At 46.2% G+C, this 71,261-nt stretch overlaps 1 protein-coding gene across 2 annotated transcripts; it reads left to right on the top strand.

Annotated features, from left to right (window-relative positions):
• Positions 1–33,988: 33,988 nt before the first annotated feature.
• IL1R2 (interleukin 1 receptor type 2) lies at positions 33,989–70,827 on the top strand. 2 transcript variants are annotated; one of them, XM_032176869.2, is made up of 9 exons: positions 41,514–41,669; positions 50,742–50,869; positions 51,787–52,051; positions 58,035–58,215; positions 62,015–62,189; positions 64,536–64,598; positions 66,838–66,973; positions 68,393–68,535; positions 70,509–70,827. In XM_032176869.2, exons 2-9 carry the CDS (start codon positions 50,803–50,805, stop codon positions 70,673–70,675), a joined length of 1,197 nt encoding a protein of 398 aa, XP_032032760.1. In that variant the 5' UTR covers positions 41,514–41,669; positions 50,742–50,802; the 3' UTR covers positions 70,676–70,827. The 2 variants fall into 2 exon arrangements, with proteins under 2 accessions (XP_032032759.2, XP_032032760.1); XM_032176868.2 differs by lacking the exons at positions 41,514–41,669; positions 68,393–68,535; positions 70,509–70,827 and adding an exon at positions 33,989–34,039 and having other exon boundaries at positions 66,838–67,129.
• Positions 70,828–71,261: the final 434 nt, after the last annotated feature.

The following is a 71,261-nucleotide window of genomic DNA, read 5'->3' as shown; positions in this document are numbered from 1 at the left end:
ACTTTCTTGAAATGCCTGATGATTCATCACCATCCATTCATGTTTAAGAATGAGGCATGAGATGGCAAGTTAGAAGCTCAGGGCTTGTTGACTGGGCTTTTCCATTGAAAGATCTCTAAAACTGGACGCATTTTTTTCCTGTGGATTTCAGACATGCCAAATTTCTCCCACACTCTGAATTCTTTTGGTAAAGGTGACATAGACCTAGCTAAGGGAATTCTGGAAACAGAACTTTGTCTCAATCAGATAAAAATTCATTTTTCTTCCTGTCTTTGGCCTTGGATTTTCACTGCTTTTAGTAACCAGAAGCCCAGCACTTCTATAGTTTGATTTGCTGAGAGATTTTACCTCTGGCCATTGTGGCTTGGGTTGGGGATGGGGACAGGAGTTGCTGGGGTGCTGAAGTAGAGGAGGAGGCTGCCATTCTTTGTTGGTAGCACCTAACTCAGCTTTTACGTATACTGCCATGTGCTGCTCCCTGTTGGTTTTTGCCCATGCCTTTTGTCTTCATTGAGAATCATTCAGTCATTAAACCAACAAATATGGTGTTCACTGGGATTGGGATGCTTCCAAGCATCAAACATTAGGGCAAGTATTGGGAAAGACAAAAAAATAAAAGACAGGGTCTCTGCTCTGTAAAGGGGTTACCATCTTAATAGAAAGAATAATTCACATATAAATAGCTACAATACCAGGTGTATGTCTATGGAGGTAGTAAGAAGGGCTTCCTCCAGGGCTGAATCTTGAAGGATGAGTAGGATTTCACTAGGCAGAGATGGGCATGGGGCAGGGAAATGAGTGGAGAGAGGCCTATCAGTCATTTTTCCATGTGTTTTCCCACCTGAATCATACTCCTCTATTTTTGTGGCCATGGTGCACAGATCAGGCCTTGGCATGTGGTGGATGGTTATGTTAGAAGGAATGGAGCAGTTTCTAGGAGAGGCCTTCTGGAGTGACTCCTAGAACAATGACGCAGAACTGGCCCACCAGGGGAGCTGCTGCCTCTACCATCAACAGTCATGAGAAAAATCAGGAGACAATCCTAGAATGGCTGAGGTGATGGGCTCATCACATTGCTTGATCTGGACACTGGGAAGCTGCCACTGCCCCACTACAGTGAATCCTGAACACCCACAAAGCTGGCAAAGAGTGGCCCTCAGAATCCCAATAGCCATGCTTGCCAGTGGCAACGGCAGAAGCTATGGAAAATGGTGTCCCAAACCATGAGGAAATGCATCTGCTTGATAAGACCTCGTTTGCATCTAAAAGCCTAGCCACCAGGGTTTTGGATCTTCAGTACAGGAAGGCTGAATTGGGCAGCAAGTGCCATCCTACCGTATCACCCACATATCTTAAAAATAGCATGATTGGTCCTGGGCCTCAGGGATTCCATTAATAGCTTTTCTTGCAAAACCCACTTAGTCATTATGATAACCTAGACAGTGATAGTTCATTGATCTGGGCTGATCTTTAAGCAGAGTGCCAAGGCTTTCCATCCTGCCTCTTCAATTGCCTTTGGGATTACAGGGTTTTGAACAACTGATTATTGTCTTGTTTATAGAGGGTAAAAAGTCCTGTCCGGAAGTTTCGTTTTGCAGGGAGATGGTGCCTCTAGGATTTGTGGCCACTGCATTGGGTGCCAACTTTGGGCATGGGGGTTGGGCAGTACCTGCTTGTAACGCACTCGGTCCAGCCTTGAGGCATTTGTTCAGGAGAATGAACCAACCATTTGCCAGGGCTTCCTCCAGCAGGCCATCCTGTTCTTCCTACCTAGCACAGCGGCTCCTCCTCTTTGCCCTGACTCCTCACTGTTTCAAGCTCAACTTCCCAAGAAAGGCCAAGCATCCACTGGGAGCGTGAGTCTTGGCAAACCTAACAGACTGGGGTTTGCTTGATCCAGTCACCGCTTGCTTCGTGGTGATTTTTCCTCCTTGCCTACCTTGAAGGGCTAGAGTATGATATTCTCAGGGGCCAAGGTGGGTTTCCGTGGAGAGGACATTCTGTTCTGAGATGATCTCCAGTTGACAGATAACTGGGGCATTCAGGCTGAGCCTTCCACCATTCATCTAAGCTGGGCCAGAGGCAGGCACAGAGCTCAAGAGAGGCAGGCAGGTTAGCAGGATGGCTGTGGCTTCCCAGAGCCCCCACTGAGGTCATCTCCAAGGTGATCTCACCCATGCCCCTCACTTGGCAGAGGGAGAAACTGAGGCACAGCAACTGTGACTTATGTCTAAAGTCCTCCAAGCCTTCTGACTTATCATATTCCCCTCCCTGTCATTGCAAGGACTGAAAGCATCCTGCTTCTGGCTGATGAAATTGGAAGGGTGAGGGATTTTAAAAAAGTCAGTTTGTAGGCTGGGCGTGGTGGCTCATGCCTATAATCCCAGCACTTTGGGAGGCCGAGGCAGGTGGATCACCTGAGGTCAGGAGTTCGAGACCAGCCTGGCCAACATGGTGAACCCCTGACTCTACTAAAAATACAAAAATTAGCCGGGCATGGTGGCCGACAGCTGTAATCCCAGCTACTTTCCTCCTGAGGCTGAGACAGGAGAATCGTTTGAACCCAGGAGGCGGAGGTTGCAGTGAGCCGAGATTGTGCCACTGCCCTCCAGCCTGACAGAGTGAGACTCCATCTCAAAACAAACAAAAACAAACAAATGTAAGTTTGTAAAAGTAGACGCTGTGACATGACCACTGGCCTTGTATATCTGGAGGTTATGCATATCCACCTGGGTGCTCCCAAGGGTCCTGGCACCTTCATATCTGGGAGGGCGGGAATTGCTGGCTGCGCTGTGGCAGGTGGGGACCTGGAGAAGCTAAGTGAGTGCCCCAGGACACATAGTAGCAGAAGTAGCAGGTCTGGGCAGTTCACAGTCCCTGAACTTCTGCCTTCTCTCCTGCCATGTGCCTGCTGGCTCAGCCTCTGAACTTAGAGTCTTCTCAAAGACAGCCAGTATTTTCTTTGGAAGTCCTGGGCTCTGGACCCTTCTCTCCATGTCCTGGTGAGACCTGTGAGCTTACCTCAGAATCCAAGGAATTTAGAGGCCTCTGGGCCAACAGTCATGCAGTGGCTTGGCCTAAAGCAACACTTCCCAGGGTCCCCTGCCACAACCTCTCCCTGGGAGCTGGGAATTGAGCACAGCCAGCTGGCCTCTGGTTAGTGGGTTTCATAACGTGTTTCTGTTTTGCATAGCGTAAACAGCATGTTGTTTCTCAACTAGGCAGAGAAGTTCTGGCGTTGCTTCTCTGCAAGCAAATGACTCTTAGGCAACTCCTGTGTTGAAACACGGAGCAGCTTCTAGAACAAACCCGGGGTTCTGGCTTTTGTCCTGGACTCAGCCCTTCACACGCAGACAGTGCTGCCCCTCCTGGTGTTGAAGGCTGAAAGGCGTCAGCGTGGAGAAAACACGGGCCGTGCCATTTGCTGGTGCTGGGCCTCGGTCAAATCCACTCATACCCTCTGGGCCTCAGTTTTCAAACTTTTAACACGGGACTCAAAGCATATGACTTGATGAATGTTAAAAAAGGGAATGAAATAATGTCGGAGAAGCACCTAACTCAGTGCCTGCTTTCTTTCCAATTTCCCCACCCCAGTGGGTTCCCAGGTTCCTACCCCCTGGGACCCCCTGTGGGGTTGAGGACAGTAATTCATTGGCAGTTTAGCAATAGCCAAGCAGAATTAGCCAAGGCCTCTGCGGGGTTGGGGAGGGAGGAGATGGGAGTCAGGGACTGGGATGGGGGTGGGGATTGCATCACACAAACCAAAGTCCCTTGTGAGGCAGTTGAAATTAATCTACAGGAGGAGGAGAAGAATCATCCGCACCGCTCTTCCCCACTCGGCTGGGAGCAATTCCAGAAGGCAGGGACTGCTTGGGCAGTTGAGAGGCCTTGGGGTGAGATGCCAAAAGCTGGGTCTGGGAGTCAGAGGCAGCATTGCTTCTGGTTGTGTGGCTTGGCCAGAGCCCTCATATCCACCAGGGATGTGGCAGAAAGCAGGGTCACCTCAGGAGTTTCTAAGGAGGGCCTCTTTCCCAAGGTGGGGGTGGGTTAGGGCATGACAGGGCTGCTGGGGCAGCCAGAGACAGCAACAGCAGGAGCTCTTCCACCCCTGCGGAGGGTGAGGAGGGCACAGGGCGCTTCCCAGCCTTGAGAGAACAGAGCAATGAAGAGGGCTGCGGCGATAGCGTTACATGTGCAGAAACACTCTCCTTGCCTCCTCTCACCTCCCAGTCTTCTGCAGGGGCCTCCTGAAAGCTGAAGGGAGGAGTGCGGAGTGAGGGGTCAGCCTGCTTGCCCAGAACGGGGCAGTACGTGAGTGTGTGTATATGTAAGCACGTGGACGTGCATATGTGTATGCATGCACGTGTGTGTGTGTGTGTGTGTGTGTGTGTGTGTGTGTGTGTGTGTGTGATGGAAAGCACCAAGCTCATTGCCAAGCTGCACTGAGCCTCACCTATAAAAAATAAAAGACACCCCTTGCCCTGCATTCCTCACAGGGTGGTCCTGTCTGCACATGAGTGGAGCTTTGCAAACCTGCCAGTTAAGGCATCTCTGCCATGGATAGGGGTGGGGAGCCCAGGGGTAGAAAACACAGCCCTAAGGGTGGAACATGACTGTATCTGTCCTTTCCTGCATTCACTTAGAAATTAGTGTGACATCTTGAATCCAACTGCATAATATAATCCCCATTTATTTTCTTTACAAATCATACTGTAATTGATCATTTGAGTGCATTTGGCACCCTGGGAAGTGAGAGCGTGTTCAGCTTGTGGCTTCCTGTCACCCTCCTGCCTGTCCCTGCCTCACCCTTGGCCATCTCTAGATGTGGGAGGCCAACCCAGGAGAAACCACATTCCTGAAATCTGTTAAGAGTGAACTGGGAGCTGGGAGTCCCCTTTGTGGGACTCTGAGCAGCTGGGGGCTGTGGGTCCCTCCCCCTATAACCCGCTTAGAAGCTAAGAGATATCAACATGGCGAAAAGAAGACTGGGTGAACCATGCTGGGGAGGAAAAGTTTCAGAAGGGAGACAGCCGACAGCCTCAGAAGCCATGCTGCACTGACCCTACAAGGGCTTCTCATCCATCTCCCCAGTCCTGGCTCCCAGGGGCCTCTCCTCCCACTCTGGTTGGCCTTGGGTTACTTTACACGTTAGTTAGAGACCAGGAATTCAACACTTGTTCAGCCACCTGGGTGCCGCAGTAGGCCACAGCGGCAAGCAGAACAGCAACACCAAGGGCAGGGTAGCTGCTAATCAAGCTTAGAGGGGTGCAAGGGCTTCCATAGGCCTATAGCTGTCAACTTCGAGAACTTCCCAGAGGCATGAAGCTGTGAGGGAGCACTGGCTAGACTCACAGCATGGGCTCGGAGTTTGAGTGTACCTCATGCCTCTGGGAGAAGAGAGACATGAGGCTTGTTGCCTTATTTAGAGGGGAGGATATCATTAAACATAAAATCTTCCCCCCACTCAGAAAAGCTCTCCACAAAGGTAGAACAGAAAGAAAACAATTTTATTATTAAATAAGCATTAAACCACAATGTGATATGCATTACAGGCAATTTGCAAGGAGATGCAAAGACAGAAACAAATCTTACCCTTGTTATACAGCCATCAGATAGAACCCATTACATACATGTTCTCAAGATATATGATAATCAGTCCTCAAGTAAGAGGGCTTGACAGCACTGTTTCTTACACATAGTTCATCCTAAATTTACCTGGTAAGTGGGGCCACCATCTGTGTTAGTTAACTGGTTTTAAAGGGAAGATAAAGTCCTATCTTTATGACAACAGGGAGTTTTGCAACTTGGAGCCAGGTTCCCTCTCAAGTTAAGCTCAGAGATAGGGGGGCATCTCCCTTAATGCTCATGTTTCAAAGAGCTGACTGCCAGCTCCTGGAGAAAGGCATGCCCCAGTCATAAAGCTGGCAAGAGGCTTATTTAGGTTCTAAAAAGATTTACATCCATATTGAAGAGACAGAGAAAAGAACTTACAAGTTTTCTAAAGTAAATGCTGTAAGAAAAAAAAGAGAAGTCTTTTCTCTTATTTTCAGCAAGGAGAATTCAACCTCTTATTTTTACTTTGTATTTGTCCTTCCAGCCTCTAAGCAGGGAAATGAGTAGTGGTAACAGAGAGATCTCAGCAAGTTCGAAAGGAGTGAGGGCACCAGGGTCCAGCTAACTGGTCTTTTCTTTTGCACACTGGGTGTGATTTAGACTCCAGTGAGGATGGATAGTCAGTCAGGTAGGACAGTGCAGGTGGGTGCTGGGAGCGGACTCAGTTCTTTCGTGGGGATCTTTGGGCTAATGAAGTGATTAAGGCTTGGGAGAAGTAGGCTAAGCTACACTAAACTGGATAGTCAAATCCGGTTTCTGTAAATCTAGTGTTCACATTGCTACAGTCAGAGAACACACTTGGTGGAGTTCAGACAATTTGAAACCCTGCTTTCCATTTTAAACCCACAGTCATGCCACTTATTGAAGCCATCAGCAGGAGGAATTTGGATAAAGCTGAAGTTCCACTTACGTGCTCAGTGATCCATCTGGGAAGACAGTGGCCACAGCCCAACAGGAGGCCGGGGAGCCTGGACCCCACCAGCCAAGGTATTTCATGGAAGGATGCCACCATGCACTGGGCCTGTCTCTGCCCCCGGTCAGGGCCTCGGGCTCTCCTCTCCAACCATCTGGTTTCCTCATACTTCTGAATGCAGGCTCTGAATTCAGAAGAGGCGCCATGGGCCTCTCTGGACCCTGGGAGCCGCAGAGGAGGGAAGCCTGCTTTCAGTTTCAAAGCCTTCCTTCCTGCCTTCTCTTCCTATGACCTCAAGGCAGCACTTCTTTGTGGTTCCTAGAAAAAGACACACCTTTCCTTTACATTGCTTTTCCAGCTCCCATTCCATTTCATGTGGTTTTCTTTGTTCCTACTTCTGCTTCTTTAGAGAGAGAGAGAGAGAGAGAGAGAGAGACCCATTCAGTGTTTTTCCTTGGGATCCAGGACATAGTCTTATTAGTCTTATATTTTTTCTCATGTGGGATCTGAGGAACTATATCTGCCTCACCAGGGCAGGTTGTTAAAATGCAGATTCTTGGGCCCTGTGCACTTCCAGAACTGGAAACTCTGGAGGTGGGTGGGCCAGGAATCTGCATTTGTAATCAGCCTCTCCATGCTTCCTACACTGGCAGGAGCTTGAGATAGGGGTTCCTCCAGAGACGATCTGTGTAGGGAAAGGGCACTGTCCTCCAAGTTAGAAAAATGGGGTTGCACTTTTTACATGGGTGATCTTGAGTAAACCACGTAACTTCCTTCTGTCAAAGGGAGAGAACTCTTCACAGCAGTTTGGAGAGGATTACAAGAGGAAATGTACCTATAAAAGGTCTAAAACTGCAATGGGCCAACGATACAAGTAGCATGGTACTCTTACTGTTTGGTAATCTTCTGAGCCTTTAAATGTACTATGTTCGGAAAATATCGAGTCCTCCAGAGCATCTAACTCTCTTGTTCCCTTGTCTGGTTCCACTGCCAAGTCTTCCTTTTACTGATGTTTAAGGCTGGGTGTGGGGGCTCACGCCTGTCATCCCAGCACTTTGGGAGGGCGAGGCGGGCCGATCATCTGAGGTCAGGAGTTCGAGACCAGCCTGGACAACATGGCGAAACCCCATCTGCACTAAAAGTACAAAAATTAGCAGGGCATGGTGGTGCGTGGCTGTAATCCCAGGTACTCAGGAGGCTGAGGCCGGGGAATCACTTGAATCCAGGAGGCAGAGGTTGCAGTGAGCCGAGATCACACCACTGCACTCCAGCCTGGATGACAGAGGGAGACTCAGTCTCAAAATAAATAAATAAATAAACAAATAAATAAATATGTTTACAGGAGACACCAAAGGGAATTCCACAACCAAATCTGCCTGCTCCAGGAAATGCATAAGGCCCCCTAGTCTTGTGCTGCCTGGTGACGTCCTCTACCCTTTGTCTGGACCTGAGGGACCTTGTGGCCATGCATCCACTAGAGGTGGCATCGTAGTCTTAGGAGTGTCTGTGCCTGGGCTCCTCCTGTGCCCAGGTTCCTCTGGGGTCCCATTTAATGTCCAAATGACCAACTTACACTACACATAGAAGTAAAATACCTATCCAGAGCTCATGGATCCTGTCTTTGTGGATGTGCTGGTCTTTCCTGTGGGATTCTAGACGTGTGAAGGACAGTGGGCTCGGTTGATTATTTTATGTCTATATAATGCTTGGCACAGTGCTGAATTGACACAATTAATTCTGGTTGAATTGAAAAGATTTTGGTCCCTGGTTTTCTCAGATCTGGCCTTGTGGGGATATCATAAATGGGTTTTCAATCATTATCATAAATCATTAAGAACTTACTATGAGTACTATAGTCAGACACTGAACCTAAGTGCGTTATCTATGAATCGTCTCCTTTAATCCTCTCAATGATTTATTATTTAGGAACTATCACCTCTTAATCTGTCGATGAGGAAACTGTGGCTCATAGCAGCTAATTCAAGTGACCCAAATCATATGTCTGCAGCTAGTGGCTCTGGGTTCAATCCAAGTAAATCCCTTCCACTGACTCCTTTTACCTTGAACTAAAAATAACTCCTTATAAAATGCAGATGCAGTGGTAATGGCTGCTACCCTCACTCCCAACCTCTTCCAGAATTATGGTGAGAAGGAAGAAGACATTTTGTAGGCAATAGTGTCTTACCTGTGTATGGCTTTGATTTTATTTATTTGTTTGTGTGTTTGGGGGGTTATTTTTTTAACCATTTTCAAAGAAACTTCACAAACTTCATGTAATTTGATTTCCACACCAGCCTGCTGAGCTGATCAGGAAAGGTACTGCTGCATTTTTGTTGAGGAAGCAGACTCAGAGAGGCTGTGATTTGCTTAAGACTGTGGTGTGGGAGGCTGGACCCAGGGCAGGAGATAGTTCACTCCTATTCCTGCAAAGGCAGTGGAACCAGGTGTCTGCCATGGTTGCCCGTGTTAGCTGCTCTCTTCCACCTATCCTTGCAGGGGTGGAAGTCAGGCTTAGCTGGATCTGGGGTCTCCACATCTTGTTTCTGGGGCTCAGAAGCTAGTGATAGCTAGTAGTGAGTAAAGAAAACCCTTTGATCTCCTGCTTGGTAACAGTAATGGTGTTTGGAATATTTTAAAAAATTTATGACACACAGAAACACAGAAAGCCACAATGGATTCACCAATGCTTTTAATAAATTTATGTTTTATGGAGCAACAAAAGCACTTCTATAACCTTGGTAGATGGTAACTTTTGCATGTGAGAATATAGTGAATTCACTCTTTTGATAACTCCTGGTGTGGGTACAGATCACAGCACCTCTTGCAATTATTGTTTTTCCCATTTTCTATTCCTGCCCATCTCTGCTCCCACCCTCACCCCAGGTTTGCAGGGAAAACTTTGAAGGAAGGCTTATTCCAGGGGCACCTGCCAAGATATTTGGAATGAGGGCCCTTTGGGATCTAAGGTGAGAGGTAGGCCATGCTGAAAGAGGATGTCTCAGAATAAAGCCTCAGTAGCTGGCTTCCCAAAGGGGAAGTTCAGCAACAGAGTCAGCATCAACAGAGCAGCCACAGTGCCCCTGAGCAGGGATGGGATGGAGTTTGGCTAGGTGACCTTGTGCTCACCATGACACCAGGAAGAAGGGCTGAGCCAAAGGGATTTTGTGTAAGATTTTCACAGGTTTAGGAAAGAGTGAGGTATTCAAATTCTTTTTACAAACAATGCAGTTTGGTTCTTCCCTTTGCTGGTCTTCAGTGGCCTGGAAGCGGGTGGGGACTCATAGTCTGATGGCCTATGCACCATGCACCCTACCTATGCAACAGCCTGATGGGTAATGTGTAAATTTATCTTACGCTTACCACTGCAAGAGAATGAACAAGGTAAGGTTTCTATTCTTTTCAATATGGGCAAGCAGGCTGAGCTTTTTGATTTTGGATTCTGGCCTCCTTTGTTGCAGGGGTTAGCAAAATTTTTATAGCCAGTTGCACAGCTCATGCCTTTGTGGAAATAACTGAATGCCACCCAAATGAGAACAAGCAAAGGCTATTCAGAGCTTTCCATAGCAAGGAAAGCAAGGAAGTTGGCCACCAGCACTTGTGTTTGGCAGAGACTCAAAGGCAGGCAGAGGGGTAAGAACGCTTCATGATGGAAAGCACATAAGGCTCCAGGTGTTCTGACTGGAGGCTGTTGGTGTTGGGGAGCTGCAGGTGGCTAATTAGAAATGGGGCCTCCTGTGTGATTTGTTAGGGGGTCTGTGTTAGTCTGTTTGCATTACTATAAAGGAATACCTGAGGCTGGGTAATTTATAAAGGAAAGAGGTTCATTTTGGCTCACAGTTCTGCAGGCTGTATAGGAACCGTGATGCCAGCATCAGCTTTGGAGAGGGCTTCAGGAAGCTTACAATGATGGCAGAAAGTGAAGGGGAGCCAGCAAGTCATATGACCAAAGAGGGAGCAAGAAAGAGGAGGGGGAGGTACCAGGCTCTTTTAAACAATCAGATCTCACATTAACTGAGTGAGAACTCTCTCATCACCAAGGGGATAGTGCCAAGCCATTCATGAGGGATCTGCCTCTATGATCAAATCACCTCCTACCAGGCCCCACCTCCAACATATGGGATTACATTTCCACATGAGATTTGGAAGGGACAAATACCCAAACTGTATCATTCCGCCTCTGCCCCCCAAATCTCATGTCCTCACTTTGCAAAATTCAATCATCCCTTTCCAATAGTCTCCCAAAGTCTTAACTTATTCTAGCCCCAACTCAAAAGTCCAAAGTCTCATTTGAGACTCGAAGTTTCTTTCACCGATGAACCTGTAAAATCAAAACCAAGTCATTTCCTTCCAAGATACAATGGGGGTATAGGCATTGGGTAAACATTCTCATTCCAAAAGGGAGAAATCAACCAAAAGGAAGGGACAACAGGCCCCACACAAGTCCAAAACCCATCAAGGCAGGCATTAAAACTTAAAGTTCCAAAATAATCTCCTTTGACTCCATGCCCCACATCCTGGGCCCACTGGTGCATGGGGTGGGCTCCCAAGGCCTAGGGCAGCTCTGGCCCTGTAGCTCTTTGGGGTGAAGGCCCCAAGGCTGCTGTCACAAATTAAAATTGAATGCCTGCAGCTTTTCCAGGCAGAGGGTGCAAGCTTCAGGTGGTTCTACCATTCCTGGATTTGGGGAATGGCAGCCTGGTCCTACAGCTCCACTTTGCAGTGCCGTAGTAGTAGGGACTCTGTTTGTGGTCTCCAACCCCACATTTCTTTTTAGCACTTCCCTGGTAGAGTATCTTGTTGGGGTTCCACCTCTGTGGGAGGCTTCTGCTAGGGCACCCAGCCTTTCCTATACATCCTCTGGAATCTAGAGGGAAGCTGCCAAGCCTCCTTCGCTGTTACATTCTGTAAGCCTGCAGGCTTAACACCACATAGAAGTCACCAGTGCTTACAGCTTGCAACCTCCAGAGTGGTGGCCCAAGCTGTACCTGTGGCCTTTGATCCACAGCTGGAGCTAGAGCAGCCAGGATGCTGGGACCAGTGTTCCAAGGCTACATGAGGCAGCAGCACCCTGGGCCTGACACCTCAAATTATTCTTTTCTCTTACACACCTGGGCCTGTCATGGGAGGGATTGCCTCACAGACTTCTGAAACGCCTTTGAGGCCTTTATTTCATTGTCTTGGATATTAGCACTTGGCTCACTTTTAGTCATGCTAATCTCTAGCAAATGGTTGCTCCCCAGGCCACTCAAATTCCTCTCCTGAAAATGCTGAGGCCAGACTGAAATTTTTTTATACTCAGTTTCCCTTTTAAATATAAGTTCCAAATTTAAATCATTCTTTGTTCCCTTATCTGATCATAGGCAGTCAGAAGCAGCCACACCACTTCTTGAGTGCTTTTCTGCTTGGAAGTTTCTTTTGCCAGATACCCTAGGTCATCACTCTTAAAGTTAAACCGTCCACAAATCCCTAGGCCATGGGCACAATGAAGCCAGTTTCTTTGCTGGTGCCTAACATGGGTGACCTTTACACCAGTTCCCAATAAGTTCCTCATCTCCATTTGAGACCTTCTCAGCCTGTCCTTCACTGCCCATATTTCTATCTGCATTTTGGTCAAAACCACTTAATAAGTCTTTAAGAAGTTCCAAACTCTCCCTTGTCTTTCTGTTTTCTTCTAAGACTTCTTCTAAGACTCTTTCAACATCTGCCCATTGTTTAGTTTCAAAGCTTCAGGTATCTTTATAGCAATGTCCCACTCCTTGGTACCAATTTTCTGTGTTAGTCTGTTTACACTGCTATAAAAGAATACCTGAAGCTGTGTAATTTATGAAGAAAAGAGGTTTATTTTGGCTCAAGTTTCTGTAGGCTGTACAGGAAGCATAGTGCCAGCATCTGCTTCTGGTGAGGGCCTCAGGAAGCTTACAATCACTGTGGAAGGCGAGTGGGGAGCAGCATGTCTCATGGAGAGAGAGGGAGCAAGAGAGAGAAGGGAGGGGTCTCAGACTCTTTTAAATAACCAGATCTTGTGTGAACCAACTGAGCAAGAACTCACTTGTCACCAAGGGGATGACAGCAAGCCATTCATGAGGGATGCACCCCCATGATCCAATACCTCCCATCAGGCCCCACCTCCAGCACTGGGGATCACATTTCAACATGAGATTTGGAGGGGACACACATCCAACCTATATCAGAGGGATATTTAACTTTCTCTGGTGGGCCCTGTGCTGGAAGTCCATGAGTGTGTATGGAGGATGGCAAAAATTGGAGCAGCTATCAGTTACTCATCAAGTCTTGACTGTTCTGGGCTAATTGTTACAGGGGTTATTGTTTAGCTTCCTGGAATCATGGCTAGAGATGATACTGTGGCTTCCTGAGCTGCTTACTGTAGATATTGGGTTGATGTCACACTACGTTGGTTGCTGCAGTTTGTAGATCAGAGTTCTATTTTTATGTATGGTCTGGCCATTGTCTTTTTGTATATCCACTCTCTCACTCCATTTTTCCTCCAGGGAGTCTGGGCTCATTGTAGGGGATTAGCTTTGATTGACCCAGATGTGGGAGAAATGGGAGAGCGATGGTGGAACTCAGTTTTGTATTGAAGAAAAAATATATACATTTCATCAGAAAACTATGCATCATCTACATTGTGACCTTCCAGGCTGGGATATCAGAGTCCAGCTCTGTTCCTTATCTCAGAGTGATTCTGCAACTCTTAGTAAGTTGTAGCTGATATGTATATGAATTGGGTCTTGTCTAGTAGTGATTTGATTTAATTGACTTCCCCTACCTCCTTGGGAAAACAAGTTTTGTCTCCACTTGCAATTCATCCCAACACTGCTTTTCCCACATAAATGTGTGTGTTTTGACCTTTTCTTTGACCTTGTTATGACATTGTTTGTATCCTTCATATCATATGAGTAACATAAAACCTTTAGTACATGTTTGTTTTTATGTTTGTATGAGAGCCATGATTTTATTTTTCCCAAAAATATCTTTCAACGTGTGTGTGTGTGTGTGTGTGTGTGTGTGTGTGTTTGGGAGAGCGGGGGAGCCAGATGGCTACAGGTATACCTGGAGACCACCTACAAAGCAGAGTGGGCTTGAGAGTGATGATGCAGGGATTTGGGGCTGGCTTGTCTATGGAGAGGGATAAGGGCAGTAAGGCCCATTCTATGAGTTCTTGTTTGACCCTGGGGGACAGGGAGTCCTTCCCAAGATTTGACTGAAATTGAATATCTCATCAGCTCTGACTAAGGTATGTGTGTCTGTGATTGGGAAGGTTGGGCAGGGGAGGGCTCAGAGCTAGATTCAATCTGATGTGGAAACATGAAGAAATGTGAACTTTCTTGTATCTAAGATTTATGGAGTGTTAGACATGTTTGTTCCCTGGTGCTACAAAGAAATAGCACTCGAATATAAATTTAATTTTCTCAGCAAGGCCTTTTTTTTTTTACTTTCTGCAGAAAGGGTATACTTGCTAGCAGTTTTGCCACAAGAATACACTGAACAAAGGAGACAGGGTCATTTATAACCTGACGTGTCCACCCTACTGCTGTGTCCGGTTTCCATTGGCTGGAACGGGACCTCACATTCTGTATTTGTCCCGATTGACCAGCAACTTAGAACTTTCTAAAAGAGGCAAAGGCAGAGGAGAACAAAGGAAGGAGGAAGTAACTTGTGGAATGCTGAGAAAGGTAAAAACACCTCCTAATAAGGAATAGGAACAGGCTATGACCCAATGCTTGCTTGGACCCGTATAAGCATGCCAGGGCAAATATTTAGGCTAAATTGTGGGAGCTAAGAACACAAAGTTAAAGAAACCTTGTTTCTTTATTACGGCTAGCAGATATCTAAGAATGTTAGTACAGGCCTTTGAATCAACTTTGCTTCTAAGAGTAGTTACTATTTGTTCCTAATTAGACGGGGAGGAAAGTCTCTTTGAAGAGGAACCTCTACTTTTTACATGGAGCAAATACCATGGCTGCTCGATTTTAGAGTTTTGTCTGGACTTGTAGAGTACATTTGTACAGCTTGTATCTGCACATGCTCACTACAACCCCAGTTGATTTGAAGGCAAGGCAGGCTTCAGAGAATTGGTGTGCAAAATACTGCTAAGAAAGGGAAGGGCATGGAACATGGAAGATGATTTTAGGGGTCTAATTTCAGACTCTGAATGACTAAAAACAGCAGCGAGAACAATTGCAACACAAAAACTTCCTGAAATGAAACAGAATCAAACTCTGCAAACCAGAAGCCCTTCCAGGAGAAAGAAGGGTATGCAGGGGTTGTGTCATGAGTGGGAATGTGGGAAGACTTCCTGGCCCAAGTCTGAGTCTGGCTTCTGAGACGTGTGGGCTAACATGATGCGCAGGCACTGGGGTGGGTTGTGCTGACAATTAGGAAAATAGTGAACTACACTGAGGGCATTTTTGGAGGATGACATGGCACCCTTGAGGAGGAGGGCTGGAATTTTGGTCTGTTGGCTCATCTGAGATGCTGGGATGATGGTAGCTCCGGGTGGCCAGGAAGTAATATTGCTGAAGAAATGCCCAGGGTTCAGAATGCACATGCTTCAGGGAGTTTGGTGGGATGACTAAGGACTTAAAAACACACCAAAGCACACCTTTGGGCACCTACCAGATAACTGGCTGTCCTAGCTCCTTAAAAATCTACCGGGTGTGGCCTGAGGTATGGGACTTGAGTTCCCTGGATACTGGTGGAAGGTCTTGATCTTGGAAAGTGAGAGACTGAATATGTCAGTGGATAATGGCCAGAATACATACAAAAATAGAACTCTGACCCATGATCTGCAGCAATCGGCCCAGGAAACCAACCTGTTATCCACAGCAACCAGCCTAGGAAACCTACCTATTATCCACAGCAACCAATCTAGTAAACTAACCTGTTATCCACAGTACCAGCCTAGGAAACCTACCTATTATCCACAGCAACCAATCTAGGAAACTAACCTGTTATCCACAGCAACCAGCCTAGGAAACCTACCTATTATCCACAGCAACTGATCTAGGAAACTAACCTGTTATCCACAGTACCAGCCTAGGAAACCAACCTGTTATCCATGGCAACCAGTCCAGGAAGCCAGCCTGCTCTAAGTCAGACTTGTAGGAAGTCAGAGTATTTCTCTAGCAATGGGTCCAGGAAACCAAAGAATAACCCCTGTAGCAGCTGGCCCCAAATGGCCAGCACTTGATGAGCGCTGGCAGCTGCCCTGATTTTTGACCCTGCTTCCAATTTACAACCAATCAGAGAAAGGCAAATATGCTCTCCAACCAATCATATAGGATGCCCCTGTAGGCGCGTGGAGGGAGTGCTTCATTTCCACCTTCTGAGGGTTCGCTGAAAATGAATTGACAATGAGCAGATTAATAGGAGAAAAAGGCACACACTTGTGCAGAAGCACAGTGGAGTCACAGGTGAGTGATAATAACACAATGAAGTCTAGATGCTTGCAGATTCTTCTTCATAGGGGAGGGAGTGATGGGGGAAATGGGGCCCTCCAGAGGGGTAGTCGATGACTTCTAGGAGGAATGAATGGGCCCAATGCTCAGACAATGGTCAATAAGTGATTTCTTTGGGAATTGAATGGGATTGGACTACGGACAGACAATCATTTGGCACGAAGTTAGCCTGGGCTCCAGGTATGGTGTTTAATTTTCAATCTCTTCCTCTGTGATATGAATTTTAATTTTCTCTGGTTAATAAATTTCAGGGAAGGCATCTGTATTCCTCTTTGGTGAGTCCAGTTTCTAGGCAGAGAAGGGAACTTCAGAGAACAGTTTCATCCTATGCTTTGGAAAAGACAGAGGATTGGGGGAAGACATGGGAAGGTCAGAGTGACCTTGAGCCTTGAGGCTGCTTCTTTAATTCAGCGTGTCAAAGTGCATGTCAAAGATACTTTGGGGTATCGTTTTCTGGGCCCCAACACCCCATTAGCCTGCCTGCAGCTCCCACAGGACATCACCGTCCAATCAGGGCAAGCCTGAAGCCTTCTCTTCTTTCTACTCTGACGCTTTCCCACTCCCCTGCCTGCCTTTGAGTCTCTGCTAAAATGCGAGAGATGTTGGCCGATTCCCTAGCTAGAGCAGCTCTGAACAAATAACCTTTGCTCTTTCTCATTGGGGTGGTCTTTATTTTCTTTCCACAAAAGCATGGATCTGACTCATGGAGAAACTGAAAACAAAGTGGGCCAGGCCAGTCCCAAGGGCGTTGACTCAGGGCTCCTCTCAATTTCCCTCCTCCCCAGAGTCAGGGGAGGCGGGCGGGGTCAGGGGAGCAAGGCTTGGGGCTGAAGCCAGTGGCTCCTCCCTAGGCTCTGATAGCAGGGAGAGATGAGGAATTCCCACAGGAGGAGAATCCTGACTGCCGCTTAGGCTCCTGGGGAGTTTCAGAAAGCGAGGGCTGCCTGACAGTCAACGGCTGAGCCAAGGAGTTCTGGAAGCCGGCAAACAGTCCTGTGTGGCTGTCCTCAGTGGCCACAGACATGTGTAGAGGGGCTGGGACTGGGACGAGGAAACCAGACCCGAGAGCGCACCTGGGAACACCAGCCAGGTGTGGACCGTGTCATGAGGCTGGTGACAGACGTTTTTCTAACTTAAAAATTAATTTGACAACATTTTAGACCTAAACAAGAGCTGCAAGAATAATAAACAGAATTTCCACTTCATTCACCCAGATTCCCCAAATGTTTACATTTTTTAATATTTATCCTTCACCTTCTGCCCTCCTTATATCCGTGTGCGTGTGCGTGTGTGTGTGTGTGTGGGGGGGGGAGGGGGGGCTGTGTCTTTGTATTATTTTTTCCTGAATCATTTAAAGGTATGGTTAGGCATGCCCCTTTACTGCTAAATACTTTAGGGCAGGGGTCCCCACCCCTGGGCCGAGAACCAGTACAGGTTCGTGGCCTGTTAGGAACCAGGCCACACAGGAGGAGCTGAGCAGCCCACGAGCCTTCCCTCCTGAGCTCCGCCTCCTGTCAGATCAGCAGTGGCATTAGATTCTCAGAGGAGCACGAACCCTGTTGTGAACTGCGCATGCGAGGGATTTGGGTTGCACACTTTTTATGAGAATCGAACTAATGCCTGATGATCTGAAGTGGAACAGTTTCATCTTGAAACCATTCCTTCCTCCCCAGTCCGTGCAAAAATTATCTCCCACGAAGCCCACCCCTGGTGCCAAAAAGGTTGAGGACCGCTGCTTTAGGGTGTATTTCCTGAAGAAAAGGAATTTTCATATAACCACAGTACGATGATCAAAATCAGGTAATGAACATGATACTATTATCTAATACACGGACCTTGTATAGATTTTCCCATTTGTCTCAATAATACCCTTTACAGCAAAAGAGAATCCAAGGTCATGTGTGGCATTTGGTTGTTGTCTCTCTTCAGTCTCCTGTAATCTGGAATAAGTTACAGCTTTTCTTTGTATTTCATGATATTGACACTTTCGAAGAATGCGGGCTGGTGATTCTGTACAAGTCCCTATCTTTCTGCCTGGCATTTGCTCATGATCAGATGAAGGTTGGCACCTTTGGCAGGCATCGCAGGGGTAGGGCTGAGCTCTACTCACTGCATCAGGTAATTGGCTTTTAAATTGTGTCAGCATCTATGTGTGTGATGTCATGCGTGGTACTGAGATTCAGCTACACCCACATGCTGCAAGCATTCAGTCAAGGCAGCTCAGGCCAAAAGCATCAGCTGGCCTTCCAGTAAACAGTACGTATCCCAGAGGAGGCTTCTGTTACCTATATCTCAATCAGCGACCAACTGAACGTCAGTCACCTTTTATTGGTGAAAACAGTGACCTATTCATGTTCATAATTCAAGTTAGAAACTGGCCGTCATTGCTGAGATGAAAGGTATTTGAGATGTGTGGGTTGGCTAAAAGATTCTAGAAAGCACTCTTATTCTTGCATAAATAGGACACAAGAACCCTCCTTAGGGATGATGCCCTGTTCATTCTGCATCCAGCCACGGTCACTGGCAGATTCCAGTTCTCTAATGCTGACTTGGTTTTCGGCTTAAATGAATATTTCATGTCAGGTGGAGGTTGCAGTAATGACCAGGATGGAGAACTGGAACTTTCTTGAGCCTATAGAACAGAATGTATGAACTTTTTTTTTGTCCCTGCTTGGTAATAAAGGTTTAGTGTAAAAATGTCTGCGTATACATGGGGTCAAGGCTGGTCTTCGGTTTGCCTTCATGGCAATCTGGTGGCAAAGTTGCAGTAGGGAGCCCTCACCATCTTCAGTCTTCTTCCAGGGCCAAAGTTCTCTATCAGGTCAGTTTGTAGCAGAGGGGAATTTCTTGGTGCTGTCATGGAACATTTAAGAAAGCCCAAGAGCCCTTCTTCCAACTGTGCTTGAGGGGAGTTGGCTGTCTCATGCAATCTAGCATTAACAGACAGAACACACAGCTGGTAATACAGAACTAAGTCCTGCTCAGAGCACAGCATTGTTATTTTTCAGCCCAGCTGAGCGTTGGAATTTCCCCTGGGCATCGTTTAAAAATCTCGATGGTTGACGTTTTTCAAAAGAAGGCATACAAATGGTCAACAAGCATAAGAAAATGCTCAACATCACTAATCACTAGAGAAATGCAACTTGAAACTACAATGAGATGCCATCTCACACCAGAATGGCTATTATTAAAAGTGAAAAAAACAACAGATATGGGTAAGGGTACAGAGAAAAGGGACACACACAGTGTCGGTGGGAATGTAAATTTGTATGCCCTCTATGGAAAACAGCATATACATTTCTCAAAGAACTAAAAATAGAACTACTATTCATCTCAGAACTCCTACTGCTAGGTATCTAAGAAAAAGAAAATAAATGATTCTATAAAAAAGAGGCCAGGTGCAGTGGCTCATGCCTATAATTCCAGCACTTGGGAGGCTGAGGCAGGAGGATCGCCTGAGAGACCAGCCCGGGCAACATGGGGAGATCCCGTCTCTATAAAAAGTGAAAAAGAAAAAATACTGGTATTTGCATGTTTATCATAGCACTATTCACAATAGTGAATATTCAACCTAAGTGTTCATTGATGGATGATTTGATAAAGAAAATGTGATATATATATATATGTATATATATATATATATATATACACACACCACACACATACACACACATACACACATACACACACACAGTGGAATACTACTCAGTCTTAAGAAAGAATGAAATCATGTCTTTTGCAGCCACGTGGATGGAATTGGAGGCCATTATCTTAAGTGAAATAATTCAGACACAGGCAGTCAAATACTGCACGTTCTCTAAGTGGGACCTAAATAATGTGTACACATGGATAAAGAGAGAGGAATAATGGACAGTGGAGACTCGGAAGGGTGGTAGAGCAGGAGGGGGATGAGGGATGAGAAATTACTTAAGGGGCACAACGTACACTATTCAGGTGATGCCTACACTGAAAGCCCAGACTTCACCACTAGGCAACGTATCCACGTAACAAAACTGCACTTGTACCGTTAAATCTATTTAAAAAATCTGGATGCTCAGGCCAACTTCAGAACTCTGAAATTAGAATGTATATGGTGGGGCCTGGACATCAGGATTCTTAAATGCTCCCTAGTTGATGAGCAGGTGCAGCCAGGTTAAGAACCCCTGGAGGAAGAACCCTGGTCCCCCTGGGGATTGGACAGCTGAGACCTGCCCTCCTGCCACCTAGGAGATCAGGGCCCATAAAGGGGGCAGGAAGAGAAGGGAAAGTCCTTCCAAGGGTGAGTGCCAGGGAGGCCAGAGAGCTGTCTGCTCTGCCCCATCACTTTTGGGGGGCCTCAATCTTTTAACATCTTGGAAGGGCCCAGATGTAAACAGTGGAGGGAGGCAGCTCTGAACAAAGAAGGCCCGGTTGGAGATTTGGGGTAGGATTTGACCCCCAGTACTGACAAAATCCAGTCCTGACTCACCTGCCCTTAAGGCCGAGATGACTGCTTGCTGCGCATCACTGGAGGAAGGCGCGGTGGGGAGAGCTCCATATTCAGGGGTCTCCAGAAACTCCCTTCTGGAAGGTGAGGCTTTAGACTCCTGTCCAGTTGCACTGCCTCCCCTCTTCCCACTGTGGGCACTGGCTGTGGCGGGGCTGTGCAGGGCCAGCATCTCCACCCTGCTGGCTGCCTCCCCTGGAGGCCCTGGGCTTGGAGCTAAAGTCCCCATGCCAGGCCAACTGTTTTCTGCAGGAAAATCTGTTGAGATACCACTTTCCATCTGATTCTCAGGGCACTAGGAAGATCCTGAAAGAATAAACACAAGAATGTCCCCTTTCCCTCTGAAGAGGAGGACAGTAGGCCTTTGGGTTCAAGTCCTGGCTTCCTTGCTCCAAGGCCAATAGCATTTGCATTTCAAGGCCAATGTTTCCAGGTGGCTTGGTTTGGGAGTGCAGGCCCCCTGAGGGGTTAACCTGGATGGGGCGTCATCTGAAGAGGAAGGGGCCCTCCTGAGAGAGGGAGACAGTGGGACCAGCCTGCGTGGGGGCTGGCAGCTGGAGCGAAGCGGGTTGGGCATGTGCAGGATGAGGGCTTGGACTGAAGGTCTGGCCTGTGGTCAGTGGACAGGCCAGATGGTGGACAGTGACAGCCCTGGGTCTTGTAGCCACAAGAGTGATGCCCTGACTTTGACTAAGAAGACGACCACCAAAGACCCCTCTCCCTACTGGACTGGACAAGTTCTGGTGTGACGCTGCTCACACTGCCCGGTGAGTCACTGGGCTCATTCAGGGAAGCTCCTGTGGCCAAGAGCTTCACTGGGAAGATGAGAAGTGCTGTCAACTCAAAAGGGGCTGTTTTGAATTCCTGACCTCGTATAGAGCAGAGACTTGGTCTTGCTGGTGTGGGCTAGAGCCTACAGCCCTGCGTTGACAACCCTGTTGCCCAGCCACCACCTGCAGCCCACAGATTCTCAGGAGCCTGTCACTTAGAGTTCTCTGCTCCATCTGCCCAGCCTGAGCAACCAGTTCCCAAAGTTCACCCTTGCAAGAACCAGGGCTCCGAGGAACACAGAACTGGCCGAGCTGGGGAAAAGGTGTCACTTAGAGATGAGCCCACAGCCCTCCAGCTACTGGAGGAGGTCCTGAAGAAGGTCGGGAGGCAGAGGCTTGGCCAGCTGTGGGCAGCAGGGAGTCTGCCCCCTCAGGGAGTCTGACCCAGGAGCTCCTGGGTCAGACTCCTGGCTCTGTCTTTTACCGGCTGCATGACTTAGCCTTTCTGACTGCCGGTTTCCTTGTCACCTTGGTAAATGAGCTAATATTGCTCACTGCATGGAGGGCTGGGGCATTCAACGGGATGATGCAGGTCCAGTGCTTGGAGCATAGAGCGAGCTTCGTAAACATCAGCCCCCTATCTCTCCTTTCATGGGAACTGGAGTGCAAGGGGAGCCGATCATGAAGAAGACATCAAGAGCTCAGTCATCAGAACCGGGGTCTGCGGGGTCTGTCCGCTTCCTTAGGGGTCTGTCCTCTATGGCCAGGCCAGGCACCAGCCCCACAAGGGCAGGGACCCAGGGATATCTCTGGAAGGGAGGATGGAGCCCACTTCACCGACTGCCACATCCCTCCTGCTCCCACCTGCCCACTGCCACCTCCCTCAGCCCCTCACAGCGACTCCATGGATGTCCCTACCTCCCAGGCACCAGGACCAGTTTCCTGGCCTCTGACTTGCCTCCCCTGGGTGTCTATGCAGAGCCAGGAAGGCAGCCCCTGCAGGTCTCAGCCTGACTGGGGAGTGGGGCTTGGCAGGAGCAAGGTCAGCACGGCCTGGCGAGGCTGACGAGACCCTGAGCCAGTTGCCTGGGGCTTCCTAAATTCCTTCTGACCAAAATAGGCTGGGACCAGCACCTTGGGTGGGGTTGTGCACATGGGTGGGAGCCAATAGCTGTGCAGCCAAGACTGGGAGCAGGGCCGGTCCTTACTGTCTCCAGGTGGAATCCACCTTATATTAAGTCTTTCTCGGTACCTCGAGTCATTATGCTTCAGACCGTGTCTTCCTGTCTAGCGCACTCATCAGTCCACATGTTGGTTTTGTCACAGTTGCTGACACTTAATGAGTGCCTTCCTCTGTGCCCAGCCTTTACTAAATGCTGCTTTAATCCTAAAACAATCCTAGATAGATAGTATTCCTGTCTCCCTTGTACAGAGGAGAAAACTGAGGCGCAGAGAGGTGAAGCCCATGCCCAGCAACCAACCAGTACAGTCGTATTCATGTCGTACTTGAAATCCATGAACAAAGACGGAACAAAGAACTAAGAAATGGTTTTTAAGCTGGACTGAATTAGTGACCGATACCACTTCGTGCAGTTTGTTCCCACTCTTGCTCACTGGGGCTCCTATTTCTAGGGTGTAGATCAACAATGCACTCTACTCCTGAAGCAGGTGACAGTCTGCACTTTCGTCCAGCACCCAGCACCCCAAGATGGGGTGGATCTGGGCCCCTCTGTCGACTCTGTGCTGACCAGGCTCGGGGAGGGGCCTGTTTGCAAGAGGCCTCTCACCTGCCTCACCTGGGAGGCATTTGGCTCTGGCCTCATTCCGCTTGGCAGGAGCAACCAAAATCATTCACCTGATGGAAGGGAACAGGCTCAACCCCTCAGAGTGAAATATTGACTGTAAAAAGAAAGTGATAAACAAAGTCATCCCCTCTCTCCAGGGTACATGACATTCTTGCCTGAAGTGTCCTGTTGCTACTTGCTGGGGAGTTAGGGGATGTTTCAGTCTTGTTAGAGATGTTTGCCATCTTTTTTGGTCTATTTTAATCTTCCAAGAATGGGGATGGTGCCTATTCCATCTCTGTAGGGTTCTTAGTTCATTGCCATCACCACTGCCATTGCTCCCATCACATGGGAACATGTGTGCTGTGCCGGTAGCCCCTCCTCACAGCTACCCTGCACAGGGAGCCTGGGCTCCAACACGAGCTGCTTGTGTGTATTGGTTTTCTAGGGTCGTCATGACAAAGTACCACCAAGTCGGTGGTTTAGAACCACAAAAATGTATTGTCTCGTAGTTTTTGAGCCTATAAGTCTGACATCAAGGTGCTGCCAGGGCCAGGCTCTCTCTGACAGCTCTAGGAGGGGATTCTTCATTATCTCTTCATAGTTTCTGCTGCTGCTGGCAATCCCTGGCGTCCCCTGGCTTGTGGACACCACATCACTCCAGGCATGCAGCCATCTCCTCCCTGTGTGTCTTCGCATCATCGTCCCTCCTTGCATGTCTGCCTCTGTGCCCCCATTTTTCCTTTTTATAAGGACACCAGTCATGTTGCATTAGGGCCTAGGCTAATAACTTTATTTTGACTTGATAATCCCTATAGGGACCCTATCTCCAACTAAGGTCACATTCTGAGATACTGGGGGTTAGGACTCCAGCGTGTCTGTTTTGGAGGGACAAAATTCAACCCGTCATAACACGGTGTCACCTTTGAGCAGTTATTTAATGTCTGAATACCTCAGTCTCTTTACCTGTAAAGTAGGACTGTTAATACACCATAACACTTGCCTCTTTGGGTTGCTGGGATGATTCAATCAGCTGATATGTGAGTAAAGTGTTTGGGACAGAGTCAGGCATTCTGTCAATGCTGTGTGCATGGGCGCTGCTGCTCACACAGCCCTCTTATCACAGTAGCAGAAATGCAGGTTTGGAGAGGTTAAGGCACTTGCTAAAGGTTTCAAAGCTGGACTGAGAACCCGAGTCAACCTGGACCCAGACACAGGTCCAAGACAGGCCTCCCCTGAGACCAGCATTGCACAGCATGACCTGGCCCTGTGCAGCTGGGGGACACCAGGTGCAGCCAGAAGGCAGGGACCCTGTGCTGGAAAACGATTTTTCCATCTGTTTTGTCAAAGATTTGCCATTGAAGTTCAAATACATATTCAGCCCTCAATATTTAACACAGATGAAGCCCCACCACTGGCTTCCTCATCTACAAATGCAGATGGTGCACTGGAGTGGCCCCGAGGCTCTTGCTATGCAGATGATCTGTGGGCCTGTGGATTTGCAAGCACAGGAACGAAACATGACCGTCTAACCAGACACTCCCAAGCCCCAGCTAATATTATGCTTAGTTCCAGCAGTACTTGGCCCAAGATAGCCAAAAATCTTGGACAACTCCTCTGGGCCGGTGAGGGTGGGCCTGGCGGGCTTCTTCTGCCTTAAGGGCCAGAGCAGCCAGAGCACGGGGCAGGGAAGCTCATGGGGCTCTAAGATCCCCCTGAGAATTAACAGCTAGGCCCACAGAATCCTGGAGAGCCTGGTGGCTTCCTGCCCAGTCTCCAGCCAGGACTGTAAGAAAGTCTGGGGGGTGAAATTCTTTGCCACCCCTTCCTGGGGCTGACTTCTCTGAGACCAGGCCCAGGAGTGAGCTGAACATTGTCTTCCTGGTGACTTTAGTTGTTGGAGCGTGGTCAGGATGGTTGGCCATTCATTGCCCCTCCTGAGGGCTTTGATGGGGTGGTGTTGGGGCTGTGTCCTTAGAGCCTCAGGGGAGGGACTTGCTCTTCCTCATTCAGTGGCTGGAAGGCAAGGCATGAACCCATGATTCAGGTAAGACACCACTTACTGCCTGCTGTGAACCGAATGTCGGTTTCCCCCAAGAGTCAAAATTCATTTGTTGAAATCTTCACCTCCAAGGTTCTTCTACTAGAAGGTGGAGTCTTTGGGAGGTAATTAGGTCACGAGGGTGAGGCCTTCATGAATGGGGTAAGTGAACTTATAAAAGAGACCCCAGAGAGCTCCCTCACCTTTTCATCCTGTGAGGACACAGGGAGAAGATGGTCATTAGCGACCAGGAAGAGGGTCCCCCCACCAGAACCCCACGCTGGCACTTGATCTCGACTTCCAGCCCCCAGAACTGTGAGAAATAAATTCCAGATTCCTGTTGTTTCTAAGTCATCCTGCCCTGAGGTACTTTGTCAGATGCAGCTTGTGCTGACTCACACGCTGCCTTATTTGATTTTCATTCACTGCTTTGAGAAGCAGATCAGCTTGAATGAGCACGGAGTGTATCTATTTAAAAAGCAGCTGGAAATCTATCAAGTGCATTCTGGAAATGGATTCAGGCTAACAATGTTCTGAATAGAGACGCCTGAAACAAATAAGTATGATCTGTTATCAGTGCATCATCACTTTATGGTACATGATTGATTTTCTTAAGTATGTGATTGTAATGTCTATAATTTTGTGTTTTTGTACTTAGCAACCCTTTTTCATATAGATGGAATCAGAATAAATTTCATCCTGTTCTATTTCCAAAATATTATTGGTGCCCCTATTTGTACCGCCTGAGTGTGCTCAGCTCAAGGCTTACAAACCCATGGGCGATGCTGCAGAATGAGTGACAATAGATAATGCCAATCACCCAGACTGAACCCAGCGAGAAATGACATTGGAATGGCTCTACCTTGTGGAGGGAACTGTCCAGTGCAGAGGACCTGCCTGAGTATTGCTTGCAATGCTTCTTTTTGGTTATAATGAAGCCATTTATTTGTTTACGTTTTTATTATTGCCACTTTCCTCCACTGGCATGGAAATCCTTAGAGCCTAGAACAATGCTGGGCTTGGAGCAGGTGCTTGAAGGCATATTAGCAAAATGAATGAATAAATGGATGAATGAAAGAATGGGCGAAGATGCTGGTGCAGAGCTCGGTCTTTTGTGAGCTTGGTGAGTGTGAACTAGAGTCTGAGACCCCTGGTTGCCCTGATTAGACACTGAGGATCAGACGCTGGAAGCACCACTGTCCTGTAAGGCCCCTTCTCACCTAGCTCGGCAGCCTTCGCTACACCTCCGTCTTTATTAACTGTCCTCTGTGAGTCCACCTTGAAAGGTTCTCACTTACTTGCTTTTTCTCTCTGCAGGAACCAAAGACATAGCAATGGAGAATGTAGGTGGTACAGCCCTCTAACCTGGCAGGCAGCACATTAGAATCACCTAGGAGCTTAAAAAGTACTGACTGGCCTGGTCTTTTCTGGTGTGAAGGTGGAATGCAGGCTTCCTGGGGTCATCCTCTTGTACAGCCAGAGTTTAGAACCATTTGAATAGCACTTCCCACACTTCTGGCCACATCAGAATCGTCTGGGGGTCTTGTTCACTGCAGGTTGCTGGGTCCCATCTCTAACCTCTGATCCAGTAGCCTGGGGTGGGGCCCAGGATGTGCTGCTGCTGGGGTCTGGGCAGTGCTATGAGAACCGCTGCCACAGGAGCTTGATCAGGTGGTCCCTCACTCCCTGCCCCAGGGCATTTGCTGCTGATTCAATTCTTTTCTCAACCTGGGGCACTTGCTTTTCTCCCTATGCTGCCCTGCCCTTTGCTGAGGTCTGGGCTATCCCTGGCAGGGTGCAGAAAAAAATTTTTTAAGTTACTTTCCTCAGCCCAAAGGAGACTGGAATGCTTCATGAGGGGTTCTACTTGACAGGCAGATGGACCACCCAAATGGCAAACTAAAAGCATAGAAGCGGACACCAGAGGCTCCTGGAGCTGAGAAGTGGCCCTGGAAGTGACCAGATGTGGTCTCAAGAGATGGGGGCCCAGGGCTAGGAATACTGCCATCCGGGGAGGCCCTAGAGCAGAGTGGAGCAGCCATGGGCCGGTGCCAAGCTCATTCCTGCTTCTGTCTGCACATCTCCCTCACTCTTTTCTCTCTGAACTGTGACCCTTTTGGCCCCTCTGGGTACCAGGTGGGACAAGGTGACCCCTCAGCACTTGACTTTGCACCTTAGATGTGTAGGTCCTCACAGAGGCCAACTGGTCTCCTTCTGGGACCAAATTCCAAATTCCTAAAAAAAAAAATAATAATCAAAAACGGATATGATAAGCCTATCTCAGGGGTCAGCCCCCGGGGCGCAAACATTCCCCTGAGTCAGGGAAGGGTGACTGTAACACAGGTATCATTATGATTTAGGTGTGGCAAGACTAGCAGGTCAGGGGTGCCTGCCATTGAAAAGATTGTCATACAGTTCCCAGGTGGAAGGGGTGTGCCAGGAGGGGCAGCCAGAAGGCAGATGGAGGGAAGCTGCCTTTATGGTGTTTCTGCTGGAGGGCACAGGTGCAGTGGAGGAAGCAGGCTTAGGACTGGGTCGTGTGAATGTCTTCAGTGGGCTCCGGTTATCTGGTACCTGGCCCTGGGTGATTAGGGTAGATAGACAGAGCCCCAGAAGGTGAGAGCCTGATACCCGGAGTGGTCGGGGTGTTGGGTGGGCTCAGGGCTGGTTGGTTTGGGAAGCATGCTTGTGGGCCAGTTGGTTACCGTCTCAAGGAATGGGCTAGGCCTGGGTGTGGCAGTCCTTCTAGGATCATCAAGGCACCGAATATCAAAGCACCAGAATACACAAAGTAAAAGACCGCATTAACACAGGGTAGTTTACAAAGAAATGGGAAATTGTTGGCTCTGAGCTGGGTGGAGATTGAAATGGTGTTCCCTTCAGATCCATTGGAAGTCTCTCTGTAAATATGCATTGGTGTGTAACTGCTCCTTGTCTCTAAGCTCAGCCAGCCCCTCCCATGTCAGGTGAGGGGTCTCCCTACCTTCCTTCTCCTATCTGGGTGTCCCTCCATTATGATCTGGGGACCAAGGCTGGCTGTAGCAGTGTGCCTCCATGGCCTAGGGTGGTTGGCAAATGCAATTTCTTTGGCAGTGCTGGATAAAGTGGGATAACGCGGTGACCACACGGAATGTCATTTTTCCGATGAAAGCTTGCATGCCAGCCCGTGACAGGATGCAGAGGTGCGTGGATTCTCCTTCATGGTTGACTTCAGCCAAGGCCATCATCCCTGCTGCCAAAGCCTGACCTGATTGCCTGCCCTGGGGGAGAGGAGTGTTTTGAAGACGACAAATCAAAGTCAGGTCCTGCATGGAGTTTGCGTGCCTGACAGCCAGGCTAGCACAGGAGGACATGCAGGTGGGATTTGTGCAAGGCTGTTATTTTCTGTAACACAATACACACTGAGAAGGCAATGGGTACCCTTGGACCCTGCAGGCCAATTCAAGCACCATCACTGCTTTTCAGAAGTGTGGGGCATAGATGTCAGCTGAGCCTAGCAAGATGTCCTATGTTACGGAGAGACTGTTAGAAAGCAGAGCAGGTCTCAAGATTCAATGAAACAATTGCCTGGAAGCTGGAAGATAATATAGAAGCTAGGGATATAATAGAGTGGGTTGCTGGAAACGGTGGCTAATGCCTGTAATCGCAGCACTTTGGGAGGCTGAGGTAGGGGGAATCACTTGAGCCCAGGAGTTGGAGGCCAGCCTGGGCAACACAGCAAGACCCCATTTCTATAAATAATTAAAAAAAATTAGCTGGGTGTTGTGGTGCATGCCTGTATTCTTAACTACTCCATAGGCTGAGGTGGGAGGATGGCTTGAGTCCAGAAGTTCAAGGTTACAGTGAACTACGATTGAGCCACACTGCATTCCAGCTGGGTGACAGAGGGAGACTCTGTCTCTAAAAAATAAAAATTAAAAAAAAATAGGGTGGGTGGTTGAGGGTTGTGCAGTGTGAGTGAGGGTGGCCAGAAAAACCATTTCTGTGACAGTTACAAAAGCTGTGTGTGGATGGTGATGCTGAGGTTTTATTTCCTAGTGAGTTGTGCATATGAGATTTGTTTGATTCTAAAGCATTTATTTTCTAAATGCAAACTTTTAGAATAAAGTCTAGTGCCTGTTGTTCTATTTTGGCATAGGTTTCTAATGTTTAACATACTTAGAACTTCAAAATGGCAGTGGTTGGGGTCTGTCTTCTTACCTGCTGGAGACCCTGCCAGGTGCTAGCCAGAAGCAGTCATTATTGCTTAGGCAGTCGTTGTGGGAGCATGGGTGTGGCTCTCGGGGAGCCAGAATGAAGGATAGCAACTCATTAACACACTTACACCCCTAAACACACACGTGCACCTACACACAGCTGGGAGTCCTAAGGAAGAGACCTCACTTTTTTTGTTTTTTGCTTTTTTACCACCTTCATTATGAGTCTAAAGTCAATTCAATTAATCAGCTATTTGAAATTTTTACATCTAACAGTAGCTGAGAAGATCCAGTGGGTTATTGGTTAGAATAGCTGGTGGGGCTGGTGGGTTGGGGTAAGGGAGATGAGGGAAGGGTGATGTGGAGGATGGGCTGGGGTGTTTGCTGCAAGGTGGGTAGCTGAGGGTTGGTTCAGGTGTTTGGCATTGGTTGGGATCCAATAGCTGTTGTCTGAGAGTCTGCTCGCCATCTCTTCCTGCTGAGCCTGGTGGGACTGAGTCGACCTTCAGATCTCAGCGATGAGTCCTGTAGACTGCAGGCTCCATGGCAGTTGCAGCTCCCAGGGCTTCAGATTGGAGCTGCCTGTGACATGCAGAGGTGGAAGCACAGCATCGGCTGTGGTGGACCGCAGCCTCTTTCAGCCCCCAGGTGCATAACAAAGGCTGACTTGATTGTGTCTGTGAGAGCACCGTGATTTGGGGTCTTCTCTCTCAGTTTGGACCAGATCAGAAAGCAACTGGGACTATTGGCAAGAAAAGCCAATCTGTCTATTCTCCGTGTGGGGACACTTGAGCTGGTTCTCAGCAGTGCAAATAATAGCTGGACGAATAAGCATTGCACTGCTCTCTGATGCAGAATGAAAATCAGATTTCCATCATGAGGAACAGGAAGTTTTTTCATTTCTCCCCCAGAGCAGAGAGTGTAGGTCCACCTCAGTGAGCGGCTCATCCATACCCTGTGAGGCCGACTTCCAGGGTTTCTCTCTCAGACAGAGAGAGACAGGTTTTAGGTCTCCAGGGTCTAAAGAATGAAGAATCATTGCTTCAGTCCTTGCAATAAACTTCCTGGGCCCACGGGGCAGAAGGGCAAGGCCAGGGAGCAGGGGCTTCCATCTCATGCAAGGGAGACAGCGCTCCTCGGGTCAGAGCAGGAGGGGCCTGCCTGAGCCTCCTGAGCCACCAGCAGGGAGAGGGCTTGGTTGTGTGGATGGAAGAGCAGGAGGGTGGAATGCTCGGGGCCAGGTACTGACTGCATGGGGCCTGGGTGTCTGTGGAGGGAGAGCAGGCTCTGGAGGTGGCCAGGTTCCAGCTGCCCTCTCATGCATGCTCTGGGTCTCGTGGGAGGGGAGTTGGAGGGAAAGTGGGCAGGGGCTGTTTGTGTTGTGGGTGGTGTTCTGGAATTCTCACCTTTCCCAGTGTCTCTCATGGAAACTCAAGGTGGGAGAAAGAAGCAGAAGGAAATCCTGGAACCAAAAAGCACTCCAGCAATGAAGATTGGATTTTCTCCGAAATGAACAACAAAATAAAATCTCTCCTGTAGATCTCTAAAGCTCTGTGCATACTTTGTCTATGCTTTCTAGACAATCTTAGCCTTAGGTATGAAAGGAATTGAGGTGTTCCAAAAATTATGCAGTCTTTTTTTTTTTTTTTAATGCTTCTGTTTAGGATTGTAAAGCACAAACTGCGAGGACTGGAAAGAATCTTTGAGCTTGTGGTGAGCTGAATAGTGGAGCCATTCATTAGATGTCCACATTCGAATCCCTGGAAGCCGTGAACAACATGTTACCTTACATGGGAAAAGGGATTAAGACACAGAGTTTTTTTTTCCTGTTATTGTCCAGTTGACCAGGACAGCCTTTAGTTTTTTTTTTTTTTTTTTTGAGCCAGGGTCTTGCTCTGTCATCCAGGCTGAAATGCAGTGGTGCAATCATAGCTCACCGCAGCCTCAAACTCCTGGGTTCAAGCCATTTTCCTGCCTCAGCTTTCCAACTAGCTGGGACTACAGGCATGCCCCACCACACCCGGCTAATTAAAAAAATTTTTTTTTTTTGTAGAGACGGGGATTTGGCTTTGTTGCTCAGGCTAGTCTGGAACTCATGGCCGATCTTCCTGTCTCAGCCTCCCGAAGTGCTAGGACCGTGCCTGGCCAGAATTTTTAATTTTATGGGTTCCGATTGCTAAATTTATCCTATGGTTTTGATGACCATATTTTCTTGAATCCAAATTAAGGCTCTCTGATCTGACAATGAGTGAGTTTATGGGGATAATATGACAGTATTTGGAATTGAGGGTGTCCTATAAAAACTGGGGACACATATTTTCTGTCGTAATACATGACGTAGCCTCTCTCTCCCTTCTCACCTTCCCCACCCGGTGGCTTGTACATTACAAGGAAAAGAGAGGGGTTGGAACCTTGCCACAAGGGTTTTCAGAGGATTCTGCTAATCTCTGAACCAGACCAGACTTGGAAAGGCCTCCTGGGTCTAAAAAATGAGGAATCATTGCTTCAATCTTTGCAATAAACATCCTGGGTGACTTTCACCTCAAACCTCACAGGATTTCACGATGCTACAGAACATTCTGTGCTTTGTGGGTTTCCTATCAGTTGGTGGAGAAATCGAGCCATTCAAATGTGCTACTGGTGGTGGACACAGCGCAGCGTAGGCCATGAAGCGGGGCGGAGGGGTAAAGTAGCCATGGCTCCATGAGGCTCCAGCAGGCCTGGGGACTTACTCTTGGGTGTCTGTTGGGTCTGAGCATTAGTTCTTGAAAAGACTATTTAAGCAATTCTTGTGACTCTGTGATCAAGTTTTCCCATAGAAAGAAGTGAGGTTATGTAAATTCCTCCTTATAGATCACAAGGTCAGCAGTTAACTCCAGCGTGGCCGAGAGCAGATGGCATGGTTTTGCTTCCTCTCTTTGGCTGAATTAAGCTGTGGGCTTCCTGTGTTATTTAATGAACCGAATCCTAACTGAGGCAGGTCAGCTGGGACTGATGTGTGTTTAGTTGAGCGCAGAGCGAGGGTGGAGACAGGGGCTCAATTATTGGTGTGTTCTGTATCCTGGGATGATGATGGTATTTGGTGAGATTTTCCTACTGGGATGAATTCCCACCCTTGAAACTTACTAGGCTTGATTCAAAATTTATGCTTTATTCTCCAATCTTACCACATCAAAATAATGGAAAAAAACCCAAATATTTCACCTTCTAATGGTCCTTAAAAAGAATAAACATGATATAATGTAACACTTATTTGCTTAACAAACTCCACTTTGGGGCATTCACAGTTTCCATACGGTTTCCATAAGAATCCAGCCATTGTGAAGTTATACACACCATTAAATCAATACAGCTTACTTGCCTTGCTCCCCATCCTCAAATGTCTGGACTCCAGTTTTCTCTTCTTTTTAAACTGGAAGACAGATTTGACCATCTCTAAGTTTCTACCTAGCTCTAACATTGTATTTTTCCAAGATTTTATTTAACCAGTTGAGATTTGACTTTTGAGAGTTACCATCCTTTGTCAGCAAAAGGATAAAACTAGGGCCCGTGGGCCCTTCTGACTTAGCCATTTGTTCTGGGTATGAATTCCCTAAGATTTCTCTAAAGGAGTTTCTATACCTGCCTCTTTACTTGTAAGAAAATGAAGATCTGCATAAACCAGGCAGACAGTGTTATGAAGGTTAATGCCATGGGTTTTAAAGTACATTTTGAAAAGCATTCTTCCTTTCCAACCACCAACAGAGGGATTCCAAATTACACTTCTTCCTAAACAATGCAACACGAGTGAGCACATAGGCGAGAGGTCGCGGGGGACGATGGAGGGTTCCAGCCCTGGAGTGTGACTTTCCAGGGAGGCTGTGGCCAAGGTTTTACGCTCCCATCTGGCCTCCTGTTCATATCAAGGAAGTCCCAGGACCATGAGTTCTCCGAAGTCCCATCAGGGCAGCCAGTGTGGATGGGAGTCTGTGGGTGGAGAGTGTGCGAGGCAGGACCAAAATTGGTTCTGTTCCCTGTGAGGCTTGCTCGGATCTGCTGGCTCTGAGCAAACCAGGTGCACCCTGCCTCAGCTTTGTCCTCTCTGACTCCACGGTGGCGACTTGCATGGGAGAGAGGAGCAACCAATGACACCTTTGGGCTGGTTAGGGGGTTTAGGAGACATTGATTTTGTACAGACATGACTTGATGCTGGATTCCCGCTTTCAGAAGGCAAACTATTCAGTTCTGCAAACTCCACAATCTAGAATAAGGAATTAGATAACCAACCCCCTCCTTCACTTAACAGTTAAAAATCATACAAGACTCTGAAAACAAAACAAAACAAAAACTTAACCTTTCTTAGATCCTAAAAGGGTTCCTTGGATGGAAAACCAACTCTTCCACTGGCTAAAGATCAAAAGCGTCTTTTTCTGTTTAATGGGGCCACAGTTGGGCAAAACGCCCATCACTTTAAAACCAACTCTCGGCTGGAAGTACGTAATTTTTAGCGAGTCACAGAAAAATAGGGAAACTTATGCGGAGTTTCCTTGGTCACTTCCCCATCTGGGTGATCATGTACTCAGACCCAGCACTGCAGCCTGGGGGTGCTCCCTGTGAGGAGGAAAAGGTGTGTCCGCTGCCACCCAGTGTGAGCGGGTGACACCACCCGGTTAGGAAATCCCAGCTCCCAAGAGGGTATAAATCCCTGCTTGACTGCTGAGCTCCCACTGGAGGTGAAAGTCTGGCCTGGCAGCCTTCCCCAGGTGAGCAGCAACAAGGTGAGAGAATGCAGAGCTGCAGGTAAGAGGCTTTGGAGAGAGAGAGAGAGAGAGAGCGAGAGAGGGGCAGAGAGAGGGAAAGGCAGAGAGAGGCAGAGAGAGAGGCAGAGAGAAGAGACAGTGAGAGAGGGAGAGACAGGCAGAGAGACAGAGAGAGGCTGAGAAACAGAGAGACAGAGTGGAGAGAGACAGAGAGGCAGAGAGACAGACAGATACAGAGGGAGACAGAGAGAGGCAGAGAGACAGAGATGGGGAGAAACAGAGAAAGGCAGACAGAGACAGAGACTGAGACAGAGGGAGAGACATAGAGACAGAAAGACAGAGAGAAACACAGAGACAGAGAGAGAGACAGAGACAGACAGACAGACAGAGACAGAGAGAAATCTGGGAGTTGGGACACCCGTGTCCATTTCTGGTAGAGGCTCAAGCGACTCTCCCGATTTCTCTGGACCTCAGGAACCTGATCTGGGTGACCTTCCTTCCCCATGACCTTCTTCACCTGTGTGAAGGTGGCTGGAAGCATTTCTTGACCTTTCTGGGCCTCAGTTTTTCTATCTGTCAAAAAAGAGGCTGGATCAGGGGGTTTCTAAGGACCTTCCATGATTCTAGGCCACAAGTAAAATCGCAGTGGAATCCAACACAAGATAGCGGACCACTGAGACCCATTTCTACCGCATGAGGCTGCACGTGGGATGTGCACTGATGGAGGGCTTTCTTCCTTAGAAGCCTCATGAGATTTTCTGATGTGAAAAGCTTGATATTCTAAAGTCACTGTGGATTCTCTAATGCCTGGCTCTTGGGTGGTTTTCTGGGAGAGGTAGTAGAGTGTGGTTAGGGCTGAGGTGTGTCCCCAGAGGCGAACCGGCCTGGGTTCAGAGTCCAGCTTGCCTGGGACGAACCGCGTGACAGCTCACCTGCTTAGGGTCTCCATTTCCACCTGCAAATAGTAAGGTCGAGGGTGATGAGGAGTATAGTCGGTGAATCCAAGTAGTATCAAGCACTCAGGCCTTAAGGTCACCCTCACACGGGGGAAGAAGGTCATGAGTGGAAAAGGTCGCCTGGATCAGACAGCTGAGTTCTGGAGAAATCAGGAAAGTTGCCTGAGGCTCCAACAGAAACAGACTCAGGTGTCCTGACCCCCAGATCTCTCTCTCTGTCTCTGTCTTTGTTTCTTTCTGTCTGTCTGTTTCTCTCTCTCTCTCTGTCTCTGTTTCTCTCTTTCTGTCTCTACTTCTCTCTATCTCTCTGTCTCTGTTTCTTTCTATCTGTGTTCCTCTCTCCGTCTCTCTTAAATCCTGGCACACAGTTTGCTCTTGCTGTTTGAAGCTCCTTCTTTTTAATCCCATTCCCTTTTGGGGGCCTTTGCTCTTCTTAGAGCCCTTCAGGACTCCTCTACCCCCACCCACAACTCTGTTCTAAGATCTTGGTCAAGACCCTACATTGCCCTGAGTTCTCTCTTGTGTGAGCAGAGGCAGCCAAGTGTCCAGACCTTCCCAGAGCCTCCCAGTGCTGCATGGCTGCAGTGGGAGCTGCCGGCCCCCTTTCTGCACTCCATCCCACCTCCTGCACACTCACCTTTTCCATGCCCATTTCATCAGCTCTGCCTTCCCGAGGCCAGTGGGCTTCCTGCCCACCTGCTCATTTGGTATTACCACGTGCACAGACACAGGAGAGCGCCTTTCTTCTAACCTCATTTAGAAGTTTGTCCATTTGGATTGTATTTTGGTACTTGGTTACCCTAAAAGGCAAGAAGGAAGCTCAGCTGAATGTTTCAGGGCAACTGTCCTCTCTCCAGGGGCCTTCAATTGGCCTGGGAGCCTCCTACGTGGCCTTGCTAGTAGGGGTTCCCTTCTACATCCCCACTCCCACCTCGACCTCCAAAGCCTGTTTGACAATTAGAGCTGAGGGATCCAGAATATCCACAGACCCCGTGCCCTCCTCCCCACCCCAGGAAAGCAGAGTTGGCCTCTAGCAGCAACAGGACTGAAGCAGAGCAGGCTCGGGTTGCTTTTTCATGTTTTCATCACAGCTTTCCATAGGGGAGACACTCAATCATGACAGTGCCTTTGCCCAGTGGTTCTCAAACGAGCCTGCATCAGAATCACTGGTGGGCTTATGAAAATGCAGAGGGCTGAATGTCTGATTCAGTAAGTCCTGGTTGGGGACCTGAGAATCTGCATTTCTAATAAGTGTCCAGGTGATGCTGACGCCAGTGCCAGGGGATCACGCTTTCAGAACTCCTTCTTAGGAGACGTGTCCAGGGCCAAGCCTGTGGGGGAGCTGTCTCAGGACAAGGGCCTTTGAGATGGTGCCTTCACCTCTCCTGAGGGTCTTGTGACTATTCGGCTGAAGGTCTTGTGAATATGCGGCTGATTCTGATTCTCTTGGTCTGAATTTTTCATAAATGGTGTTCGTGCTGCCGGTGCATGGACCACACTTTGAGTAGAAAGGATTTAGAAAGTCTAAGAAGAGGTCTTCTTATTTGGGGGCAAGGAAGAAGTTAGTGTAAAGTTTTGGATGGATCCTAAATTTTCTACAGCTAATATTCATCAGAATGTTTTCTTAAATGTCTGTGGTAGGCAGAATTCTAAGATGACTCCGGCTGATCCATGCCTTTGTATAATTTCCTCCTTGAGGGATATGTGAATAGATGGAACATCACTACCACGATTAAGTTACTTTATGTGGCAAGGGTGAAGGAATTCCGTGGAAGTAATTTAGGTTCTCAATCAGTTGACTTGAAGTTAATAAAAAAGGTCACATGTGCTGAGTGGGCCTGACATAATCAGGTGAGCTATTTAAAAGAGGGTCAGGAGGTCAGAGTCAAGTGGTCAGAGACTTAAAGCAGCAGCAGATATTGTTTTTTTTTTCCATTGGCCTTGAAGAAACAAACTGCCCTGGTGTAGAGAGGGCCTGAGGGCAGGAAACATGGTGGCATCTAGGAGCCGAGAGTGGCCTTATCCAGGGAGAAATTGGGGTTCCAGTCCTGCAGTCATAATAGCCCTGTGAAATCGGCACAGGAACCTGTGCTCCAGGAAGGAACACAGCCCAAACGGTACCTTGATTTCAGTCTGGTGGGACCCTGAGCAGAGACGTCTCACCTACAGCAATGTGAGCTAACCAATGCGGTTGTTTTTAAGTGGCTGAGTCTGTGCTGGTGTGTTACACAGCAATAGAAAATGCATACAAGGTCCTGATCCTTCGCTTTGATCGTGGTGCCTGCCCTCCAAGGTATACTGTGGCAATGACCTCAGTAGCTTCATACAACATGAGCTGATTTCTTGCTCATGCTACAGCGTCGTCATGGGTTAACTGCATTGGACTATGATGACTTATCACAGCCACTCAGGGACCCAGGTCATTGTCAAAACAGAATTTACGGAGACCAGCCGTGGGACGCCCATTGTTTTGACACAAGTGCTGGAGGGTGGAGATTATTCCTATATATCAGAAGCAGAAGCAGGCATAGCAGGAGCAAGTGAGTGGATCGATGGATGCAGGTGGACCTCAGTCTGCTGCCCAGATGGCTTGACTGTGCCATGCTGGCAGCATGGATGAACAAGGGCTCAGCCTGCACCATGCAGGAGAGAGGCTGGCAGGAGAGAGGCTGGCAGCAGAGCACCAGCTGTGAAGTGCACAGGTCTGGAATCGGCACTTGTTTTTCGCAGTCACGTGCCCTGCCCGACTTCAAGGGTTCAGAGAAGTGAATATTGGTGAACATGAGTATACCCACCATGTAGGGTTACCCAGTTGGGGTGGGAGGGAGGGACGCAGGATTTCAGCTCACCAAGCTTCACGGAGCTGCTCTCACCACCAAGGAGCGAGCTGTCTAGGCATCCGACAGCTGAGAGGAGCCAGAGGGGCTAAGAATGCAAATGGAACACTTGCCCACGGCCCCAGGGCAAACCAAAGGTTTCCTGCGGGGCTTTTTGGTCTGTGGAAACCCAGCAAGTCTGGGCTATCTTCAAGTTGAAGATCAGGTTTTCTGGTGGTGAGGGTGAGAGATTTTCCCACACAGTAGAGATCAAAATCCCTGGGTGTTTTCAGTCTTTTTTTTTTTTTTTTTTTTTTGGAGAGTGGCTGACTTCTTGTCACTTGGACATCCTGGACACAGGGCTTGGGACAGTTTCCACCCTTGGTGCCCCTCAGAGGACAAGGTGGGCACATTTTCCAGAGAGTAGAAGGATGATCTTTCAAAGCATACAAAGAAAATCCCATCTATTTTGACATCTTAAAAACTTTGGAAGAAAATATTTCCAAAAATATATATATATAGTAGTGAGTACATATATATATGTGTGTGCATATATATATATATACTGATTATATATATTATATACTCAGACCCAGTATATACATATATATAATATATACTGCTATAATATATATACGCACTACAAATGGATGCCAAAAAAGGTACCTTTAAAGCTTTGCCAGGAGGAATCTCATTTGGCTCTAAAGGCCCTTTCCCACTAGGGCAGGGGAATTAAGCCTGTTGCTACCTGTATTGCTGTCTGAGTTGGCTCAAATCTACCTCTCTTGCATTCATTTTGTTTCTTTTGGGTAGATGTTCACTCTTCCAGTTTCTCACCGGCACCTTCTTCTAGCCAGGAAGAAGCCTGAGAAGAGGGGGACATTGTGTCACCAGGGAGTGGTGGGCAGCTGATCCACACGTGCTGACCTGGGGTCTGCACTGGCTTGTGTGGAGATGTCCCTGGAACTTCCTGGTCATGAGGTGTCCTGTGGAATCTACTGCTGGCGTCTGTGACTGGGAAAACCTGAGGTCTGGTTCCTCAGTTGTCAGAGCCAGTGCTCTGTCCAAGGTCGCCCCGCTGTGCCTCTCACTGGCTCCACAGGTTCTCTGCATCTTGGCCATGACCTTCTTTCTTCTATGGCTTAGACTGTCCAGGTGATACTCAAAATGTTTAGCAGCCAGCAGGGCATGAGTACCAGCCCATCAGAAAAGATGCCACAGCACCTGTTGCTGCACCTGAAGAACTCAGAGGAGCACCAGAAAGCCAAGGTAGCAGAGGGTGGAGAACTCAGGGCCTTGGGAAAGTGGTTGTCTACCAAGAGGTGGGGCAGTCTTCCCCCACTTGGCCTCACTGCTCCTTACTGACTGAATACCCTGAAGCCATGGCTATAGGTTATCTTGTCTTTTATCGTGGCAGCCCCATCTCAGCCCAGATCTCAGTTTACCTTCCATTCTCTCCTGTGAGTGCAGGGGAAGGTCTGAATCTCTCCCATCAGTGAAGCACCCCTTTACCTAACAGCTACACCATTATTTTCCATTCTTCTTTAGTGCCCCTTGTTTTTTGATTCTTTTTTTTATTATCATTATACTTTAAGTTTTAGGGTACATGTGCACAATGTGCAGGTTTGTTACATATGTATACGTGTGCCATGTTGGTGTGCTGCACCTATTAACTCGTCATTTAGAGTTAGGTATATCTCCTAATGCTATCCCTCCCTCCTCCCCCCATCCCACAACAGGCCCCAGAGTGTGATGTTCCCCTTCCTCTGTCCATGTGTTCTCATTGTTCAATTCCCACCTATGAGTGAGAACATGTGGTGTTTGGTTTTTTGTCCTTGCGATAGTTTGCTGAGAATGATGGTTTCCAGTTTCATCCATGTCCCTACAAAGGACATGAACTCATCATTTTTTTATGGCTGCATAGTATTCCATGGTGTATAGATGCCACATTTACTTAATCCAGTCTATCGTTTTTGGACATTTAGGTTGGTTCCAAGTCTTTGCTATTGTGAATAGTGCCGCAATAAACATACGTGTGCATGTGTCTTTATAGCAGCATGATTTATAATCCTTTGGGATATACCCAGTAATGGGATGGCTGGGTCAAATGGTATTTCTAGTTCTAGATCCCTGAGGAATCACCACACTGACTTCCACAATGGTTGAACCAGTTTACAGTCCCACCCAACAGTGTAAAAGTGTTCCTATTTCTCCACATCCTCCCCAGCACCTGTTGTTTCCTGACTTTTTAATGATCGCCATTCTAACTGGTGTGAGATGGTATCTCACTGTGGTTTTGATTTGCATTTCTCTGATGGCCAGTGATGATGAGCATTTTTTCATGTGTTTTTTGGCTGTATAAATGTCTTCTTTTGAGAAGTGTCTGTTCATATCCTTCGCCCACTTTTTGATGGGGTTGTTTGTTTTTTTCTTGTAAATTTGTTTGAGTTCATTGTAGATTCTGGATATTAGCCCTTTGTCAGATGAGTAGGTTGCCCCTTACTTCACCAAGGTGGGATTCCTCCAGAGATGCAAATTGGAAGCACAGCAAAAATTCCTCTGGGTCCAGCCTCTCTCTCTCTTTTACCTCTTGTCCCTTTGCCTTCAGGTTTCAAACCCAGAATAAGAAGCAGGACTGCCTGCCTGATTCCTCTTGTACCTTCCTTCCTTTTGCCCTGGAGCCCAAAGGGTCTTTTTCTTCTACTGACACTTCCTACCAGGAAGGAACTTCCCCTGCATCATATCCACTTCCTTCCCTCCTTCTGAGGAGGCCTTTGCTCTCTCCCTTTCCTGGGGCCGTAGTGGCAGAAGAATCCAGAATAGCAAGGAGGAAAACACATTGGGAGCTAATTGCAATATTACCTTCATTGAGTCTGTGTTGCATATACTGTCCCATCCTAGAGAAAGAGGGGTTTGAACAAAATTTAAACTGTTCTTTGTGATTCAAGGAAATCATTAGGAGCATCAATTATTTTGTGCTTTAGCATCCTGATATACTCAGTAGGGCACATTAACATGGAAGGGACTGCTGGTGTCTGCACTTTAAATCCCGAAATGGCTGTGTGCTTTGGTTCTTGCACCTGCCTTAATGGTTTTCCGTCTCCTCTGTTACTGGGCAATCAGCTGCCGCTTTTTCCAGTGTGTGTTTTCTTCTCCCAGCCTTCTGCCTCTTTCCAATTTGCCATCTGGAATCTGCTTTTGATTGAGCATTCCGTTCACCTGTTGCCGCATGAAAAACTATCCCAAAACTTAGTGGCTTAAAAATGACAACTATTTTATGATAACTCCTAGTTTCTGTATGTTACGAATTTGAGGGCTCAACTAGGTGATTCTTCTGCTCCATGTGTCTGATTGAGTTCAAACGGTGGTGCTCAGCTGGTGAATGGACTCATCTGGAGGATCCACGATAGCTTCACTTACATGGCTGGTGCCTTTGCAGGGTTCCTGGGAGGCTGCGCATAGCTGGGATTGTTAACCAATGCCCTACATGTGGCCTCCCTGGCAAGGTGGTCTCAGGGGAGCTGGACTGTCTTCGTGGTGGCTGACTTTCCAAGGAAGGAGGCAGAAGCAAGCACCCCATTGAAACCAGGTGGAGGCTTCATGGATTTTTCTGATCTAGCTTGAGTTCACACAGCATCACTTCTGCTGCATTGTATTGGTTACACCAAGTTGCAGGCCAGCCCACATTCAAGGGAGGTGAGTTAGACTCCACCTCTTGGTGGCAGAGTGGCACGGTCACATTCTAGAAGACCATGTGGGATGGGAGATACTGTTGTGGTCACCTCTGGAAAATACATTCTGCTACTTTTAAAAACTAGCCACGCTCATACAAATCAACAGAAAGAGCTTCTGAAGGAAGACTTTAAAGCTGCTTCTGTGAGTAAAATACGCTACATGCCTTTGTACCAGGATCTGATTGGCTGTCTTTCCCCTACTCAGATCTTCCTGTCCTTGTTTCTTCTGTCTTTGTCTTATTTTAGATGGGCGGGTTTTCTGGATGACTGATTACTCAAATATTTTAGGTGTTTCCCACACTCAGATTATAAGACAGAAAGCAAAATTTGTTTTAAGGGTGTATGTCTGTTAACAACCAACCCCTGCTCTAATGCCAGAGCATCCAGTTACTAATTAACTTTACCCAGCAGGTAGCCCAGCAGAGCTGGAAGTCCAGTTCCCAGGAGATCTCAGAAGCCCCGAGTTGCGGCTCTGCTGTTGGTGGCCATGGGGCCTTCGGCAAGAGAGTTGACTGGGTTCAGCAGTTGTCTGCCATGACTCGATGCTTTGGAAACTGAAGCTGTATCTAGGACTGAGGAGGCCTAAGCTCAAATCCAGATTGACTTAGAGTTCCAGGGTTTTAGACCTGCAAGAGACCTGGGAGGTCTCACCAGCCCAACCTTTGTATTTTAGAGGTGAAGAAACTGTGACTCAGAGATTGAGCAAATGACTATGTGGTTGCCTAAGATCACATAGTTTGTTAATGGTGGACTGAAGACAGGAGCCCAGTTCCAACCTGCAGTTCCATATGCTGTCACTAAGATAAAAACCTTAGAATTCCTGGCAGCCTTGAAGATGTGTATGTGTGTATGCATGTGTATGTACTTAGAATTGTGTGTTTATATGTTAGGCACACAACATTTATATTGTGTATTTTATAAATTAAATATTTATAGAACACTTACATGTTCTATAATATGGATCTATGCATTTGGGCTTATGGATTCCATTAGGTAAAGTTGCACACATTTTTAGTATAGTAATTGGTGTTAGCTAAGTTACCAACTATGATACTGATGAGTTCTCAGGCTGGGCTGTGTAATGGTCACTTAGCAGGAATTCGGCAGAGTGCAGATGGTGGAAGGGCTGATTTCTCATCACGTCCGCCAGCTGCGTCCTTGAGCAAGCTCCTTATCTCCCTGAGTACCTGGCTCTGCTTTTATAAAACACTGACGAGAGCTACTGCTTGTTGAACATTTTCTTTTTTTTTGAGACGGAGTCTCGCTGTCGCCCAGGCTGGAGTGCAGTGGCGCAACCTCGGCTCACTGCAAGCTCCGCCTCCTGGGTTCACGCCATTCTCCTGCCTCAGCCTCTCCGAGTAGCTGGGACTACAGGCGCCCGCCACCACGCCCAGCTAAATTTTTGTATTTTTTAGTAGAGACGGGGTTTCACCGTGGTCTCGATCTCCTGACCTCGTGATCCGCCCGCCTCGGCCTCCCAAAGTGCTGGGATTACAAGTGTGAGCCACCGCGCCCGGCCTGAACACTTTCTTTCTGCAGCACTGCTAAGCTCATTACCTATGGTGTGACATCTAATCCTCCTGTAGTGCACACCAGGGTATGCCCCTTTCACAGAGGAGGAGACTGAGCCTTACACAGGTAATGTAACCTGCCCACCACCCAGTTGCTAGCAGGAAGGAAGGCAGGATTCCCACTTTTCTGTCCAGGTACACTGTGCTCTTCTGTATACATTTTCTAACTCTCAAAGTTATTAGAAGGTGTAGACAGACTTCTTTGGAGCTTCCCCAGAGGGTCGAGTATGACTAATAAATGAAGTTTAGAGGGAGGTAAATTTGGGATCCAAAGTGACAGACATTTCTAATTATGGATACTTCCCAAGACTGGCAGTGTGCATCTTGTGATGGGGGTAAGCTTGTCTTCTATAGAGGATGCTGGGTTTCAGAAGACTGTTTGGGTGGGCAGATAGACTTAATGGCTTCTGGAGCCCCCTCTAGCTCCAGGTGTTGATGCTTTTACAGAGCAGAGAATGAGTGCCAAAACCAAGGATTGTGTAGGCTCGGGTTTACATCCTACTTTGTCATTCCTTAGCTCTGTGGCCTTGGGCAAGTGACTTAATGTACCCAAGTCTATTTCCATTGCTCTGTGTTTATAATGGGGATGCTGAGCTCTACCAGACTCATGAGTTTTGTCCTCTGGAGTTGTACAGAGCAGTGCGTTCCTCTTACACAAATACCAGGCTGGGAGAATTTGAAGCCTGTGGGTTTGCCCTTCAGATGCCTAGGGCCTCACAGGTAGAGCTTTCTCATCAGTCATTTTGGAGGAGGATGGTAACTGTTCCAGGCTAGAGGAGTGGTCTTGCTGGGTGTCAGTCTGGGCAGGGTCTAATGTAGGAGGCAGGTGAAGCAAGTGTTGGTTGATGGTCCAGCCTGCTGGGGGCTTGGAATGACCCAGGCTCACGGGGAATGGAATGTTGATACAGGATTTGAATGAGCGAAAACATGAGTTGAGTTGGTTGACTGAACTTGACCAACTTCTGTCCCAAGAACCACTGACTAAGAGACACTTCAGTGGTGGCTTTAGCGAGAAGGGATGTTTGCTGGCAGACAGTATAAAGAGCACCTATGCCTTGGTGGAACTGTCTGTATCAGTTTCTTTGGATTTGCTCCCCTGAGATTCAGCCCAATGTGGCCTAATGCCCTATTCTGCCAAAGATGGGTCCCCTGCAGTGTGGCCTCCAGGAAGCAATTTGTCTCACCAGGCCCCACCAGGGATGGGAGACTAGTGTCCAGGACATCACCAGCTGTCATTCTGACACAGCTATGCAGACCAGGAACAGTCTCAGCCTGCTGCTCGGAAGCTGATTCCTTGTCTAGCTTTTTTCTTTCCTATAGAACAAAAGTAGTTTCTGGACAACTCATCTAGGTTTTTGTTTTGAGCCAGCACATTTTTCAATAAAAGCTGACTGAAACCCAGTCATGTATTTCTCTGTATCTGAGTCTAGAAAGTCTTCCCTCTTAAAATTCTGTGATTTCCTAGGACTTAGTTAAAAAATACATTCTATATTGTTTCACCTTTGAATTTATAAAAAATTTCCAGGTTTAACTTTGATGTAAATATTTATTTCCTCATGGGTTTCGAAGAATTTATACGACATGCATAAAACATGTTCGGGCTCCTAGGAATTCATTTTCCACACTAGAGGTGACTCAGTGATAGGTGTAAGGCCTGATAGCTATGTGACTTCATTAACATTCAGCACCTGCCACCGTGTTTTTGTTCTTTGAATGACTGTGCCACCTGACTCAGAGATGAGACAGTTGCCTAAAAACTTCTGGGAACAAGATAATGATAGAAATAAAGAAGAGTTTAATCTTCTAGGTGAATTCAGTCCAGATATATTCAAATATATTATCAAATAAAATTGTTACTCCTTCTACATGCTTGAAAATTCCTTTCTGGAGCCCTCATTTACTTACTAGGTTCTCAGTCTGTTAAAAAAATGTATTCTTGCATGTATTCTGAAGTATTTAGAGGTGAAGTTTGATGATGTCTGCAACTTTCAGGTGTTCAGGAGAAAATATGTCTATGTCTATGTCTGTGTCTATGTCTGTGTCTGTGTGTCTGTGTCTGTGTCTGTGTGTCTGTGTCTGTGTGTCTATGTCTGTGTCTATGTCTGTGTCTGTGTCTGTGTCTGTGTGTCTGTGTCTGTGTCTGTGTGTCTGTGTCTGTGTGTCTGTGTCTGTGTCTGTGTGTCTGTGTCTGTGTCTGTGTGTCTGTGTCTGTGTCTGTGTCCATTTGTCTCTGTCTGTGTCTGTGTCTGTGTCTGTGTGTCTGTGTCTGTGTCTGTGTCCATTTGTCTCTGTCTGTGTCTGTGTCTGTGTCTATGCCTATGTCTGTGTCTTTGTCCCCTGTCTGTGTCTGTGTCTTTGTCCCCTGTCTGTGTCTGTGTATATGTCTCTGTCTGTGTCTGTGTCTATGTCTATGTGTATGTCTAGGTCTAGGTCTAGGTTTATGTCTGTGTCAGTGTCTGTGTGTGTCTGTGTCTGTGTCTGTGTGTTCTGTGTGTGTCTGTGTCTGTGTGTGTATCTGTGTCTGTGTGTCTGTGTGTCTGTGCGTCTGTGTCTGTGTCTGTGTCTGTGTGTCTGTGTCTGTGTCCATTTGTCTCTGTCTGTGTCTGTGTCTGTGTCTGTGTCTATGCCTATGTCTGTGTCTTTGTCCCCTGTCTGTGTCTGTGTCTTTGTCCCCTGTCTGTGTCTGTGTATATGTCTCTGTCTGTGTCTGTGTCTATGTCTATGTGTATGTCTAGGTCTAGGTCTAGGTTTATGTCTGTGTCAGTGTCTGTGTCTCTGTCTGTATCAATGTCTATGTCTGTGTTTGTGTCGGTGTCTATGTCTATGTCTGTGTCTGTGTCTATGTCGGTGTCTATGTCTGTGTCTATGTCGGTGTCTATGTCTGTGTCTATGTCTGTGTCTTTGTCTCCCGTCCGTGTCTGTGTGTATGTCTGGGTCTAGGTCTAGGTCTATGTGTACATCTCTGTCTGTGTCTGTGTCTGTGTCTGTGCCTATGTCTGTGTCTGTCTGTGTTTGTGTCTGTATCTGTGTCTCTGTCTGTGTCTGTGTGTAGGTCTAGGTCTAGGTCTAGGTTTGTGTCTATGTCCGTGTATGTCTAGGTCTAGGTCTGTGTCTAGGTCTAGGTCTAGGTCTTGGTCTCAGTCTGTGTCTATGTCTATGTGCCTGTGTTTAAATAGAGAGAGAAGAAGAGGGAGAGAGGGTGAGAATAAAGCGAATGCAGCAAAATGTTAACAATGGCGAATCTAGTGAAATATATACTTGCATTTGTCATGCTATGCTTTCAACTTTTCAGTCTTTTTGTAATTTTTAAAAATTAAATGAAAAGGTGGAGTAAGCACTTACATCCTTTTAGGCTATATGTACTGTCTATGACCAGAAGCTGCAGACACCTGGGAATCAAAGGCAGGTAATGGTTACCTGGGCTTCAGTGCGTGCTCTACCACCTGTCCAACTCAGGGCTGTGCCATCAGCTCTTTCTACCTTCCAGCATTCTTTTTCTTCCTTTCACACTTCACACATTTTTGTCTTTTTCTTATGCCTGGTCCTGTTTTTCATCATATGCCTCTGTTTTCTTATGTTGAATGTGGTGAAACATGGTTATTTGACCAAAAAAAAAAAAAAAAGGATAGAATTCTAACTCAAATACTTGGAAGGAGCTGCCCTTGAAATTTCTTTCTTCAGGTAAGAAGGTCAACTCACATTCCAGCAGAAATGTCAAGTTGTCTGTGATTTAAAAACTCATTTAAAGAAAGTAGGCCAGTAGAATAGTGTTTTGCTGCAAACTTCTGCAAAACTAATTTGTTTTCCCCTCTGGGCCCGCCAAAAATTTACTGTTTCCCACACTACAGCAATTTTGGTTCCAACCTTTTTCTGAGGTTTTGATTATTGAAAACTGTCACTACTATGTGTTTGTGGTTTACTTGTCTGCAGCCACTTCCTGGAGAAGTCACAGTAAAGCAGCTCTTTTGCCCAAGTCCAGGGAGAGAAACCCAGACAATTCCCTTGGCTGGAGATGGGGGTGGGGGCGGATGGGGCTAGCAGTTACTGGAGGAGGACAGCATTTTAGGATTCGTTCCACTGGAACGGGGTCCTTGTTGAGACACTTCTTCTCACCCATCCAGCCATATGATTTGAAGAAGAGAGTTAACTGAAACTCACTTTACCTGTAGAAAGAAGAGACTTATTTAGATTTCTCAAAGACTCTTCAGCTCCATAGCTCTGTGAAGCGTTAGCTACTGACTGATCCTGAATGGCACAGCCTGAATTTCTGGTGTCAAAGTAATTTTAAACATGGTTACAAACCTTCCCATAATTCCCGTAAGCCTGAACCTGAGAGAATGTGAGCATGGTGGGGCGCTTTCATTTGAGGGATGACTGCACGTCAGCTCCTGACTTTGAGTCAAAGTGACTTTTAGAGTCAACCAGCAGAAACTGTTTACTTGAAATAGTTGAGTATCAGAAAGAAGACAGTGAGAACACAGTGCCTGACAGTACCTGGCAGGGCTCCTTCCCCTGGGATCTTTTTATAAACTCTGGAAAAACAGTATATTGGGAATAGGCTTGGCTGTGCATGACAGAAAGCCTGGACACATAAAAAAGGTAGTCCAGGGTGGTGGGCGGCTTCACGAAGCCACCAAGGACTCAGGTTCCCCTCTTACTGCCCTATTGCATTCAGTGAGTGGTCTGTACCTTGTAGTTCATGGTAGCGGCCACAATCCAGCCGCCACTTCCACACTGAGCAGCAGGAAGGAAGATTAGTGGAGACCTCCCAGGGGGATCACATGACACTTCCACTCACATCTCATTGATCCACATTTTGTCACATGGCCACTCCTTGTTGCAAGGGATGATGGGAAATGTCTTTGTGTATAGAGGGCCATGTGCCCAGGTAAGATTCGGGGGTTCTATTATGGGGGAAGCAGGGAGGACAGATATTGGGAGAAGAAACTAGCAGCATCTGTCATAGAAGGTGCATTTTCAAAGAGCAAGGGCTTTGGAATCACAAGTGCTGGGTTTAAATTTCAACGTCTGCTTACTAGCTGTAAGTTCTTGGCCAGGCCTTTTAACCCCTTTGAACTCTTATAATACATCCTCTGTAAAATCAGCATGATACTCACTTTGTGGGGATAAAATGCAAGAATGAATGTTCAATATTTGGCACAATAGAAATTGCTATTACACTAGTCCCTACAACACCAGCTTTGACTTCATTTACTTATCCTGATATGTGGTATCGGTTAGCTACAGTGTATTTAAATTTCTACTTCTTTCATGTTCTTACTGGTGCACTAGTGAGTCTGGCTTGGACCAGTATAGTTGGGGATGTGATAAGCAAATGCGTGTCCAAGGAGGACACAGCAGCTTGGTGGATGTTTATGTGACCTTCATCTGGCAAACCTGACAGTATGGTTAGGAGTAAAGTCACAGGAACTATTTGTGCTTCAGAAACTCCTGAAGAATAGTATTGTGTAGAAACAGAGTTTAAGGGAGAAAGCTCCAGGCCAGATACATAGCTAAGCGGAATATCTCAGGTCACCAGAAGGGGGAGCTCAGACTGTAACTCTGAGTCCTTGGACTCAGGGTTCCCCACTCACGAGGGAGGGTTTCTGGAGAGGGAGGGTTTCTGGAGTGCGAGGGTCGGTTCCTCAATGCCACCCTGGGTTTACTGCAAGTTATTCCTAGAGATATCTGTGCGAGGAGCAGGGAACAACTCAACGAAAATGTGGCTGGGAATTTTTCCCCTGGATTCATTCACAACTCCTGCCGTGGGCAGACTTTCAGTCATAAAGATTCCCCGGTATGTTCTGTTGTGTGGGCCATGAGGGCTCTGCGCAAGACCAGGGCTCTGCCCCAAGGTTGTCACCATCCTTGCGGAGCCAGAAGAGTCAGGCATGGCAGCTGGCACGACTGCTCCCACTTCCCGCCCCGCCGATGGCCGGGTAGGGCATTGACTTGCTGTGGAGGATGGAATGTGAACAGACAGGAGTGAGCGAGTTCCCAGTGTGGCCTGGTGTGTGCTTTTGGCTGCATTGTTTCCATTTTCGCCATCCCCAAAGAGGATCATCTCCCAGGAGGCTTACTGGTCCAAGGAGGATGAGACACCCATGGAGCAGACTTGGACCTCATCTGCCGCTCCGAGCCAGGCCTAATGCAGCCTAGTTTAGGTTAACCAACTTCCATCTTGCCCACAGACTTGTGAGCAAGAGTGAACGACTGTTGTTTCACACCATTCAGTTCTGGGGTCGTTGGTTTGTTAAGCAGCATCGTTGTGGCTGTGGTTAGCAGACACAGGGAACACTTGTGATAGCGTGAGAAGGTCATCAGGGAGACGAGGAGGGCATCTGACACTCCAGTCTTTAGGGGGATTGGGGGAGGACTGCTTCATAAACTTGTACAAGTTATTTCTGTTTTGGATTTCTTGTTGCTTTTCTCCCTGGGATGCTATAGACCAGAGTGTTAGCAGGACACCGAATCCCTCGGCGCGTGTCAGAGTTGTATGTAAAACAGGAGTTAATCCATAGGGGATATAGGGAAAATTCTCTGACAAGTGATATATGAGGACTCTTGGGCTTTGAGTGATCCATTAACTCACTCATTCATTCATTCATTCATTCAAAAAATGGGAGTTAGGGATAAATCTGTGAATAAGATAAAGCAGGGTTCTGTCAACCAAAAAGTATCTGACAGTCTTAATAATTTAGAAGCTTATTTTGCCAAGATTAAGGACAATGCCCAGAAGAAAAAATAGGAATCACAGAAAAAACAGTCTGTGGTCTGTGCCTTTCTCCAAAGATGATTTTGAGGGCTTCAATACGTAGTTTTTCCCCTGTTGAAAAGCAGGCTGGAGGGGAGAGAGGGAGGGTGCGATCATTACTGAATCCACAGGTTGCAAGGGAAAAGAAACAGGTAGGGAACAGTCAATTATATTCCCCTTACACTCAGTAAATCTGCTCTTCACATATGATAAGGTAAACATAGAGTGGCTACCTGTGGAGAATTTCTAAAATCTTTTACCTGTAAGCTCTCTGCTTAGGAACAGAAGGAAAGGCAGCTTCTTGTATGACTCAGCCTTCAGCTTATCTTTTTCCTTTTGGCAGAGTGAATTGGGGGTCCCAAGTCTTTATTTTCCTTTCACAGTCCTTCCATCAGTGGAGCCTGAATTCTGGAGAGGGAAGACCAGGCTGATGATGAATGCCACAGAGAATGACAGGGAAGGGAAGGAAAACATGGAGTATTGGGATTAAAGGTGGTGCAGTTTTAGACAGGGAGGTGAGGGAGACCTCACCAAGAAAGTGAAGTCTGAGCAGAAAGGGCACTGGCAGTGGCCTTAGCTGAGGAAGCAGCATCTCTGGCCAAGGGGCAGGAATGGCTAAGGCAGGTCTCTGCAGAGACAGCAGCTTAGGGGGTGGACCCCGTCTGCCAACCACGCCTCTAGGTGCTACAGGGATTCGACTTTAGATATGTTCAGTGAATATAGCTATAGAGAAACAAATCTAAAAAGTTTGAGTTTTCTTCTTAAACAGAGGAGGCAAAAAGGTTCCCATTATCCGGTGAAGCCTCCAGACCCTGCCCCTACCCAGTCTTCAAGGGATTCTCTCTGCAGTGTTCTTGGTTCCTGGTGACACCTCTGTTTCCTCCCCTAGGCCACGTGGTACTAGGCCTCAGTCCTCCACTTCCCGTGTCCTCTGGAAGTTGTCAGGAGCAATGTTCCGCTTGTACGTGTTGGTAATGGGAGTTTCTGCCTTCGCCCTTCAGCCTGCGTCTCACACAGGTAAGAAGTAAACCCTTCAGGTGCAAAAAGGCTTGCCTGTAGCTTCGCTAGGGAAAGCTGTTATCTAGTGAAGTTTTGTTGTCAGAAAGCAAAGTGTGGGCGGAGCTCAGTGGCTCCCGGCTGTAATGTTAGTACTTGAGAGCCCTAGGCGGGTGGATTGCTTGAGCCCAGGAGTTTGAGACTAGCCTGGGCAACATAGAGAGACCCACGTCTCTACAAAAAAAAAGAAAAAAAAGTTAGTTGGGTGTGGTGGTGCGTGCCTGTAGTCCCGGCTACTTGGGAGGCTGAGGTGAGAGGAGTGCTTGAGCCCAGGGAGGTTGAGGCTGCAGTGAGTGGAGATTGCATCACTCCACTCCAGCAGGGCAACAGAGTGAGACCCTGTCTCAAAAAAATAAAAAAGGAGAAATAAAAAAAAGAAAAATGAAAAGAAAAAGAAAGAATGGTGCGAATGTGCTTGTCAAAGAGCAAACTGAAGAAGTGACGTGGTTGCCCTTAACAAAGTTGCCTTTGGAGTTTAACCATACGACATGCCAGAACTAGACTTTTACCATCTAAACTCAGCTCATATCTACTTTTAATGATGAGAAGTCAGCAAGTGAAAACTATGGCCATAGTTATTAATCTTTAATTTTTTGTCACCATAGAAACCTGATTTAACTTTCTTCATAAAACATAAGTTGGAATGGATAGTAGCACTGAACTTGTTATTCGGAAATTTTAAAGTATAATAACGGGGTAAAGAGGGAATTTAATAGTACCCCAGGGAGTAGGTCATTTTGTTAGGGACAAATGACATCTTCCCGGAATGTGCTTCAGGTTTTCCTGCCAGAATCAGGATTGGTCCCAGGTGCAGGGAGGTTTTATGATCTGAGCAAGTTTTGGACCCAAAGCCTGACCATGGGCTCTCTGTCCTTCAGGGGCTGCCGGAAGCTGCCGGTTTCGCGGGAGGCATTACAAGCGGGAGTTCAGGCTGGAAGGGGAGCCTGTGGCTCTGAGGTGCCCCCAGGTGCCCTACTGGTTGTGGGCCTCTGTCAGCCCCCGCATCAACCTGACATGGCATAAAAATGACTCTGTTAGGACGGTCCCAGGAGAAGAAGAGACACGGATGTGGGCCCAGGACGGTGCTCTGTGGCTTCTGCCAGCCTTGCAGGAGGACTCTGGCACCTACGTCTGCATTACTAGGTAAGCCTCCCTGTGCGGGGCTGGGGAGGGGATCCTGGCAGGATGGAGGCTTGTGAGGGTCTTCAGTCATGATCTGGATCTCAGAATCCAGTGTACAAAATACAAATCCAGTGAATCCACATTGCATCCAGCTTGCTGTTCCTGACACAGCCCCCCAACCCTATGGTCTCATTCTGTCTCCATTTAGTCTTTGCTCAAATGCCACCTCTTTGGAGACAATGTCCCTAGCCATTTTAGCTGACACCACCCTCTGTCACTCTCTCCTTACCCTGCTGTAGTTTTCTTGGGATAGGATTTTCCCATCTGACACATTTGTGTGCGTTACCGTATTTAATGTTTGTCTACCCATTAGAATGTAAACTCTGTGAGGGTAGGGACTTGGTCTACGTTGTTCACTGTTGAAGCCACATGGTAAGGAACCAAGAAATAGACATAGAATAGGATTTTACTCGGAATAGGATTTTAGAGCTGGGTGAGACCTTAGGATTAAATTAGTCCAACACTTTGGGAGGCCGAGGAGGGCAGATCATGAGGTCAGGAGATCACGACCATCCTGGTTAACACAGTGAAACCCCATCTCTACTAAAAAGTACAAAAAAATTAGCTGTGCCTGGTGGCGGGCGCCTGTAGTCCCATCTACTTGCGAGGCTGAGGCAGGAGAATGACATGAACCCAGGAGGTGGAGCTTGCAGTGAGCCAAGATCCCGCCACTGCACTCCAGCCTGCGCGACTGAGAGAGACTCTCTCTCAAAAAAAAAAAAAAAAAAAAATTAGTCCAACTGCTCGTTGTAAGGATGAGGGCACCAAGCTGGCTTGGGAAGTTCCCCAGGTGGTGCGTGGTAGAGCTGACTCTGGAGCCTGAGTCTCCTGACCCTGGGTCCAGTCCTCCTCCCTCTTTGTCCTATTGCTTTCTTCCCCTTTAACTGTAGAAAAATACACATAACAAAAAATTTATCATCTTAAACATTTTTTAGTGTACAGATCAGTGGGACCATCACCACTATCCATCTCTAGGACTTTTTCATCCTCACAAACTGAAACTCTGGACCCATTAAACAATAACTCCCCTCTCTTCATCCCTCCAGCCCTAGGCAACCACCATTGTACTTTCCGACTGTATGATTTTGACTACTCTAGGTGCCTCATTTAAATCGTTTAAGTGGAATCAGTCTTTCTGTGACTGAATTATTTCACTTAGCATAATGTTTTCAAGGTTTGTTCATGTTGTAGCATGAGTCAGAGTTTCCTTCCTTTATGAGGTGGAATATTATGATTCTGTTTTATGTATGTACCACATTTTGTTTATCTCTTTATCCATCCAGGGACACTTGGCTTGCTTCCTCCTTTCAGCTATTGTGAATCCAATATGAACATGGATGTGAAGATATCTGTTCGAATCTCTGCTTTCAGTTCTTCTGGGTATAGACCCCAAAGAGGAACTACTGGATCATCTGTTAATTCTATATTTAATTTTGAGGAACTATCATACTGTTTTCCATAGTGGCTGTACCATTTTTCATTCCCACCAACAGTGCCAAAACTCAATTTCTCTACATAATCACCAACACATGTTATTTTCTATTATTTTTGAAAATAATCATCCTAATGATTGTGAAGGGGTCTCTCATTGTGGCTTTGATTTCCATCTTCCTAATGATTAGTGATGCTGAGCATCTTTTTATGTGCTTATTAACCATCTGTGCATCTTCTCTGGAGATACAGACATATCTCTTTTATTGATTCAAAGTCCTTTGCCCATTTTAAAAACTGGATTTTGCTGTTGTTGTTGAGTTGTAGGAGTTCTCTACATTTCCTGGTTATTAACCCCTTACCTTATCAGACATATAATTAGAAATATTTTCTCCTGTTCTCTAAGTTGCATATTCACTCTGTTCATAGTGTCATTTGTTACACAAAAGGTTTTAATTTTGATCAAGTCCAGTTTATCTATTTTTTCTTTTATTGCCTGTGCTTTTAGTGCTAAGAAGTCATTGCCCAATCCAATGTCATGAAGATTTTCCCCTTTGTTTTCTTCTAAGGATTTTATAGAGTTAGCTCTTTTGTTTTTTGATCCATTTTGAGTTAATTTTTGTATATGGTGTTAGGCAAAGGTCCTGCTTCATTCTTTTGCATGTGGATATCCAGTTTCTCCAGTACTTGCTGAAAAGACTGTCCTTTCCCCATTGAATGGTCTTGACATGTCCTACAGCTTCTTGATGGATGAAGTTAGGCCTAGTGTTGGTGATCTTAAAAAGTTTCTTGGCTTAGTTCTTCTGAACTAAGACAACCCTCGGCTTGATTGGGAACTAGTGTTTTGGCCTCTCTCTTCAGCTGCTTCTTCTGTTCCTCCAAAGGCTCTGCTTGCTCCTTCCGCCAACTGGCTTCAGAGTCTCCAGATTTCATAAACTCATTTGACTTAAGAACAACTGTACCCAGGAATATGTACATTTAGAAAAAGAACCAAAGAAGTGACATTCTTAGCACAATGGAATTAGTGGTGAATGGAAAACTTTCAGACCACATCAGTCCCAGTCCTAGGCTGGGTGTGTGTGTGGCAGGCGATGTGGGGGGTAGGAGGAGATATGAGGTAGAGGGTGCCCTCTGTGTGTGTGTGTGTGTGCATGTGCATGCATGTGTGAAACTGAGAATCTTTTCAAATCAAACCCAGCTTGACACTACCATCCATATGCCTAGACCCAACTGTAAGCAGTTTAGGGACAGGTTTAATCCTGTCAATGAACCTTGCCTAAGAAGCAGGCAAACCATCTCCTATTCTTATGCTAGGAAAATGTGGATGTCTGGTTTTACAATAGCTATAAATGCATATTTCTTCTTTCTTTTCCATGGTAAAAATTCTAATTTTCTCTAAGGAGTACTACTAGGAAAACATAGTGTAGTAAGAAAACATGAAACCTGAAGTCAGAAAGACAAATGGGAATCCTAGCTCTCCCATTTCCTATCTGGTGGGACCTTGGGCTTATCACTTGACTTTTATGGGTGTTAGTTTTCTCTCCTGTGAAGAAGTTTGTTGAGAGGGTTATGTGAGATCACAGCATGTGAAGGAACTAGCGTGGGGTGTGCCATGTGGTAGGTGGTCAATATATACATAAAAATTCCCTCTCCTTCCCAAAAGGCAATCTGCATGACTACTGAAAGTGAGACTGTGCAAAAATCAGGGAGATGTGAACTGAGTCCTGTTTGTCCTAAAGTTTGTTTTTATGATCAATTTTTGTAGGATAAAAAAGAGCTGAGATTGAGGGGGCAGTGGAAATCCCAGTGTGTGTCAAACTTTCTTTGCGTGATGGGAAGGTTTACCTGGCTGACCTTTAATACTCTTTGTCAACTGTAAGATTGGGGTTCTAACTGAGTGAGAATCACCAGCAGTTGCCATAATACTCTTTAGCATTGATGGTCATGAGGCAAGAGACTGCCCTTGACAGGATTGTTTAAGACCTTGTGAGATTGTTTAAGACCTTGTGATCTAGAACCCACATGGTGAGTCAGAGTAGGCAAGGATGCAAGCCATCAGAGAGGCCAAGATTTGAGCAGTAGTTGCCTGGGCTTTCTTGCTTGGTGCTCTGCAAATAAATGCCTTACTTTCTATCACTGCAAAAAAAAAAAAAAAAAAAAAAAAAAAAAAAAGAAAGAAGGAAAGAAAGAAAGGAAAAGAAAAAGAAAAAGAAAAAAAAAGAGAAAGAGTAGGCAGGCAAGGTTATGCCGCTGTAACAAACAGCTCCCAAATCTCAGTGGCTTAAAATAACAAGGGCTTATTTCTTACACATGCAACAGGTCCATTGTTGGTTTGCAGACAATTAGGGACTTAGGCTGAAGGAGCAGTCACAGTCACTATTTCAAATGTTATTTGTTGGTTGCTAGAGCAGAAAGAAGCCTGCTTTGGAGGGTCTCTCATGGCTGTTACAACTTTCACGTAGAAGGGCCACACATACAACTCATGAGCTAGGAAGAGTCCCCACAGTGGGGATGAGGACATTTGATACACCATGTGCTCAGAATGGGGAGAACTGGGCCTATTTGGTGAGCGGCACTACTAACGACTATCATGCCTTTGCCATGGGAGTGCCACACTACATGGGGAGTGCAAGTGGTGATCAAATTGCCCCTCACCCTTCTCTTTCTTTTGAGTTATTTTCATGAAGTTTCTTGCTCAAGGGGAATTACCAGATCAATAATGTGAACAGCCTTGTAACTTTCAATATGTCTACTAAGCTTGGTTTCTGAAGATAGTACGTATGGGTACTGAAGATAGACTTATGGGTTTTCCCAGAGCCTTGCTGGGCTTCCCATTTTAGTTTGACCTCTTTGTAGCTGTACAGCCCACTTAATTTCTGTACACCTACCTTTTTTTCATATAAAAATGATATAATAGTAATTCCTACTTCATGGGGGCTGGACTATAAATGAAATAACGTGTGCAAAGTACACAGCACAGGGCCTGGCCTGCATCTACTCCCTGCTGGCTACCTGCTGTGTGACTGTTATTCAAGTAGGCCCAGGTCTTTAGATTTGTCTTCAGTTGCCTTTATTCAACATGTAGTGACATTATGCATTTTTCAAAGTGAGAGTTAACATTCTGTATTTCTTTATGCATAAAATGCAATATTTGTTCATCTATTTTCCCTTTCTAAGCTAAATATAATACAGATATTAGCCTCATATATTTAAACTAATTCTTTTTACTTTCAAGTGGTAAGCTTTTATCACATTTCTTTCACTTTTTTTTTTTTTTTTACATTTTGTTACGTGTTTGGATATGGATGGTTTAGATTTTGCTGTGCAAGTAATTTTTACCCCATATGCAAAACTCATCCTCATTGTCTATGTCAAAGTCTCATGTGTCTTAGGTAGCCAGAAATTTAGCTGAGATAATTATATTTTTATATTTTCCTACTTAAAAGAGTAGTTTTAATTACTGTTTTCTGTCCTCCATCCATTTCCCACAAGTTTCCAGCAAGGTTTTCCTCTCCTTTTTTTCCAGCTCTAAGGTCTTGATAGAATTATGGCATTGAAATAATGATTAGGCTAGTAAAATAATAATAATAATAATAATAATAATAATAATAATAATAATAATAGTAATAAAGCAAACTTACCAAGTTAATTTCCCCATGCAGTATTACAAAAATCTTTTATGGGTCTTACACTAAGTTTCCGGCAGTTTTCTAAAATTAGACTTCAGTTGATAAATCATTCCCCAAAGGAGCAAAGGGAATATTCCTTTTTACGGAAACAGTGGCTCTTGGGAAACAATCTCTCCATGTGGATATGGTTTCCTGGATCATGAAGTTGGAGTGTGCGGGGGCTGGGCTCAAGGAGCTCCAGAACCTGGAAGGCGTAAGCCCTTTTGAAGAGGACTTGGGGATTTCTTAATGAACCTTGGTGGCATTAAAATCGGGCTTGTAGACAGTCCTTTGTGAAAAACACAGAACATGCTTTTTCTGTACAATTATGTTATGACACTTTTTGCCCCCCAAGGGTTCGAAAAGATCAGGGACAGAAATATTGCAATATAGATGTTCCTCCACTTACAATGGGGTAAATACCAATAAACCCATTGTAAGCTGGAAATAGCGTTGTCACTTAACTTAACTTACCACTTAACCCTTAACTTACCGAACATCACAACTTAGCCTAGTCTTCCTTGAATGGGCTGAGAACGCTTACATTAGCCTACAGCTGGGCAAAGTCATCTAATACAAAACCTATTTTGTAATAATGTGTTGAATATCTCATGTGATTTATTGAATACTATACTGAAGTAGGGTTTCTATTGAATGCTTATTGTGTTTGCAGCATTGTAAAGTCAAAAAATCGTAAGTTGAACCATCTTATGTCGGGAAACCATCTGTACTAATCCAGAAAATGCAGATGCAGATTTTAATAGAGTTGGGGAAATGATGCTTAATTTCATTTAGCTTTACTGTTATTTTGCCTTGCCATTTATCTTTTTTTCCTTTTAAATCAGAAATGCTTCTCACTGTGACAAAATGTCCATTGAGCTCAGAGTTTTTGAGAATACAGATGCTTCCCTGCCGTTCATCTCATACCCGCAAATTTTAACCTTGTCAACTTCTGGGGTATTAGTATGCCCTGACCTGAGTGAATTCACCCGTGACAAAACTGACGTGAAGATTCAATGGTACAAGGTACAGCTTTAAAAAATGCCATTTTACTAAAATGTGTTTGCTTTTTTTACTAGCCATATAGGAAAGACATAAAGTATCGATTTTCTGAAGACAGTGCACACACACACACACACACACACACACAAACACACACACGGTTTGCCGTTCATATCTGTGAGTTCCACATCCTGGGATTCAACCAACCTGAGACTGAAAATATAAACAAATAAACAAATAAAATAACAGTACAACACGAATAATACAAATAAGAAACCAACACAGTGCATCAACTACTGTTGCGTGCTGCATGACAATGTTTCAGTCAACAATGGGCTGCATGTACAATGGTAGTCTTGCAAGATTATAATGGAGCTGAAAAATTTCTATTGCCTAGTGACGTCAGAGCTATCTCAACATCATAGTGCAAAACATTACCTTTTCTATGTTTAGATATGTTTATATATACAAAAACTGACCACTGTGCTCCAATTGCCTACAGTATTCAGGACAGTAACATGCTGTACAGGTTTTTCGCCTAGGAGCAACAGGCTGTATCATGTCACTTAGGTGTGTAGGAGGCTCTACCATCTAGGCCTGTGTGTGTACTCTCTATGACATTCACACAACAAAGAAATCACTTAAACTGTTTCTCAGAATTATCCCCATTGTTAAGTGACACATGACTGTATTTACACAGGGCATTTACATTGTGTTAGTAATCTACAAGTAATCTAGAGATGACTTAAAGTATATGGGAGGATGTCCGTAGGTTATATGCAAAGATGACACCATTTTATATAAACCACTTAAGCATCTGTGTTTTGGCACCTGTGGGGAATGTTTCCTGAAACCAATCCCCTAAAGAAACTGAGGGATGACTGTATTTTAAAGAATTTAAAAGGGCCATAATTAATATGTTCTATTAGTCCCTATGTGGGTTGAGTAAAGGTACTTGAAATAGTGATTCGTGAAGACAGAGTACGTAACAGCTGAAGGAAATAACTTTTTACTGTAATTTGTCTATAAAAATGTAGAAAAAAGCTTACATAACAATTTTATAGACATATTAAAGGAGTTTTTTAAAAAAGCACATGACGGCTGGGCGCGGCGGCTCACACCTATAATCCCAGCACTCTGGCAGGCTGAGGCAGGTAGAACACCTGAGGTCAGGAGTTTGAGACCAGCCTGGCCAACATGTCAAAACCCCATCTCTACTAAAAATACAAAAATTAGCCGGGTGTGGTGGTGGGTGCTGGTAATCCTGGTGACTCGGGAGGCTGAAGCAGGAGAATCACTGGAGCCCTGGAGGTGGAGGTTGCAGTGAGCCAAGATCGCCCCATTGCACTCCAGCCTGGGAAACACAGCGAGACTCCATCTCAAGAAAACAAAACAAAACAAAACACATGATAACAAACTTTTGGGTTAAGGGAGTAAATATGAACACAATTTGTTCCCTTGTCTGGTTGAATAGATGTTACTTGATGTGCTCATTACTCCTAGTGAGAACATCAGATATTGCCGTCAGATATTGCTTATGTAGACCAGGGGTTGGAAAACCATGGTTGGGCCCTGGAATCAGGTTGTTTCCTGGATTTGAATGGCTCACAAGCCAATGATAGTTGTCACTTTTTTAAATGTTTGAAAAAAAGTAAAAGAAGGATATTTTATGATGTGAAAATCACATAAAATTAAAATTTCAGGGTCAGTAAATTAAGTTTCACTGGACACAGCCACATCCTCTTGTTGCACTGTCTCTAGCCGCTTTTGCATGGCCTAGTTGTGATGGAGACCCTGTAGACTCCAAGATCCAAAATACTTCCTATTTGGCCCTTTCCTGAAAACGTTGGTCAACTCCTGATAGAGACCCTAGATTGATACTGAAAAGTACAGTTATTGGCTTAATCATTAATGAGAATTAACCCTTTAATTGACAATAGGTTAAGTAGTTGGCTGGTTTGTAACTACAGTATCTCTGTATAGGATATTGATTTAATATTAAAAACATTGAAATGATTTTCTGAAAGTAGAGGAAAGTAGCCAGCTCCTATGAATAAGCTGGCTGAACTCTAGAATGCATTCTCTCTCGCTCTTTTTTTTTTGAGACGGAGTCTCACTCTGTTGCCCAGGCTGGAATGCAGTGGCACAATCTCGGCTCACTGCAAGCTCTGCCTCCCGGGTTCACGCCATTCTCCTGCCTCAGCCTCTCCGAGTAGCTGGGACTACAGGCGCCCGCCATCACGCTCGGCTAATTTTTTGTAATTTTTTTTTAGTAGAGATGGGGTTTCACTGTGGTCTCGATCTCCTGACCTCGTGATCTGCCCGCCTCGGCCTCCCAAAGTGCTGGGATTACAAGCGTGAGCCACCGCACCCGGCCTCTCTTTTTAATAGAGATGGGGTCTCACCATGTTGCCCAGGCTGGCCTCGAATGCATTCTCTTTTGGTTTGGGAAAAGCATAAAGAGGGCAAATGAAAGGTTTTACTTGGAGAGGAAAGAGCACAGGCTTTGGCGTCAATGGGTCTGGGTTTGAAACTCTGTTCCTTTTCTGATCTGTTGTGCAGCCTTGGCCGAGTGACTCCACCTCTCGAAACTGTTTCCTCTGTAAAGTGGCAATTAATAACTTTCACCACCTGGGATTGTTTCAAAGATTAAATGGAATGATGTGTATGAAGCACCTGGTGCAGTGCTTGACATATAAAAGGTGCTCAATAAATGTGCATGGACAAAGATGTCATGATGATGCTTAGTAATATTTATTCCCTTCATAATAATGCTACCTATTACTGAGCATGTACTATATCCAAGCCTGTTCCAAACTCCCTTACATGCAACCCGATGAAGTAGGAACTGTAAATATCACCCTTTTTTACAGATAAGGACCCATAAGGATGTTCCCAAGATCACTCAGCCAGTAGATGGTGAAGTCAAAACTCAAACCCAGGAGGCCAATTCCCGTACACCACTGGAATGACTGTCGTGCTGGGCCCTATTTGGCATTTTTCGTATTTGACTACTCATACTTAGAACAATGAAATATCTCCTTTCAATTAAATATGTTCTAAAGTGGTACTTCATGAGCCATGTGACAATTTCAATTTTATCTGTGTTCTCATTCAGAGTAAGATTCTGAAGTGACTCAAGGTTATATTTGACTGTTGCAAACGCTGAATAATCAAGATTTTGAAAGCGATGTCCCTGAGAACATTGTGTGCTCATTAGGGTGTTTTTAGAAATCCCATTGAGCTCTTTCTATTTCCTGGAGGACTTGATCTTGAGGATTCTGTTCTACAGAGACCCCAGAGAACCTTGTGTCCATATAAAAAGTGTGGACTCATTTCCCCTATTTAGTTTTTCTTATAACAGAAATTTTTCTGTTACTGACTCACAAAATTGAAATGCTTTTTAAAGTAATTACTGCAACTTCATCTCTTCTGAGCATTGTTGTCCAGCTCATCATGACTATTTATAGTGCTCTTCCCAGATACTTCCTAAGGCCTGAAGGTAGCAGTCAGGACATAAACATATTTGTATTTTAGATGGCTTACTTTGTCAAAGAAGAGTTAGTCTCTTTTTTCTCCCCTTGGACAAATATGCTCTAACTATCGTAGTTAACCAAGTCTAGCAATTTTATTTGTTTCTATGTTAACAAATTCCCTCCCCTAACAATACAGTCAAAAGTATGCCCAAAGTACAAAATTGGCAAAGTAAATACCAGGACAATTCTTGCATTGCAAATCCCACTTTGGCTGATAATGATGCAGTTCATAGCCTTTGAGATGTATATTGGTATAATGTCAACTTAAAAAAACATTTTCCCTTAAGGATTCTCTTCTTTTGGATAAAGACAATGAGAAATTTCTAAGTGTGAGGGGGACCACTCACTTACTCGTACATGATGTGGCCCTGGAAGATGCGGGCTATTACCGCTGTGTCCTGACATTTGCCCATGAAGGCCAGCAATACAACATCACTAGGAGTATTGAGCTACGCATCAAGAGTAAGTACTCGCCATTGAGGCACCTATCTATCCTGGTTCAATAACAAGCATGCAGAGAACAAATGAGGGTGCATGCAGAATTCCTTGCAGGTCTTTGGAATGAGGGATAACGGAAAACAGATCCATCAGCTCTCCTGAAGCATCAGGTTATTAAGACGTGTGTGATACTTTGAAAGGTATAAGTCAGGGTGTTGTTCTGAGAAAAGGTGAATGAATTGGGCAGGTTATAGGGTTGCAAGATGAAGGCTAAAACACACCACTCAAGAGAGTCAAACAGTGGCTTCCGTAGAAGGTACCCTTGGAAAGTGTCCTGTGAAGCTTTGCACCTATAGGGCTAGAGGTCACCACATGCCCTAACTTTAATTTTAGGATACTTCAATTTTATTGGGTATTCTAACCAGAGGGCTACCCTTGCATATCCAGTGGAAATCGCTTTTTATTTGTCTTCCCTAAGGTGGATCTAGCTGCCCTTAATAGCGATATTTCAAATAGTCAGAGCTGCCATTGATTAAAATGAGTTTCGTTTGAAAATGGTGTTTTGAGCAGTATTGGCTATTGTTTCACATTTGTTCAACATTTACTCTGTACCAACTGTGTGCCGGACATGGAGACAGGTGTAAATCCTGGACTTTGCCTTGGAGAATGGGCCACAGTTCTTTGTTGTTTATACCGAATAACGAACACAACTGGGGTGTTTTGAGGGGATTTCAGAGAGCTCCAGAGACACACTAAGTTTAAATAATTGGTCTATGAGGGGAAAAGATATTTTTCTCACAAAGAATCCAGAGATTCAGTTGCACCGAATTTTTCCACGGACTGAAGCGTCCTGACTGTGTTTGTTTTACAGTCCTGTGAGGATTCGTTCATATCAGCTCCTTGTTTCTGGACAGGCCACTGACTCAGGCCTCTGAGCTTTTCCGTGGACCGGCACGGTCCTGTCTCTGCGATACTGCGCGTGAACACTAGGGGGCAGCCGCCCTACATGCCTGTCTGTGTTGTGATCCTCCCAGGATCTCAGTGGCTCTCAAGGGGTGGTCCTGGGCCAGCAGCGCCTCATCACCTGGGTACTCAACAGACATGCAAATCTCGGGTCCCGTGGAGACCTACTGATTGAAACTAGAGTCTGGGGGCTGCCATCTGTGTCTCACAAACCCCCGGGTGATGCTTGGGACCCTCAAGTCTAAGAAGCACTGAGATCCTGGAGGCTTCTTTCTCTCCCTGGATGCCCCAGCTCCATAGGGCAGCGCGTGACATTGAGGGGAGGAAAAGGCGTCTGGCCGTGGTCCAAAAGCCGTCTGCCCCTCAGGCTGTCCTGCCATGCTGTCTAATGTGTACTCATGTCAGGATTTCAAAATGCTGTTTGTGGAAGTGAGGATGATGAGGCTCGTCGTGGAGACAACTCACAGCCCTCACCCCCCAGGTGTCCTTTTTGCTCATTTCAGGGGTCTCGTTTCTTTCTTTCTTTTCTTTTTTTTTTTTTTTTTGAGGCGGAGTCTCGCTCTGTCGCCCAGGCTGGAGTGCAATGGCGCGATCTCGGCTCACTGCGACCTCTACCTCCCGGGTTCAAGCGATTCTCCTGCCTCAGCCTCCTGAGTAGCTGGGATTACAGGCTCACGCCACCAAGCCCAGCTAATTTTTGTATTTTTAGTAGAGACAGGGGTTCACCATATTGGTCAGGCTGGTCTCGAACTCCTGATCTTGTGATCCACCTGCCTTGGCCTCCCAAAGTGCTGGGATTACAGGTGTGAGCCACCGCGCCCGGCCGCCTCCATTCTTTACGTTGGCGCTAATCCCTTGGAGATCCACTTCTGCCTCTCCAAAGAGTTTATCTCTTCAATTAACAAGACCTCTGTGGCCGAGGCCAGGTTACACACTAGCCTTCCAAACAGGTGGTTCTTGAGCCCTGTGCCTTTTCTAGAAGAACTGAATCTTGAGTATTTTGTGGCAGGCACTTTGGAGAGGTGGAGAAGATATTTTAGGTCAGATGGAGTTTCGGGGAAAATCTATCTCGTGGACCTTGTAAATATGACTCTTAAGATTGTGTTCAGGAAGTCTGGGAGGGAAATGGTTAATTGTTTATCACAGAGCAAGGACTGAAGACCTCCTGTCAGCGGAATGTGTGTTTAGCTGTGGCCTCTTCCAGTAATCTCTCTGCTGGGAAAGTCATTGGCCAAGGATGCTCGATTTTGTAGAGAGCCTGTTTCCTTTGCCAGACAAAGGCTGACTCTCATAATGACTGGCGATACTGGAAAGGATAACTTAGTTGATTAGCCAAACAATGACTTGAACCACAGCGTCAAATGAAAGCTTTCCTAACAGAATCTCTTTTCCTTACATCTTTCTCAGAAAAAAAAGAGGAGACCATTCCTGTGATCATTTCCCCCCTCAAGACCATATCAGCTTCTCTGGGTAAGGCCCGCAAGGACCATGCATTCCACGCACCTGTGGGGGTGCCCAGTATCCCAATGCAGGGAGCTTGGAACCCTCGTGTCTGCTGACCATACCTGCTCCTTGGGTGCGGTGTGCCTGGGTGGAGACCTTAGAACTCCAGTGTGTGAGGCTGGAATAACAAATGTGAGGGAATATTTCCCTTTGGCCAGTTTAGTTAGAAATGGCATAATCTGAAAACAGGTATACTTTGCTTCATGCAAAGCCACCTGTAAAAATCTGAATGTGAAAATCTGAACGTTCTGGCAGCAGTTATCAACTGCATGAGAAGATGAACAGCATGAACCCCAGGCAGAGCCAGCACCCTCAGTGTATTTAAAATAATTCACATCACCAAAACTTGGCTGGCTCTCTGCCTCTCTCTAAGACTCCATTTGTAAAGTGGGCTCAGCTGTGGTCAGTTTCTTGTTGCCAGAAGAGCTGGTAAGCTGGTCGAATGGTGTTATGAAAATGACCAGTGGGGCTTTCTGCTTTTCACCCCATGTGGTGCAGTCCGTCCTAGCCAGCACAGGTCCACACTAGTGGCCAGTGAGGGTACGTAAGTGTACTGTACTAACAACCTACTGATGCTAGTGGTGGGGTGGAATTGATGTTTATTGAGCATCTACTATGTCCAATGGGATCCCATTCAATCTCAGCGTAGATCCTGTAGGTTATATTACCTCAATTTTCCAAAAGGAAAAAGCCACCCAGGGCATCACGGTGGCTCAGTGGAGGCCAAAAGGCCATGCTCAGAGTCAGGCTGGAGTTCAGATTCAGGTCTGTGTGCCTATAAAGGCTGCACCCTTTTATGTGTTTGTTTCTGGGTAGTGTTTTTGTAGGTCTGTTACTCATTTATGAAACCCTGGCTGCACAGTCTTTTAAAAAGCAATTTATTTGCTTTTTCCTTTTGTTTAGTGTTGGTTTAAATTTGAAATTTGAATTGGAGGCCATAGAGGAGGAGGGCTTTTATGCAGTTGCTGGGACTGCTGGCTGGCACTTGGGTTGCCACTGCCACAGTGCAGTCCCCATGGCTGCAGCTCTAGGAACAACCACCTGGAGATCTGCGGCAATGGGCACATGGGTGATACCTACTGGACCCCCAGTGTTCTGGCTCCCTAGGGCTTCCCAGCCAAGTTCCCAGGCCCAGTTCCCAATCAGTTGCTTTGGATGCACTGGAATGGGTGGTGGGGCCACGTGACACTGATTAGTAGGTTGTTATGGCTGAGGAAGATCTTTAAGGTCATAGGAGTGGCATAGGATGGAGAAGGGCTGACATCCTTAACCCATGGTGGGGCCAGGTGCATTAAAAGACACACCGCAGGAAGCCATATCACCCACGAGGAAAAAACAAGTGAGAAGGATTTCTTTTGCTTTTCCTTCTACTCTTCTTTGGTGAATGACAAAGAAAAATAATTTCCTATGATTGAGGCAGGGGGACCCAGTCCATCACACTGCACAACTGCAGAGGGCACCATCTATAGAAAATACAGAGTTTTTGGCCGGGCACGGGGGCTCACGCCTATAATCCCAGCACTTTGGGAGGCCTAGGCAGGCGGATCACGAGGTCAGGAGATTGAGACCATCCTGGCTAACACGGTGAAACCCCGTCTCTACTAAAAATACAAAAAATTAGCTGGGTGTGGTGGTGGGTGCCCGCGTCCCAGCTACTCGGGAGGCTGAGGCAGGAAAATGGTGTGAACCCGGGAGGCGGAGCTTGCAGTGAGCGGAGATCCCGCCACTGCACTCCAGCCTGGGCGACAGAGCGAGAGTTTTTAAAGAAGGGTTGATCCCCAGTCAGAGTCATCTGGGAATGGAGAGTTCCCAGGATAAACATCAGAGCCAAGACCAGCCTCAGGCAAAGAGAAAGAATCCACACATTGATCTGGATTTTCTGAGGTAACTGAAGTGAGGGGCGGAGGAAGTGGGCTTGAAGTTAGCATGCCCCCTGGGAGCGCAGGGGCCCTGGTGAAGCCATTTAATTTCAGGTGCCTCTTGGTTTTCGCCTGCCATGAAGACCAGTTGTAGGAACCAGAGGTGCTTTGTAAATAGTAAAGCTCTATGTGAACAGAATCATTTGAGAAAACCAAATTTTCTACTAACGAAAGAATTGGCTGGTGAGGGGTGTTTGAGAAGCCGAGGAGGGACTCAGGGCTCAGGTTCGCTGATGGGTGGGAGGTGCTGGTTCTTCAGTTGACGTGCTGTGCCTTGCTGTCCACAGGGTCAAGACTGACAATCCCGTGTAAGGTGTTTCTGGGAACCGGCACACCCTTAACCACCATGCTGTGGTGGACGGCCAATGACACCCACATAGAGAGTGCCTACCGGGGAGGCCGCGTGACCGAGGGGCCACGCCAGTAAGTGGGCCAGGGTCTTCTGTTGAGAGCCCTGTGGGTTTTGCTCTTCCTTTTGGAAACAGTTATCACTATGACCCACATACCACATTAAAAGTAACCTTTTTTGATTCCAAACTGTTGGATGTTTAGAATTTAAAGAATTGTATTTTGCTAAAACTTATCTTGAGAATCAAACTTTCTCTGTAAATACTTAAAAGTTGAGTTGCAGTTGACATGTTGGTATTGATGATGCATTTTGTAGCGGTTTAATTAAACATTGATCCTTTTATTTTTGCAAGTTAGAAAGTATCCATTTTCCACTCTGCAACCTATCAAACATTTTCATAAACCCTTAAAAAGACCCTGAGACCTCGCCACAGTATCTGCAGCACCTCTTCTGTTTCTCAGGGAGCTGTGGACCACCACACTCTCTAAGGAAGGTTAATAATACAAAAAAGAAAGAATTCAGTTCTCATAAGTAGTCATCTCTAGAAAATGTTTTCTTATTCTGAGACTCGAACAATCAGACCTTTTGTAAATGGGAACTTGTTGCCTATGAGGGAGACCATTCAACATTCCAAATTGTAATGTATTTTTAAAATTACAGTTTTGATACTTTGAATTAGCCTGAGCTTTTGCTTGCCAAATGGTTGTGTTTTTTGAAAGACTTATCACAAAAGATCTTTCTGGATGTAATTTAGTGGATAAAAACTATGTGTGGTTAGCATAATCATGTGCTTGCAAGTTCTCATTGCGAAAGACCTGGCCACAACTAAATGCCCATCTCAGCTTACTCATATGATCCATTTACTTAAAGGAACCTATATTCCCCCTACAAATAAAACAAAAATATTCCTAGTGGATCCACTCATCCATGTTTTTATTCATACTAACAGATAGTAGTGAGGTGTCTATAAATTCCTCTAACACTATAAATGGTAGCTATCCTGGCCAGAGCCATTCCCTGGGCTGTCTGCAGGTTTCCAGAGTGAGAGTCAGCAGTAGAGGTGAGAAGAGATGGCACCACTGAGGGCTGGAGTCCTGGAAACTCCCTGCCCTTCAATATACAAGTGATTTAATGGTGAAGGACTCAAGTTTCCTCAAACTAGACGTTTCTGTTCCCACGACTGTTTTTTTTGTTGTTGTTGTTGTTCATTAACGGACTTAAAAGATGAACTTCCCCATTATCTAACCCTGTAGTGTAACAACTGTTTGATGCCAGTGACCGCCAACTTCAGTGACACTCAGCCTTCAGGAACAGGCTTAGAAACTGTCCCAAATGAATAACAAGTATGGTGGCAAGAGCTCCTAACTTTATGAAACTTGAAAACAATAAAAGTGCAATGGGTACTTCTAATGGAGAGTGTTTAGATGGCTACACTGTGAAAGACAAGCTTGCATTTGATATAATCGTAATTAAGTGAATGTTTATTAACTCAGGGAATATTCAGAAAATAATGAGAACTACATTGAAGTGCCATTGATTTTTGATCCTGTCACAAGAGAGGATTTGCACATGGATTTTAAATGTGTTGTCCGTAATACCCTGAGTTTTCAGACGCTACGCACCGTAGTCAAGGAAGGTATGTATGTATTTTGGGGAGCACTACAGGAGAATATAACATGTTGAATGTTCCATGGATACTAGACAAAGCTACTTGTTCTCCAAATGATTCCATAGAAATTCCTTTGCATTGCCTGCCAGTGGAGAGCTGTAAAGAAACCTCCCATTTTTAAAGATTTTTGGTAGGGTGGAGGCTGGACTTTGGGAGATCATACTCAAATGAAAAATTTAAATGGCAAGCCGATTTTTGGAAAACGGATGAAATGGTTCTACAGTAAACTTCGAAATACTCCGTCTGCATGTGGCTCTGCCTTGGATCCTGATCACCTGTCTTCACATGGCCTCTAGAGGAGGGTGGATTGTTCTTTATCCTGAAGATGAGAAACTTCATCCTCCAAGAGCTGGGGATTGGGAGCTACCCAGGGTTCAGGGCAGCTTTAGGGTCAAAGTCATTATATGACTGGAAATAGGTACAAGGCTACAGCCAAATCAACCCAGCGTTCATTTACGGACATTTAAAAAGAAGAGGAGGAAAACCCACATTATCGTTTTTGATTAAATTGATTTCATATCAGTGTTTAATTGTTGAGCAGGAGGGAGAGCTGCCTTTAATGTAGTCTCTGTTGACAGCCCGTAGCTAATGGCAGGCAAGCCAAAGTGATTCCCAGCTGAAATCTCAGTGATGCCTCGTGGACAATCTTAACAGCAATAACATAAATACAAATCGCTCCAGGTTTCCATGTTTTGCTGGGGAGGCAGCCACAGACACAGTGTAAACTGGAAAGCCAATGATGTTTTCCAGCCTCAGGACAGGGAATGGCACCCAACGTTCCTCCATCTGTGCACTGTGCACCACCAGCCTCACACTCACCTGAGCCACTGGTTACAAACACAGATCTCTGGACTTACTCCAGATCCACCCTGTCAAATTATCCTAGGGAGAGGCTGCAGCCTGTGACTCAACAAGCTCCTTTCACAGTGAAGTTTGAGAACGAGGGCACACATGTGAAGGGTGGTGTTTCAGATCATTTCCAGATGAGCAGGCTGAGAGAGAGATGGTGGTTGTGCACATTTACCCACAAAAATCAGAATGTTCCCTCTTGGGGTCAGATTAGTGAGCCCAAGGAACCTGTGGTTTGTCTCGCCCTGATGCTGGGAACCTTTAAAATTTTCCATAACATGAGCCTTGTCCCTACATGTGGCTGGCTGTGACTGATCCAAGGAACACAGGCTGTAAGTCTTTCACTAGGACTGAGAGGTATATTCAAACAGCTGCCCAGAAAATTACAGCTGAACTTATTTCTAATCTTTGTGGAGTTTTAAGATGTGAGAATCCTCTGGAGCAAGAGGCTGAGGTCATGTCGATTCCTGGATGACTAAACAGACTGTGGTAAATGATAGCTTAAAAATGCATGATTCTAGTCTCATCAACAATGTGTCTGATAACACTCTGTTCTCACATTTGCTTTTTAACTTTTTATTCAGAGTCTCTTCCTGTATTTCCGTAACACAGAGACGCCAAGGAGCAGAACATAAAATAGCTGGACCCAAGCAATCGTGTTGGCTCCTGCAGCTCCATTATTCAAAATTTATTTTCCTTTACTACTTCCTTTGATCCTCATGACACCCATGCTCATTGGAAAAGGGCAGATTGTTCCTGGCTCTGTCACAGTTGGCCAACTGAGACATAAACAGCATCTTAAACGCACAGTGTCCCACTGTCGGAACAAAGTTAAACCCTCAGCACTTACCCACTTACCCTATGACGTTTCTAACAGATTTGTCCTATCACGCTTGTTTCTCTAATGCCACAGACATCACTCTCAAATATCCTCCATGTTGGTGTGAGGGATGTGCTTTCTGAAAATCAATGCACGTTTATCAAGAAAAACAAACTCCAATTTCTTTCTTGTCCTGTGCACCTGCATTGCCCTGTCCTCTTGTACAGTGAGAGACTGTTCAGCTCCTGATGTGACTCTCTTCTTCCCACAGCCTCTTCCACGTTCTCCTGGGGCATTGTGCTGGCCCCACTTTCACTGGCCTTCTTGGTTTTGGGGGGAATATGGATGCACAGACGGTGCAAACACAGAACTGGAAAAGCAGATGGTCTGACTGTGCTGTGGCCTCGTCATCAAGACTTTCAATCCTATCCCAAGTAAAATAAACGGAATGAAATAATTCAAACACAAACTCCACACGTCTTCTCTTATGGAAGTGGCTGTGTCTTTTTGAGGGACTCTGTTCTTCGCCTCAGTTGTCTTCCAAAGGTGCCACATTTATAGTGGCTTTGTAGTAAAGGACTAAAGTCTTACATTCTGTTTTTTTTTTTTTCCCCTAAAAATCAGTGACAACAGTAGATGTGCCTGTGAGTGGGTGTGAGTAGCTGTCTGCTACTTGTGACCTATTTAACAGAATGAAGTTCTCTTAGGCCTGCATGAGAGTGGAAAACATTTGACATTCGTTCAACAAAAACATATTGTGAGTCTATTTTGGCTAGACTCTATGGGAGATGTTGTACATACAGTGATGGTTAAGACATAGTTTGCCTTTCAGGAAGCTGGTTGTTCATTTTGAGCCTGAAAAGGATAATTCAGTGCTAAAGCTGAAGAATCAGCAAGAATTGGTGAACTTTTTTGGAAAGGGATATCCAAAAAATAGCAATTAAAAATACACACATTGGAATGTATTAGTGAACTGAGAATTAGACCCAACTTCATAACAACATGTCTGAAAATAGAAGGAAGG

This window comes from Hylobates moloch, unplaced genomic scaffold (assembly GCF_009828535.3).
Source record: "Hylobates moloch isolate HMO894 unplaced genomic scaffold, HMol_V3 SCAFFOLD_15, whole genome shotgun sequence".
In the NCBI taxonomy this organism is placed as follows: domain Eukaryota; kingdom Metazoa; phylum Chordata; class Mammalia; order Primates; family Hylobatidae; genus Hylobates; species Hylobates moloch.
The sequence above is the reverse complement of the archived record's forward strand: the minus strand, read 5'-3'. Positions and strand labels throughout refer to the sequence as shown.

Coding starts and splice junctions, on each gene's coding strand:
- IL1R2 (XM_032176869.2), top strand. CDS start 50,803: ATGTTCCGCTTGTACGTGTTGGTAATGGGAGTTTCTGCCTTCGCCCTT. Junction 52,052..58,034: donor ACCTACGTCTGCATTACTAG/GTAAGCCTCCCT, acceptor CTTTTAAATCAG/AAATGCTTCTCACTGTGACA. Junction 64,599..66,837: donor GACCATATCAGCTTCTCTGG/GTAAGGCCCGCA, acceptor TGCTGTCCACAG/GGTCAAGACTGACAATCCCG.